The sequence below is a fragment of the Quercus lobata genome, chromosome 3, assembly GCF_001633185.2.
Source record: "Quercus lobata isolate SW786 chromosome 3, ValleyOak3.0 Primary Assembly, whole genome shotgun sequence".
NCBI classification, from domain to species: domain Eukaryota; kingdom Viridiplantae; phylum Streptophyta; class Magnoliopsida; order Fagales; family Fagaceae; genus Quercus; species Quercus lobata.
The window spans coordinates 42,271,473-42,343,561 of NC_044906.1; the positions used below are offsets into that span (position 1 = coordinate 42,271,473).

Sequence of the window (72,089 nt, forward strand, 5' to 3'; positions counted from 1 at the left end):
GATCTTAATGGACCTTTAGAGCATCCACAGCAGTGGAGCTAAATTTTTAGCAATTTAGCTCCACCAAAAGTTACTTTATCTATTTTACCTACACACATACTGCAGCAGTGGATCTATTTTAGCTTTCAGCATAATAAAATAATATAAACATCACAATAAAATATTATAACTACTACAATAAAATAATATATTCTACTACCAAAAAAATATTACACCACCAACCTCAACCACCTCTACCATCAACCACAGACAACCACCACCAACAACACCACCACCACCACCACCACCACCACTACCGGTAGTCCACAGCATTAAAAAAAAAAAAAAAAAAAAAACCTTAACGAGCACAAGCCCACTGCCACAAACACAAACACACCCACAACAGATCAAAAAACATAAACACAAACCCACATCGGTGTTGGGCCTTGCAGAGAGAGGGTGGAGCTCGGTCGGCGCTGGGCAGTGAGGAGTGGTCGGCGCTGGGTTGGGCTTCGATCGGCGATCGGCGTTGGGCAGCGAGGAGTGGTCGGCGCTGGGCTGGGCTTCGATCAGCGATCGGTGCTGAGGAGTGGTCGACGTTGGGCTGGGCTTCGATCGGCGATCGGCGCTGGGCATCGGCGAGGAGTGGTCGGCGCTGGGATGAACTTCGATCGGCGATCGGCGCTGGGCAGTGAGGAGTGGTCGGCGTTGGGCTTTGGAGCAACGGACTGAGGTCGGTTTGATTAAAATGGAGGACTGGAAGAGGAAGAAAGAAGAGACACCGGAGAGAGAGAAAGAAAAAGAAAAAGGAAAAAATAATTTTTTAATAAAAGAGGAGAGAGAAATTTAATAAAATAATATTTTTTCTTTTAGATGTTATGGACAGTGCACATCTATTTATAGATGTGCACTGTAGCAATGGAGCTAAATTTTTTAGATTTAGCTCCACTGCTGCAGCAAGGTTTTTGGGTTTGAGGAGCTAAATTTTAGCATTATAGCATTATAGCTCCACTGCTGCAAATGCTCTTAGAAGTCCAATTTTCGAGCCAAAAGTTGATATTGCTATCCCAACTCACACTCCATCGGGTACCTTGGTGAAAGATATCCATGCCCTTCTTCATAGCTTTCCATGTCCTAGAGGTAGGCAAAGCTTTCTCATTTCTGGATGTTATTCTCCTCCGAGATAAATATTTTTTCTTTAGAACCTCGGTCCACAAGGCATCCTTTTCTGTGTTGAATCTCCGGTTAAGTTTAGCAAGGTAAGCTAAATTTCTCCCTTTAGTTGTTTGAAGTCCAAGACCTCCCTTACCAATCTATCATCTCAACAATTGTGAAAAATGTGGTGTTACTAACCTTATTGTTTGGAATCTTGATTAAAGACTTGAATTTATCTTGTCAATTAACTTTTTTGAAAGGATCCGGTTAACGTGTGCCCTAAGGACACGCATTAAGTCATTCATTTTTAAAAATATTTTCTCGGAAATTGAAAAAGCTGTCAATACTTTTTCAATTCCTGAGAAATTTTTTTTCAAAAAATGAAAATTATTATGTGCCCTTAGGGCATACATTAGCAAAATCCTTTTTTAGATGTAGAAGTTCTTTAATTGGGACAATGTGAGAGACTACGATTTTCAAAATTGAATAGTTACGAAATTTTACTTTTATATATTGTACGTAATAGTTATGATTTGGTAAGATACTAAGGACCCGTTTGAATTAAGGGGGAGAGAAGAAAAGTAGAAAAAAAATAGAGTAAAGCTAACTAAAAATAGGTTAATTTTGGGCTTACCCTACCCCACTCCTCTTAATCCAAATGGACCATAAGTTCCTATCACAATATTTACATACTAACTAAACGTTACTGCTTGATAATAAGAAAATAAAGTTGTTCAAGCCAGTTGAATAATTTACTATCTGTAGATAAATTTTTTTTAAAAATGTTTTTTTTTTTTTTAATAAAGAAAAAGAGAAAAGAGAAGAAGGTGGGTAACACTGTAACAGCTTCCACTACATATAGCTAGAATGAGGGAGCTACTAATTGATTGTGTTTCTTTGGGTCCTTCATCAGATCGTACTATTATGTGTTGCTTTCCTATTAGACAAAAAGTGTTGGCTTCTCTTTGAATTGGAAGATGACAAAACAAGACAGCATGCATTTGTGGTCTAGGGGCATGCATGTACTACTGGGGGCTAGCTGGTCTTCTTTCTGCTGCAATATGACCAAAACTTGTTACTGGCAGTGGCAGGCATGTGGCTAAATGGTCCTTGGCATTATTTTCACCCGGTACCATCTTGCACTATCTGCCAACGTAATGTCAAATGGATCTAACATCGCTTTGAATTGATAATGCACTGTGTTGGTGGGGATCACCTTAAAATGGATGTAGCATTCCCATAAAAAAATAATAATAATAAAAAATGGGTGTAGCATGCTTAGACCTTGGCTCCGGTGGTGAGCTTAGTCATTATGGCTGAAGAAGCCTTTGTTGGTGGTGGGACTGCCTTGGAGGTAGATTCTATTTGGGAATAACTTATTTAGTTGAAATTAAAAATATTATAGATAAAGCTAAATATTAGCTGAAATAGTACAATGAAACCCATAAATAATGTCAAAAAATGCAATGAAACTCATAAATAGTAGTAAAAGAAGTTACCCAATATAAGCTATCTCAAACACAACCTAAAATGTGTGTTTGGCTTCAATTTTTTTGTTTTGGCTTTTAACTTTTATCTATGCCTCACTTTTTATCAGCACATTTTTACATGATAAAGAAAAAAAAGTAAATTGCAAAACACATTACTAAAGTTTGGGAGCATTTAAATTGTACATCCTAAAGTTTTAAAATTTGAATTTTACAACCTAAAATTATAAGCCATTTGAATTATAGCCTCTCTATCAGTTTTTCACTAACATGTTAGCTAAGTGTCACATCAAACCATAACATTTGCTCGTTGGACCAATTAAATGATGACATGTATTATTAACTATTTCATGTCATTAACTAAAATTAAAACACTAAAAAATTTAAAAAAAATCTTTAAAATCTGTTAAATTAATTAAATAAAAATTTTAACTTTTTACAATCTATCTGATGAACAAATGAATGTTCTCCCCTGAACACAAACAAATATCTTGACCTCCTAATAAGATTGCTTAGTAGTGTATACAAAGCAAAACAATATATATTTATACTAACACAAGCCTTTGAGCACACACATCTTCTTTTTTTTGAAATTACTACATTTTCCAATCACAAAAATACCTAGAGGTGTGATGAAAAAATTATTTCATCCAAAATACATAACACTCATCACACCCCCTAGGTATTTTTGTGATTAGAAAATGTAGTAATCCTAAACTATAATGGATGCAAATTATTGACCTTTACCAAAAAAAAATAGAGGAGCCTCTGAGCACGCGTGTGAGAGGCTAGTATAAAACTTACCATCATTAACATCAGAATTTATATGACTTGATTCAGCCTCAAAGTCATTTTCCATTATAATTGGATAAGTTGAAGGAAGACCTAAATTTAATATTATAAACATTAAGTTAGTATCTTTCTCTACATTGACATACAACTAACATGCCAAAAAGTATAGATTTTCTCAAAATAATAAGATTCCAAGCAATGAAGAATGTTTAAAGATACAAAACTATAATTTCACCACTAACTTCTTGCATATCCCTATGCTCAACTGGCATATTACGTGCCAAGTTACGGATATGTGTAAGCCGACGACTTTGTCCAGCCTCGTGATTAGGTGGTATTAGTGATGAGTTTCTTGATGTTGAATCAGAATGCACAACATCTTCTTCATTTATATTTGCTAGGCTTCCCACTAAAATGTGATCACCACCCAAAGTTTGTTGTCTTTGTCTTGAGTAATTGGCATAACGTCTGGCCAATCGAATATTTTTGCTTTCATTGTCTTCTCGTTTTCTTCTCAGGCAAGCATATTATCTCCATCTTTTCGATGACATTCTTCATCATCGGTATTCACCATCGTTGTATTTTGCGAACTCATTTCTACATAAAATTAAATTAAATTCATTGCACATACATACACATTAAGCAATATATTTTTCCATGTCATGGACAGGGTGTATTAAAACCTTAAAAAATTGAACTAATTTTGAACAAATCACATGTAAGAATTGTAATAATATGTGCAATTGTAATAAAATTTTAGTAGAAGTGGAAGCATGTGCTAAGTTTAGTCAAGTAAGATTTTGTAAAATAGGAGAAAAAGTTACACTTACTAAAATTATTAAATTATTATTTTAGGTAGAAGTTTTGAGAATATATTTAAATTTAGGTTATGAATTGTTAGATCAATGTGACCAAAATATAATTTTGAAAATGTCTAAATTTTATTTCCCAAACTCATTTCTACTTAAAATTAGACTAAATTTACTGGACTCATTTGACACACTTTAAAACAAAATCATGTCTTTCTGTAAGGCTTTTTGTAAGGCCAAGTTCAAGTTCTAGTTAGCTAGTGAAATTTGGTTACCGACTAGAGCTAATTCTAATATATTATATTGCATTTTTCATAGTTTTTTTTTTTTCATGAAGAAATTTGTAGTTACAATAAAATTTAAGCTCAGGTTAGTCTAGTCCATTTTACAATTCCAAATAATAAGCGTGGTAGAGTGCAAGACCAATTGAAACATGTCTAGTTACTCTTTATTAGAAGCCATTTATGTTTTCCAACACCCAATTGGATTGAGTCTACCATCTAAAATATAAAATATGCTTAAATAATAGTATTACTAAGTTAAAATTGTTAGTCCAGATCTATTCCTTTTTATTATTAGTACTTATCTTTAAACGTATCTAGTTACTCTTTAATAGTTTTTATTTATTTTTGTTACAATAAAAGACTGCCATTTTTTCTGTTAGTATTTTTTTTGTCCATATCTATTCCCTTTTATTATTAGTACTTATCTTTAATCCTAACATTTATACACTAAGTACACATCCATTAAAAAACAAAGTACAAAATTTTATTAATTTTTATTTATTTTTGTTACAGTAAAAGGCTGCCATTTTTTTGTGTTAGTATTTTTTTTCTCTTTTACTTTTGTGAAATGAAAAGCATCCAAGATTCACGTTTGTTTGTTTGTTTATTTGTTTTTTTTTTTTTTTTTTTGGGTGTTGTTTCAGGTTTTTTTAAAATTTTATTTTATTTAAAATGTAGTGTTTTAATCCTAAAATGTAGCCATGTACTACACATCCATAACAAAAAATTAAAAAGAGCTTAAATTTAAAATTTAACAAATAAATTTTTATTTTATTTTTTATGGTAAAAGGATTTTTAAATTTTTGTGTTGTTGTTGCTGTTTTTTTTAAAAAAAAAAATTTATTTATGACAATTATCAAATTTTGTTTATTCCTAAAATCTAGTATTTTAATCTTAAAATTTAGCCATGTACTACACATCCATAACAAAAAGCTAAAAATTTAATTAGTAACTACACATCCACGTTTTTCTTTTTTCTTTTTGGTGTTGTTGTTGTTGTTGTTCATTTTTACAAAGTTTATTTATGGCCGTTATAATTTTTTGTTTAATCCTAAAATGTAGTTTTTTAATCCTAAAATTTAGCCACTTACTACACATCCATAAAAGAAGTAAATAAAAGCTTAAATTTAAAATTTTGCAACAACTTTTTTTTTTTTAATTTTTGGTGTTGTTGTTGGTTTTGTTTTTCTTTTTTAATTTTATTTCTAGCCGTTATCATTTTTTTTAAATAACAGTTATCAAGTTTTGTTTAATCCTAAAATGGAGTGTTTTAATCCTAAAATTTAGCCATGTACTACACATTCATAACAAAAAGTTAAAAAGAGCTTAAATTTAAATTTTAGTAACTACCATTTTTTTTTTCTCTTTTACAGTAAAAAGCACAAATTTGTGTTGTTTTAGTTTAAGGAAATGCTCCTGGAAAGATCCTAAAATTTCATAAATACATATCCACATTTTTTTTTTTTATTCCCTTTTTGGTGTTGTTGTTGTTCTTCTTCTTTTTTTCAAATTTTATGTATGGCAGTTACCATTTTTTGTTTAATCCAAAAATGTACTTTTTTAATCCTAAAATATAGTCATTTACTACACATCCATAACAAAAGTAAATAAACGCTTAAATATAAAATTTTATGTATGGCAAGATCCATGTTTTTTTTGGTGTTCTTCTTAAAAAAAAAAAAAAAAAAAAAAATCAATAACAGTTATCAATTTTTGTTTAATCCAAAATTTTAGATTTTTAGTCCTAAAAGTTAGTCACTTACTACACACAAAAGTTAAAAAGAGCTCAAATTTAAAATTTATCAATTACCTTTAAAGCTGGGAAAAGGTACGTAACATTTTTGATGGAGTAGTAAATTAATACTTATTAGCCTCATCACACACACTTCGCGTGTGCGATGAAGCTTTTGTTTAGTGTCATAATTTTTCATTTATCTATGTTTCTCTCTTTTATCCAATTAAACCACATGCATAGTAATTTTTATTTTGAATATAGATAAGACATTCACTAAAATGAAAAAAAAAAAAAAAAAAAACACCACAGATGTGAAGAGAAAACAATTCAAACACCAACATAAATAAATCATTAAAAAGAAAAGGGGAGTAAATCAAAAATCACATTTTTTTAATAATTCAAAATAAAGAATAAGAGATTTGAAAAAATAAAAACAAAAACCAAAATAAATAAAAAATAAATAAATAAATAACGTGCGATTAGAATTTAGATGAAAGGAAATCAGGAGAGAGAGAGAGAGAGAGATAAATGTTTAAGTCTTGATAAAGGGGGAAAAATGAGAAGAAGAAAAAAAAGTGAAATCGTTGGGCTTAGGGTCTGTTTGGATAGAACTTATTTTGCTGAAACTGAAAACTGAAAACTGAAAACACTGTAACAAAATAATTTTTAAATGTGTAAATAGTACCGTGGGACCCATTTTTAATGAAAAAATTGATAAAAAATGAAATTTGTGGGTCCGTGAACAGTGCACGGATGCACTGTTCACGTAAACTGGTCAAATGTTGCGGCTACTGTTCATGTACAGTACATAAACAGTAGCCGCTTGTGAGGGGGAAAATGCGTAAAAAAAAAAGAAAAAAAAAAAGGAGAAAACGTAGAAACTGAAACGCAATGCAGCAAATGCGAACCCAAACACACACTTAGTGGTCCTATTTTATAGCAAAAAAAAAAAAAAAAATTGTAATTCTCGTTAGATATAGCTGTCGAGAGATTATCTGTCAGACTTCACCTTTTAAATCTCGATAGATACATTTGTTGAGCTATCTGTCGAGCTTTAAATGACAGCACTTCTTCACTTCATTCTTGGACATATTTGCATGACTTCAATACTTGGACTTGAACTTGAACTCTTGTTCTTTAAAATATTAAACACATCCTATATCTACCTAATTACAAGTAAAACGCATTTTGTCAAAGGATTACCAATTCTAAATGACATATGTTCTTAACATGATCCACATATGTCCTAACAACTACTATAAATTTAATTTAATTTTATGTAGAAATGAGTTCGCAAAATACAGCGATGGTGAATACCAATGACGTAGAACGTCGTCTAGAACGATGGAGATTATGCTCACCTGAGAAGACAATGAAAGCAGAAATATTCGATTGGCAAGACATTGTGCCAATTACTCAAGACAAAGATAACAAACCTGGGTGGTGATCACATTTTAGTGGGAAGCCCAGCAAATTTAAATGAAGAAGATGTTGTGCATTCTAATTCAACATCAACAAACCCATTACTAATACCACCTAATCACGAGGCTAGACGAAGTCGTCAGCTTACACATATCCGTAACTTGGCACACAATATACCAATTGAGCATAGGGCTATGTAAGAAGCCAGTGGTGAGATTATAGTTTTGTATCTTTAAACATTCTTTATTGCTTGTAATCTTATTATTTTGAGAAAATCTATACTTTTTGGCATGTTAGTTGTATGTCAATGTAGAAAAAGATATTAACTTAATATTTATAATATTAAATTTAGATCTCCCTCCAAGCTATCAAATTACAATGGCAAATGACTTTGAGGCTGGACCAAGTCATATAAAATCTAATGTTAATGATGGTAAGTTTAATACTAGTTTTTCATTCGCATGCTCAGAGACTCTTCTATTTATTTATTTTATTTTATTTTTTGTAAAAGTTAATAATTTGTATTCATTATAATTTGAGATTACTACATTTTCCAATCACAAAAACATCTAGGGGGTGTGATGAGTGTTATGCGTTTTGGATAAAATAATTTTTTATCACACCTTTAGGTATTTTTGTGATTGAAAAATGTAGTAATCTCAAATTATAATGAATGCAAATTATTAACCTTTTTTTCAAAAAAAATGGAAAAACTTCTGACCACTCGCTAATATATATATATATATATATATATATATATATATGAGCAAGACTTAGGTACAATACTTAGGTGCTATTCATTAGGTTCACTTTTTAAGATTCTGCCATGTGAATTTTTTCTCATGAGATGGAAGTGTATTTTTTAGTTAAGTAACTACATGGCTGAATCATAAAAGGGGAAACCTAAGGAACAGCACCTAAAGTACTATACATAAGTTTTGTCCATATATATATATATATATATATAATTCATAGAGATCAGTCAATCCAATAAGTTTTCCTGCATTTTCTTTAAAAATAGAAAGAAGAGGTTGTTTGCTAAGATTTTATTTTTTATTTTTTATTTTTTAACAACTAAAAAGGCAATCAAACATGTTCTTTGTGGAAGAAGGAAAAAATACTGAAAATAAAAAAAATTAAGTTAATTTAATTGTTTTATTTAATTTGATTAAGGATTTATTTTAATTTTTTTTTACATAAAAGCCTAATTATTTTCTTACATGTAATATAGAATCCACATGTTACAATTTGATTGGGTCGACTAATGCATGTCATAAACCGATGTGACACTTAACAAGTACGTTAGCAAAAAACAAACGAAAGGGCTAATAATCCAAATACAATATAATTTTAGAGTGTAAAATACAAATTCTAAAACTTTGGGATATAAAATTCAAAAACACTCAAATTTCAAGAGTGTGTTTTTCACTTTACCCTAGAAAATTACTAAAACTAACCTCATCATATACACTTTGCGCATGCGATGAAGCTTTTTTTTTTTTTTGTGATCTTATTTTGTAGTAAAAAAAAATCTGTGTTTTTATTTTTTTTATTACATATATAATTTTTATTTTGAGAATCTAATTTATAATTGGATAAAACAATTTAAAAATCTACAGGAGAATGGTCCTATTTTTTAGGCAATGTTTTAGTAGGAATTAAAGTTGTATTTTTACCGGATTGTCCTTTAGTTTTGTCTTTACTTAAACATAAGGATATATGGGCATTTTTGAACAAAAAATAAATGAGAATCTCAAACAAAGAAAGTCTTTTAAATGATAGTATAGATACTGAATAAACTATGCCAAATGCACACTAAGAAATGTGAAGACCAATGTCATGGAAATGGCTTCAACTTCGGCATAGGAGGTGGATTTGGACATTTGGTTTAAAGGTAAATTTGTTGGGTGTGGCAACTCCTCCCATTTAAGGAGAAATTATAGAGTTCTCTAGTGGACCACGTCACTTGTCCACCATTCCACTAAAAAATTTCTACTTGTTTAAAATTGATGAGTCAGTAATTAATTTTTGTTTAAAAAAATTTTCTAACAATTTTAAACAAATGAAAGTTTTTTAGTTGAATGGTAGACCACATCACTTGTCCACTATGTAAATCTTATAACTTCTCCCATTTAAGATCCCCTTTGAATATTTAAACCGAAGTTCATGGGAGGATTTTGAATGTGACTTATATTATCTTAAGAAAAAACAGGTATTTGATTATTAGATATCCCCCCAAAAAAACAAAAAAATGAACATAACAATCACGGAGATAATAGCATTATGCTAAGTTGGCATCACAAGTGACATGAAATTTTTTATTTTTTTTTGAGAAACCGAGTGACATGAATTTTTGATAAAGCAGATTTAGACAAACGAAATGTGATATTAACGAGATAATAGCATTATGCTAAGTTGGCATCATAACTCATAAGTGACAAGAATTTTTGGGATTTTTTATGATAAAAATGTAAAGTCATCAGTGAAATAATAATTTTACTTTCTTTTTATAACACTAAGATGTGACTCATTCAAACATATCTTATTTAAGGACTTTTTTTTTTTTTTTTTTTTTAACTACGTCATTTTTACAATATAATGTGTCACCAATTAATATATATATATATATATATTTGATTTATACACTATTCTTTATAATGTTGAAATGACATCTCTTTCAAAAAAAAAGAAATAACATCAATTTCATTCTTTAATTATCACCCCCAATTTGTAATTTTTTTTTAATAAAATTGGTAATTTTATTTTTTCAACAATACCACAAATATACCAAATTTCACCACTTGTTAAAATTATGCGAGTGATGTGAAGAAAAAGTAGTTGGTTCATGTAAAAAATGGTAGGCAAAAATTTGTAGTGCAACACTTACCATTGACCACTTCTAACAAACAAGCCCAATCAATATGGGTTATTGATATTGAATCCCTTATAAAAGCCTCCATGTGTATGTAAGTTGCAACTTTACCTCTTGCTCACACAAGACAAGCCATGGCTAATAATCTTTTTTTTCTTCTTTGTATCTCTTTCACTATTGCTTCCTTTGTGATTAGTACAGATGTGAGAAAAGAAGTCTCAAAAATTAGACCTGATGATCTCACCCCAACTGGCAGTGACTTCGCTTATGTATGTGATCCTTCCAGATATGCCAAACTCAATCTGGACATGTCAAGATTCGCATTTTGTGACTCAAAGCTTCCCTACAGTGTTAGGGCGAAAGATCTCGTGAGACAAATGACACTACCTGAAAAGATAGCACAGCTAGGAAATAGTGCTGAAGGGGTGCCTAGATTGGCGCTGCCTAAGTATGAGTGGTGGTCTGAGGCTCTCCATGGTGTGGCCAATTTTGGTAAAGGAACCATCTTTGATGATCTAGTTCCTCATGCAACCAGCTTTCCCACTGTCATTCTCACAACAGCTTCATTCAACGAGTCACTCTGGAAAGAAATTGGTCAGGTGAATCATGAATGTCTCTTCTCTTAATAATAATATGTTAAAAAAAAAAAAGTTAATGCTTTGTATTGTATTTTCCTTGCTTCTTGTTATTTCCTATGTATTTTAAATTTGTGTCTTTTACTTTCATCTTCTTGCATAGGTGGGTGCATAATGGACAAGTGTAAAATTTAATGCTTTGGAGTAGTTTCCTTGTATTCTTTAAGGTTGTTTTCTAGTATGTATTCAGGTGGGTGCATGATGGACAAATATAAGGGATGCCATTCAAATTTGAAAAAGATATCCATATAATTGATGTAGTAAACAATCAGTCAAATAAAAAGAAAATCAATTGAATGAAGAAGAGGGGGAAAATAATAAATTATAACCTCATTCTCTTTTCCTTATTAAGAAAATACTTACTGTTCTCTTAGAAAAATTTATTCTAGATAGACAGTACACTTTCCACCCTCCGTCTATTTACCGGTTAAGTTTGGTCGAGACTCAACTGGGTGGTGCTTAAGTGGAAGCCACTAACCCCATTTGAAATGACCCAAATGCCTCCTCTTTCATGAGCTACACCAAACCCTGGAAATGAAGAACAAGACCCAGATATTAAAATCAAACCCACAGAGATGAACATCAAACCCACAAATTTACAACCCAGAAACAAACAGCAACACGGAGAGATGAAACAACAAACCCACTTAGATAAACAACCTATATGCCATATATAACCCACAAGCAGCTCCTCATTTCCGTCTGTCATCAAGAAGCCCAGAAACCATAAACCCACCACTGTCCAATCACGCAGCGGGGCAAGCTCTAGGTCGCAATCAGTGAGTTCAAATTCACTAAAGATGTCTCTTCCAAGTTCCACGCCCACCCGCTGGTCCGACGTTACAGCTAACTGCAGCCGCTGCTTGTTCTAAAGAGGCAAAATGGGTGAACCCAGATCGAGCTATCTCGGCGTGATCTTTCAGATCTGGCCACCAACGAAACAGATAGTTGAATTGGGTGTGGGTTTGGTGAATCGGGATGGCTTTGTGTCTGAATTTGGCCCAAGTACCATTTGGATTAGAATGTTCATGGTTGAAGTGGATCGGTTTTTGAGTTTGGTGGGTGATATAGAAGGAGGCATGTGTCATTCAAATGAATTGACTTTCTGGAATTTTTTGTGTTCATGGTTTACTGTGAAGTGATTTTGGGGTTTATGGTGTGGATTTTGGAACCTAATTTTTTTTTTTTTTTTTCGTTGAGTAATATTGATTTGCATTTGGCTGGTGGAGGGATCAGTTTTTTTTTTTTTTTTTTTTTTATTTGGTTTAACAAAAAAGTTTGATGGATTTGTTTTACTTGTGTTAAAGAAAACTTGGATTGTTGTTTACTTAATCTCATGTTTTTCGTTATCTGCGTTTTTGTTCTTCATTTTCTGGGTTTGGTGTAGTTCAAGAAAGAAGGGCCTTTCGGTCATTTCATATGGGGTTAGTGGGTTCCACATAAGCACCAGTCAAGTGGGTTGTGCATGACTGTAATTTCCGATCAGGCAGTAATTGCACCGTGCAATTACACAATTTCCTTCACAATTTTTTATTTTTTACTTCTTTTTAATATATATTTTTATTTGATAGTTGAGGTTGAAAATTACTTTTTACAACTTTTAATTTTAAACATTCATTATTATTGCACCCCGTGCAATATCTTAAGTATTATACCAGGTTCTAATCTGGCAAGAAGATAGTTGGGACAATTGGATGCAGAATGTTACATTGATAATATTCATGCATTCTCATAGTTCAGGTGTGTCTAGGATTCTTTTTATAGTCCGAGCTAAATTAGGAAGAAACTCTTTAAACTATTATATATCTATTTTTTGGTGTAAATTTTGAAAATTTAATCCTTGAATTTCATATTTTTTATGTTCTTAACATGCATATCAAATTTCTTTCAAATCGGATGTTATGTACTATTTGATCAACAAACTTATTTTTTATATATATATAATTTTATATTACAAAAACTTGAAATTTCAATATTTATTTAATGACATAACAATTAATTTTTTATTTTCTTGAATTTTTGCAAGTGTGAAGAATATAGTAAGGACATGCAATTCAAAAAAATTAAATTTTCAAAATTCACATTTCATATAAAAATATATAAAGAATTTGAAATGTTTCTCTCCAAACTAGTTTGGAAAGAAACTTTGTTCCTTTTGAATATAAGGGTTAGTAAGAAAATGAATATTACGATTTATGTGGTTTTCTTTTTATAAATTTGTCTGTAATACTAGAAAGAAAAAAAAAAAAAAAAGATAAATGCTACTACATCTACAATATTTTCACATCATTTTTACAACAAATTTTAGGTGATAAATTGTTATTGGTTTTAATTTAAACTAACTACTAAAATTATTTTTTGCTCATCATTAATAGCAAGTAAAAATCTATCACTTAGGATTTATTGTGAAGATGTTACGAAAATATTGTAAACATAGCATTTCTCATAATAGATAAATTATAAGCTCATTTGGCTTAGTATTTCTTAATACAATGAGCATATTAATTATTACTAAGATAAAATCTTGGAAATCTTATATTATTTCTAAATACAATACATATATTAATTATTGTTTTTAAGTGAATTGTAAGTGAGATCGTAATACAATAAATTTTTATCTATTTGTTTGTTTCAAATTTGTTAAGATCTAAATGAGCTCTTTTTGAGATTTAAGATGAAATTTTTTTTACTTTTGTTGTTGAGTTTACTTTTTTTTTTTCCATAGATTTTAGATAAAATTGGTTTGTTGTTGGGTTTTTCTTGTGTTTAAAAAGATCAAGATATTGTTAAGAATATCATATTCAAGCTTATTTTAGTTCAGAGTATTCAAATTTGGCTAGCTCAAGGGGTTCATTTGAACCCCTTGACACTACCTAGCACCGCCCCTTTAGAAGTTAAATATGTATAATGGAGAATAATTTAGAGGCTAAAGTGTCATTTCTTTCCAAAAAAAAAAAAAAAAAACCTGTCCATTCAACTAGAATTTGTCCCCATTTTGCTAAGGGTTTTCCAATTTTGGTTCATTGGAGTTCAAAAGATACTACATGTTTTACATTTTTGTACATATTATCAGTTCTAGCTGTTGACTAAATTATAAATGAAAAAAATTATTTAGCTTGAGAATGGTAAGTTTTAACTTTTAAGTACACATATTGAAATGAAATTTGTAGGCTGTTTCAACAGAAGCACGAGCAATGTACAATCTTGGGCGGGCTGGATTAACATTTTGGAGTCCAACCATTAACATTGCCAGGGATCCTAGATGGGGAAGAATTGCTGAGGCACCTGGTGAAGATCCTTTCCTTGTTGGCATCTATGCTGTTAATTACGTGAGAGGTCTACAGGATGTTCAAGGAACAGAGAACTATATAGATTTGAGTAGTAGACCACTCAAAGTTTCGGCATGTTGCAAGCACTTTACTGCATATGATGTTGAAAATTGGAAAGGAGTTGATCGCTACCATTTCGATGCTAGGGTAAGGTAACATCTATGTACCATTTCATATTTATTTATGCAAATTTACTGTCCATATAGAATAAGAACTTACTTTTTCTATTTTTAACTAACCACTTTTCAAAACACTCATATATATCTATTCTATATTCTATTTCATTAAAATATCAATTTTTCTTTATTATTTTTAATGTCTCTCTCATTATACACAACAACTAACATTCACTTTTTTTTTTTTTTTTACCCTCAGGTAGAGAAAAGAAATGATAAAAAATAAATATAATGTTTTACATTAGATACCAATCCTCCCAAATTTGGGCAAACACTAGCAAAATCTTATTTTGCATAATAAATACATGATCTGATGTGAATATATATATATATATATATTTATATTTATATTTATATTTTTTGGACTTATTGGCCAAAAATATAGGAGGTTTATGTTATTTTAGCCAAATTAATGTGAATGCTTATCAATTTATTACAAAAGACTCATAAATTGATATGACAACAAATATGATTGGTGTTTCATTAATTAAAAACATAATAACTGCATATTTTAATTATTTTTTTATGTTGTGTTGAAATGTTGGCATGTCATACTTAGAGCATCCACAACCCGAAATGCCATCTTATCCCATTTTACCATCCCAAAAAACTACTTTATTAATTATACAATACTATTTTACAATACATCTAGCATTCCAACTTCTATTTTTCTATTCTACTCATTAAAATAATATACCTACACAATAAAATATATTTTTCCATTTTTTGTTTTTTCCCAATTTTCTCCTCCCCTTCCCTCAACCTCTATCACCGCGCCTCCACTGCCCAGTCACCACCACCGCGCCTCCACCATGCCCACCACGCCACCACTGCCCATTGCCCACCAAAATCCCACCGAAACAAAAACTCAAAAAAAAAAAAAAAAAAAAAAAAAAAAAAACCCAATGTCACAACAAAAAACCAGAAACCCAACAACACTGAACCCATGCCGATCTCCACCAAACCCAGTGAGCCTACACAAAAACGTAGTGGCGCACGATAACGAAACGGTGGGTCACAGAGTCAAGGACTGGGAGAGAGAACCGAGGCTTTTTTCGTTGGGGAATTTCGACGGTGCAATGATAATGATGGGAAGTTCGCCAAGATTTCCGATGTACGATAACGATTTTGGGTGGGGCAAACCTTTCGTGATACGAAGCGGCGAAGCTAATAAATTCGACAGTAAGATTTTGGCTTTTCCAGGAATAGAAGGCAACAGAAGCGCGCCAATCTCCACCAAACCCAGTGACCCACGCCGATCTCCACCAAACCCATCACCAATCTGATCAACCCAGAAACCTAGCCATATCCACCTCTTCCTTTAAGCAAAAAAAAAAAAAAAAAAAAAAAAAAAAAAAAAAAAAAAAGAAACCACGACCTGGATCGCAACCCATCAGAAAAAAGTGAACTACTGTGATGCGTGATGTTGATGTTGGAAGGAGAATGCTGTTTGGGTTTGAAGAGAGGAGAGAGCAGATGAGAGAGAAGGAAGAGAGAGTTGAGAAAGATAGAGAGCATTCCGGAGTTGAGAGAGATAGTTGAGAATAAAATACTATTTAAATTTATACAATAGTGCTACAGTGCCATTCTACATGTAGCATGGCACTGTAGCACAATTCTAAATTTTTTTACAATTCTTCAGTTTTACAATTCCAGATGCTGACCTTTTTAGGCTTGAAATGTCAAAATTTCTTTAGATATGGCATATGAAAGTCCCAGTGCTGATGCTCTTATGCAATAAAATTTTTAATAATTCTAGCAATACTCTTAAAATAAATACATGGAAGAGACTTTCTTTACTGTTCTAATTCTATCTTTTTTATTAAAAAAAAAAAAAAATGAAGGTGACGGAGCAAGATATGGAAGAGACATTCAATCCGCCTTTTGAAATGTGTGTTAAAGATGGTGATGTTAGCGGTATTATGTGCTCTTATAACCGCGTTAATGGGATACCTAGTTGTGCTGATCCAAACCTCTTGAAGCAAACACTTAGACAAGAATGGGATCTTCATGGGTACAATTTAAACTCTTAATCAGCTCATTATTAGTGATAGACCTTGATTTATATTTTATTATTACAATAATACTGAACATTATATTCTTTAATCCAGATATATAGTTTCAGATTGTGATTCCGTGAGCGTAATGGTGACCGGTCACAATTTTCTTAACGATACATATGAGGATGCTATTGCACAAACACTAAGAGCAGGTTGGTCAATTGTGACCTTTTACATAATATATAAATTTCCCTTTTGCTTAAGAATTGTCGTTATTGATTTCTAGTTGACCAAGTTCTAAATTATATTTGATTCAGGGATGGATTTGGATTGTGGAAAGTCCTACCCCAAGTACACTGGAAATGCAGTGAACCAATCAAAGGTTAGAGAGTCAGATATAGACAAGGCACTAGAAAACCTTTATATTGTGCTTTTTAGAACAGGTTTTTTTGATGGAATCCCAGCATACAAATCTCTTGGAAAAAACGACATATGCACCAACAAAAGCATTGAGTTAGCCACACGAGCAGCAAAAGAAGGAATTACTCTTCTGAAAAATGAAGGTGGAACTTTGCCTTTAAGTACAGGCATGTTCAAAAATCTAGCAGTTGTTGGACCACATGCCAATGCTACCATTGCGATGCTTGGAAATTATGCATTTGAATCAAAACATCCTGGTAGTCCATGCCATTACACCTCTCCTATTGATGGCTTTTCAACATATGGAAAGGTAAATTATGCAGCGGGATGTGGTGACATTGCATGCAATAAAACAAGCTTAATACCCCAAGCTGTGGAATCTGCAAAGATAGCTGATGCCACAATAATTTTGGTAGGGTTAGATTTAACAGTTGAGGTAGAGAAATTAGACAGGGTGGATCTCCTACTACCAGGAAACCAGAGTGAGCTTATCAACCAAGTTGCCAATGCAGCAAAGGGCCCAGTTATTCTTGTAGTCATGTGTGCAGGAGGTGTGGATATCTCTTTTGCCAAGAATAACCCCAAAATCAAAGCCATCCTATGGGTTGGATATCCTGGAGAGGAAGGTGGTCGTGCCATTGCAGATGTTGTTTTTGGCCTATACAATCCCGGTAAACATTCTACGTTAATTAATACTTTATTCTTTAAGCTAATAAAACATCACATTCTGAGTGTTTTAATTTATGCTTTACCAATCAAAGTCTACACCACGGCCTTTTTTCCCCTCTATAAAGTAACAAAAGTTTTTTTTTTTTTTAAAGAACAAAATATGACACGCATATTACAATTCTTGAATCATAGGGGTATGAGTAATAACCAACTAATAATAACATCCTCTCTGTGATGTTTCTTCTCAGTGGTTCAAATCCCACATCTTTTTTTATTCTTAGCATCTATCTCTCTCCCAGGAAAAAAAAAATAGTGAAACATATAGTCAATGTAGGCTAATCATGATCGTCAATTTTTTTACGCCGTCCCTTTAGATTGCAACAAGTTGTATCTTCCTTTTCACTCCTTTCAAATTTCGTTAAATATAACAAAATAATTCAGGACAATTATTTCGTTATTATTATTTATTTTTTTTTGAGAGATATTTCGATATTAATTATACTCTGTCATTAAGAATACATTACATGCATGTATATATTATGTTGCAGGTGGAAGATTACCAGTCACGTGGTATGAAGCCAATTATGTTAATAAGATACCCCTAACATCCATGCAATTCAGGCCAGATGATAGCAAAGGCTACCCAGGGCGAACTTACAAATTCTTCAATGGCTCCACAGTCTTCCCATTCGGTTTTGGTCTCAGCTACACAAAATTCAATTACACCACCATACAAGCCTTACACACTTTGCCCGTAAAATTGGGGAGACATACACACTGCCACGATCTAAATTATATGGCTAACAAGACCAAGCCTACTTGCCCTGCAATTTTATTAAACGACTTGCAATGCGGCGAGTATTTCAAGTTAAACATTGAAGTCAAGAATGTGGGCAAAAGAGATGGGAGTGAAGTTGTGTTGGTTTATTCCAAGCCCCCAGATGGTATTATTGGAACTCATTTTAAGCAGTTGATCGGTTTCAAGAGGATTTTCGTGGCAGCTGGAGGGAGAGAAGTGGTTAATTTTGTGTTCAATGGTTGCAAGAGCTTGAGCATTGTAGACTATGCTAGTAATAGACTATTGCCTTCCGGTGGGCACACCATTATGGTTGGAGACGGTGTAGCTTCCTTTCCCCTTCAAGTCACATTTCATTAAAAAAGAGAATTGTTTGCTATAAAAATACCCGTTGCTTATGATATTTCCATTTTAGAAGGCTATAAATATTATCTCTCATGGAAATGTTTTGATGGGTCCCAACCAGCCCCCCCCCCCCCCCTCTCTGTTAGAATTAATTTGTAATTTTAATAAAGAAATTTCTAGATGATGGCTGTTAGTATTTCAGGTATGTTGGTGTTCTGTGTTCCTAAGGGTCAGTTACTTGTATCTAGAAGTCTAGAAGGCTCTTTCAAGTATAAATAAGTGCTATTGTACTGGTTTATGCAGATCAGAAAAATTTGCCTAGCATTGTGCAGGAGCAGCAGCTCTGCATCACAAAATAAAAAAAGCCTTGTAATCCATTGCTATTTTTTAGTAAAAGTTCCGCATATGCCAACAAATTTTGGTATCAGAGCCAGCCTATTCAGCCTATACAGCACCTGATTTTTCTTTGTTCACCCAACTTTAAACCTCTCTTTAGTTAATCTCCATGGATGCCAAATCTGGAGATGTCTTGTTTTCTTATTCAACAAACCAGGTTCCTATTTTCAATGGAGAACACTATGACTACTGGAGCTCTCAATTGATGACCATTTTCATTTCCCAAGATCTATGGGATTTGATTGAAGATGGTTTCCAAGACCCACCTGGAACTGGGAATTCTTCCTGGACTGATGAAAATCAAAAGGAGTACAAGGAGAAATTGAAGAAAAATGCTACTGCCTTGAGGATCATTCATCATGGGGTAAGCAAGTCTATCTATCCTAGAATCTTTGGTGTTAAAAAGGCAAAAGATGCATGGGAGATTCTGCAAAAGGAGTTTCAAGGCTCAAAAAAAGCTATCTCCGTTAAGCTTCAAAATTTGTGGAGAGACTTTGATAATTTGACAATGAAAGAAACAGAATCTGTCAAAGATTTCAATTCAAGAGTTGCTGAGATTGTTAATCAAATCAAGAGCTATGGAGATACTATTCAAGAGCAGAAACTTGTTGAGAAGATACTCCGGAGTTTGCCTCAAAAATTTGATCATGTAGTAGCAGCAATAGAAGAATCCAAAGATCTATCAGTTCTTACCATGTATGAATTGATGGGGTCTCTTGAAGCACATGAAGGAAGGATGAGCAGATTTTCAAGCCAGCCATTGGAGCAAGCATTTCAATCAAAGCTGAATGTTTCTCATAATGAATTTTCCAAAGAAGAACAAGGGAAAAGAGGAGGCAATTACCAAAAGAAGGGTCAGTATGGAAAAGGTCGAGGCAACTTCAAAGAAGGGCAGAACAGAGGACGAGGAAGGAATGGAGAAAAATACCAGCAAAAACCAGGTACCTCTAGTGGTCAATGTTTTATTTGCAAGAAACCTGGTCATGAGTCAAGGGAATGTCGTTTTAGATGCACTAGATGCAAAATTCCTAATCACTCTAAAAGAGATTGCTGGTACCAAGATAAACAAGAGAAAAATGATGCCAATTTTGTAAAAGATAGTCAAGAAAATCAGTTATTTTATTCTTGCTTGAATGCTCTACATGAAACACAAGATACATGGTTTCTGGATAGTGGATGCAGCAGTCATATGACAATGAATTCCAAGTCTTTTGTGGAACTTGATCGGAGCTATACTTCTGTAGTAAAGCTTGGAGATGGGAAGCTAAAGAAAGTTGAAGGAAAAGGAACCATTGCTGTCCATACTGAAGAAGGTAACCAAAAATTTATTCATGATGTTCTTTATGTGCCAAGCTTATCACAAAACCTTCTTAGTGTTGGTCAATTGCTTAGAAAAGGTTATTCTTTATACTTTGATGATGGTGTGTGTACTGTGTATGATAAGAAAAACAAATTGACAGTGGCAAAGGTTGGAATGTCACAAAATAATGTTTTCCCTCTTAGCATGCCATTACATGAGAAAATTTCTTTGAAAAGTGAGGTTGTTGATGAGTCTCATCTTTGGCATCTAAGATATGGCCATTTGAACTATCAAGGCCTTCAATTGCTGAAGCAAAGAAATATGGTGGTTGGTCTTCCTTCAATTCAGAAAAATGACAACGTTTGTGAAGGTTGTATATATGGCAAGATGCATCGTCTTCCATTTCCAAAGACAGCCTGGAGAGCTCGTGCTCCTTTAGAGCTTGTGCATGCAGACATATGTGGGCCAACTAGAACTCCATCATTGAGCAACAAAAGATATTTTCTTTTGTTTGTTGATGATTATACAAGGATGATGTGGATTTATTTTCTTGATCAAAAGTCAGAAGCATTCTCATTTTTTCTTCAGTTTAAAGCTCTTGTTGAAAGGCAAAGTGGTCATCAAATGAAGATCTTGAGAACTGACCGTGGTGGGGAGTTTATCTATAAGCCATTTATGCAATATTGTAAAGAAAATGGCATTCAAAGGCAGCTCACAGTTCGAAGAACTCCTCAACAAAACGGAGTAGCTGAACGGAAGAATCGAACAATTGAAGAAATGGCTAGAAGCATGCTCAAGGGCAAGGGATTACCCAACATGCTATGGGCAGAAGCTGTCAACACAGCAGCATATATTCTCAATCGCTCTCCAACAAAAGCAGTTAGAAACAAGACTCCATTTGAAGCCTGGCATAAGCGAAAACCTATGGTGAATCAGCTTAAAGTCTTTGGCTGCATAGCATATGCTCATATTCCCTCACAAGAAAGAGAGAAGTTTGATGAAAAGGGGGAAAAGTATATCTTCATTGGCTATAGTGATGAGTCTAAGGGATTTCGCCTTTTGAATCCCAAGACAAACAAGTTGGTGATTGCAAGAGATGTTATTTTTGATGAGTTGGCGGCATGGCAATGGGAGGAAAATGTCCAAGAAAGCAAAAACTTGGAAGTTCCTGCTTCTCTTGATTTTCAAGACAAGTCTAATTCACTTCCAAGCATGAATTCTGAAGAAGCCCCAAGAGCAACATCATCTCCAACTAGATCTTCAAGCACGGTCTTGCCAAATGCAGATACTTATGATTCAAACAGCCCTCCAAGGAAGTTTCGCTCATTGTCAGATATATATCAATCTTGTGAATTTGCATTATTTGCTAGTGAGCCACAAACCTTTGAAGATGCTGCAAAGGAGAATGTGTGGGCAAAAGCCATGGATGAAGAAATTGCTAGCATTGAGAAGAATCAGACATGGGAGCTTGTGGACTTGCCTAATGGAAGAGATGTGATTGGCTTAAAATGGATTTACAAAACTAAGTACAATGAAGATGGCTCAATTCAAAAGCATAAGGCACGTTTGGTTGCAAAAGGCTATTCGCAACAGCCTGGAGTAGATTTCCATGAAACATTTGCACCCGTTGTTCGCATGGAAACTATTAGAACTTTCTTAGCTCTTGCTGCACAAATGGAGCTTGAAGTATTTCAGCTTGATGTTAAGTCAGCATTTTTAAATGGTGACTTAGAAGAAGAAGTGTACATAGAGCAACCGAAGGGATACATGAAGAAAGGCAAAGAAGACAAAGTCTATCGACTTTGTAAGGCATTGTATGGCCTAAAGCAAGCTCCAAGAGCTTGGAATAGCAAAATTGATGGCTACTTTCGCCAAAATGGTTTTCAAAGAAGCATATGTGAGCCATCACTTTATGTCAAGCGTGAAGGTACTAGAGATTTTCTAGTAATTTGCTTATATGTTGATGATTTGATCTATATGGGCACAAATAGGAAGATGGTTGAGGATTTTAAAAAGGCCATGATGAAAGAATTTGAGATGACTGATTTGGGTTTGATGAAATACTTTCTTGGTTTTCAAGTGCGACAGTCCACAGGTGAAGTTTTTATTTGCCAAGAAAAGTACATTGAAGATTTGCTTAAAAAATTTCACATGGCAGCATGTAAACCAGTGTCCACACCTATGTCTTCTAATGAGAAATTGCAACAAGAAGATGCAACGGAAAAGGCAGATGCAAAGACGTATCGAAGCCTTGTTGGTTCTTTGATTTATCTCACAAATACAAGGCCAGATATTGTTCATTCAGTCAGCCTTATATCAAGGTTCATGAATCAGCCTAGCAAGCTGCATTATGCAGCAGCAAAAAGAGTTCTTCGCTACCTGCAAGGCACCAAGAAGCAAGGCATTTTATACAAAAAGGAGAATGGCAACAATCTTGTTGGTTTCACTGACAGTGATTGGGCTGGATCACTTGATGACAGAAAAAGCACATCTGGCTACATCTTTTGCTTGGGATCAAATGTGATTGCTTGGAGTTCAAAGAAGCAAAAGACAGTTGCCTTATCTTCAGCAGAAGTTGAATATATTGCAGCAACTGATGCAGCATGTGAAGCTATTTGGCTAAGGAGATTACTTTCAGATTTGCAACAAAAAATTGAAGAACCTATTGTTATTTGCTGTGACAATATGTCAGCTATTGCAATGACTAAGAACCCTGTTTTTCATGCAAGGACTAAGCACATTGAGCTTAGGCACCATTTTATTCGAGACTTGGTTGGTGAAGGTGAAATCCAACTGCAATTTGTCAGTACCAATGATCAGCCAGCAGATGTTCTCACCAAAGCAGCTACAGTTGACAGAATGGAGTGGTTCAAGAAGCAATTAAAGATTACAAATTAAGAGGGGGTGTTAGAATTAATTTGTAATTTTAATAAAGAAATTTCTAGATGATGGCTGTTAGTATTTCAGGTCTGTTGGTGTTCTGTGTTCCTAAGGGTCAGTTACTTGTATCTAGAAGTCTAGAAGGCTCTTTCAAGTATAAATAAGTGCTATTGTACTGGTTTATGCAGATCAGAAAAATTTGCCTAGCATTGTGCAGGAGCAGCAGCTCTGCATCACAAAATAAAAAAAGCCTTGTAATCCATTGCTATTTTTTAGTAAAAGTTCCGCATATGCCAACACTCTCTCTCTCTCTCTCTCAAAGTCACATTTCATGTATTATTCAATAAAATCTTCATAGAAAGAGGTATGCGGAACTATAAGTGGCCCTGTGGTGCTCTAATTAAGAATTTTCATTTTATGTAACAGTGATATATGTAACCCTTCGCACATAAGTAGTTCCAATGTGAGGAGGGTTACACATTTAGCCGTTGCATATATTACCCTCTCCCAAATTAGGGCTAAGCAAATTAAAAGCTCAATACCCCTAATAAGCCTGACCTAGTATACAGCCAAATGGGTTGTTTCATTATTTATCTGGTTGGCAACTTGTTTACTCATTTTTTAAAAAATAAAAATGGATTTTTAAATGGACATTGTGTATGAATTTTTTTCCCCCCTACAAATCCAACCGGTTTGACCATATAAATCAACTTTTAGGTTCTTCTTAGTTTCATCATTTATCTGGTTGGTAACTTGTTTACTCAATTTTATTTTTTTTTAAATAAAAATGGATTTTTAAATGGATATTGTGCATATGAATTTTATTTTCCCTACAAATCCAACCGGTTTGACCATATAAATTAATTTTTAGATCTCTCTCTCTCTCTCTCTCTCTCTCTCTCTCTCTCTCTCTCTCTCTCTCTCTCTCTCTCTCTCTCTCTCTCTCTCTCTCTCTCTCTCTCTGAGAGCCACTACCATTACCACCTGCCATTGTGTCTACCCATCCCAACATTTTTATCATAAATCTACTATTTGCCAATCATCATAATTTTGTCACAACATATATAGCTAATGCTATTATTAGTTTTTTTCTTTTAACAAACCTACCTATAGAACTAGGAAAAAATAATTTTTAAAAATTTTAAAATAACTTATTAAGTTAGGTAATTTTGTTCCTAGGGGTCAATAACTTAAATTTCATATTTTTATGGACTTTAGAAAAAGTAGATAATTACCCTAGTTGTATTTAAAATTATCAATTTAGCATAAACTTTATGGACAATTCAAGTGAGGACAATTCTCAAGGATTTCAAAGAGAAGAAGAATTCTCTTAAGGTAATAAAAAAAATAAAAAATAAAAACCTTTATGGACAATTCAAGAGAGGACAATTCTCAAGGATTTCAAAGAGAAGAAGAATTCTCTTAAGGTTAAAAAAAAAAAAAAAAAAAAAAAAAAAAAAAAAAAAAAAAAAAAAAAAAAGAAACCTTTTCTATCAAATCTAATCACTATGAAGGGAATTTTTAGGGGAAAAAAGTGTAACCGAATTGGGAATTTTTTTTATTGCTAGCGATTTTGGATTACCAGATCTCTCATTAGTTTGGGGATTCTTGGACAACACCATGAGTTCTTAGATGATCATTTAATTGATTCAATTGTTTGGCTTATTGCTCCTTTGAGGTTAGAAGTTTATTGTTTGTTTTGTGAGAATGGAACCATGTAGCCTAAGAAAAGATGATATTCAAGTTTTTGTGCCATTGGTTTAAGCATAGATAAGTGATGACCATTCGAATTTGGGTTTCTAAAACAAATAAATAATTGCTTTCATAGGATACTGATAACATTTGTTGAGGTACAAACTATGATAAGGAAGTCCAGTTTATGAAGGCAAGGAAGAATCGTGGGCCTTAACAAAAAGAAAGGCCAGCTTGTGAAGTTATGAAGGACCAAGGAGGCCAAAAGGCCCAAAAAGAAGGAAGGTGAAAAAAGAAGTAAAAAGGAGGAGTAAGAGGAGGTAGAGAGAATTGAAAGGGACAATTGATGGCCTCAAGATCAGATCCTGGCAAAGGAACCATGGAACCTCGGGTAAGGCAAAGGACATGCAGTAAGAGGAAGGATGGTCAGAGGCTTTTCAAGCTCATCCATTGAAATGAGAAATCTATGTCATTTTTGGGAAAAGACCAAGCCAAGAGGAGTTAGCATCAAGGATCTAGGACCTTCGAAATGTCCTTTTTAAGCCTTGGAAGAAGACCATGGAATGTTAACCTTAGAGGAGGATCTGATTTGTCCAAAATGAAACTTTTATAAGTAGAAAATCCACTAATACACTTTCAGGGAGTGAGTTCCCATAAGTATAAAATGAGAGAAGATGAGAAAAGGAACAGCCACCAAGGTTCCAAACAAAGGAACTCAGCCTTGTTACTAAGAGAAGCAAGGGATAAAAATTTAATTTGAGGTCTTCAAAGAACAGTATAAAAAAAGGAGCAAGGGAGACATTAAAGGGCAGACATCATTGCACACAAGAGACCAAAATATATACAAGAAGAGAGTTTTAAGCTTTAAGTCAAGTCCATTGAGCGAAGAGAGGCATTGTAAAAGGTCCTGTAGCAAAATATTCAATAAGCCACTCAGATTCAAAGGACTCAAATTTCATAAGTACTAGGAACCCAAAGGGGATTAGCCAAGTCTGTGATCTTTGAAGCTTATTAGACCTTGTGGAGTATCCTCACAAGGTGGGACCAAATGTACTCTAACACTTGACTTAATCAAATATAACTTTCTTGAAGCATTCATAATCATCATTGCTCATTTTTATGCTGTGTACTTGTTGTTTCTTCCTTTTACTCAGCCAATATATATATATATATATATATATATATATTGTTTCATATAACAGTCCAAATAGGCCACGGTAAGCCAACCTAGTTCACCCAACATCTATCCAACCCCTTTTTCAGTGACCCAAAGTCCCACATTAGTACGGGCCCTAGGAACTGTCAAAAAAGGGACTCACATTTATTGGTGACTCTATTGGGGATTGGGAAAAATGAGAGAGAAGAAGCAGTCCCTTCACAAACACGACTCCAAGACTAAGAAACGGCAAAGGCACTAACTTGCCACCTGCGGCATCAAAGCCCGTAAGAGAAAATGAAGTTTCCTCTCGACAAAGGAACGAGAGGGTGGTGGAACCTGATCCAATGACCTAGATGGTGGAAATGATGAAGGACCTACAACAAGAGGTCTGTCTCCTCAAAGAAGGAAGGACTCAGGGAGTTAGGGACAACATTCCCCTAGTGGCTAAAGAAGAAAGACCCCAACCAGATGGGGGATTTGCAATGGGAAAGGGAACTAATCCTCAATATCTCACTTTGGTAAACGTTAATGCCCTTCTCGAACAAGAAAGGGAGAGGAACCTAAAGATCCCCAAGTAGTTCTTTAGGGACCCTCCTTTTCCAGCAGAGCTCCTCAACAAGCCTTACCCTAAGGATTCTGAATCCCCAAAGTTCAACCTATACGATGGAAAAAGGATAAGTTCTATGGAACATATAAGTAGGTTCATTGACACCATGGGTCCCCATGCAAGGGACAAGGAATTGTGGTTGAGGAAGTTTGCCAAGTCCTTGATAGATCAGTCATATACCTGGCACACCACTTTGAGATCCATCAGAAATTGGGATGATATGATAGAAAAATTTTGTGCCAAGTATTACTCAAGATAAGACAAAGTAACATTTGCCAATCTTCAAGCAATAAAGCCAAGGGCCGGAAAGGACCTCGTGCAGTTTATCAAAAGATTCGAGGACGTGTCCTTGGATTGTTATAGTGGCCATAAAGAAAAAGAATTGGTATAGACCTATATATCCAACATGTTGTATGACTACAGACTCAATTTGGAAAACCTAAGCACAGCTCAGTTTACTTACCTACTGTAGTGGACCAGGAGAACAGCCTTAACCATAAAGACAAGAAGGGTACTAGGTCCTCAAGCCATGGCGGCTTCAATGGGACAGAAAAGGAAAAGGCCTGAGGCAAAAACATTCGAGGAACCTCTAGTGATACCATGCATGGCAGAGGAGCTAAATCATGTTCTAAATAAGTGGATAGAGGATGGGATCTTCAAGACATATAAAGTAGCCAAACCACCAATAGAACAAGAAAGAAAAAAAACCCATTATTCCTCATGTTCCACAACTATATGTTCGACATGCTACTAAAAATTACTGGACCCTTTAAAAGCTCTTTCATAAGTAGCTACGAGAAGGGACCTTAGAGCTTACTGAACGAGAGCTTGAAGTGCAGAGGAATCCTCTGCCCAACCACAAAGGAAAAGGAGGTAGTGGTTATTGTAATTCATGGAAATCCAATAGACATAGAAGGAGAAGATGTAGGCGAATCCTTCCACCCAAATATTGTGAGAACTTTACAAAGGAACCCAAAGTTTAGGTCTTTTATTCAATTAGCTGGGATTTAGGCCAGAAACAAGGAGACTTACCATAGAATCCCTCATAAACATAGTAGCAAATGCAAGAGTGGAGTGCTTCGCAGCAGAAACTCATGCAGGCAGAGCCTTCCTAGAAACCACCAACGCAATAACATTCACAGATGAAGATATGAAAGTTAAGTACCGAGATCATTAAAGGCCACTCGATCTAATAACCACCATAAATGTTGTCCAAATCAAAAAGGCATTGGTAGACATAGGAGCTTCACTCAATCTCATTGCCTTGTGAAAGTTCAAATAGTGTATAAAACACCCTTGAATGTTTAGACCCCCAATAACAAAAATACCAATTCAAGCTTTATGACAAACAATAAGTGTGCGGAAAATGAACACAAGCTATAAACATAATTGATAAACAATCTAAGCCAATTAAAATCACATCCACAGTAGAAAATAAAAGGCAAAGATTAAGGGAAGAGAGATGCAAACACAAGGACAACACAACAATGTGTTATCAAAGAGGAAACCGAAGCTCTCGGCGTAAAACCTCTCCGCCGCCCTCCAAGCGGTAACTAATCCACTAGAAAATGTAGTTGGGATATACGAACAGCAATAGACCCTCCAAGCCTAATCTACCCAGTGTACCTAAGCCCTCCAAACTTTTTGCTCTAACGAGGTTGCGTTGAACCTATTTCTTTTCTAGCTTCCCGGATTCTGCTACTTGACCATAGCATCAACCAATGTGAAATTGGTTCCTTCCTAACTGCTTCCCAAAACACCAAACAGCCCTCTCACAATAATGGATATGGTGAGAAAAGGTTTTGGTAAAAAGCCTCTCAAGGATTTAACAATGGAGAGGAAGAGAGTAGAGGAATTTGAAGAGTCGCTTATGTGAAGATTGTGGATGAATCAATCTTGTTTTTCTCTAGGGTTTCTCTCTTAAAATTTTCTCGGGAAGCTCTCATTCTTTCATGGGTATAAGGAGTATTTATACTAGGGTGAGAATGGAATGTGAAAAGTCAGGTTTTTCAAAATAGGGCTGGCTCGCGAGTTCTGGCCGCGAGGTAACTGAATGGCCAGTTGTCCTATTTTGTCCTATAGCGCTCCAGCTAGCATGATGCTACAACTTCTAGCGGCTTGCAGCTGTTAGTCACCCGCGAGATCCAGTCGCGAGTCCCTGTTTTTCTTGCACACTCTTGAGCATTTCTTCACACTATCTCACTCACTACCCTTATAAGAATCCCACCTAAATACAGGGTTACTAATTGCTGAAATACAAGCAAATTTGGCACGGAATAAAACCAACAAGATGGTTGATTAAATTCAACCTTACACCTTGAGTACTTTTAAGGCTGTGGGAATGGCTAACATGAGGATTTTGGGGACGCCCATGGAAATTACGGGGTTTGAAGAAGCTACACAGTCCACCAAGGGACTTATACAACTAGCCCTAAAGGTAGGTCCCATAGTAGCTTTAACTCAGTTTCATGTAATTAATTTTGAGGTTTCTTACCATGTCCTATTAGGGTGACTATGGCTCCATAAGCACTGTTTAATCCCCTCAACGTACCATTAGTGTGTAAAAGGGAGATTGAACAAAAAGCCCATAAGAATTGCTGCCAATCCTAGTCACTTCAACCAAAACGAAGTGAACTTTGTATGTTCTATGATGAGTTGGCTCCAACTAAAGAATGTCCCATCTCTAGGGCCTTAGGGGCTCCCATCCTAGAGGAGAAAGATTAGGAAAGTAACAATCATGACCTGAGAAACCTCCTTGATAGGAAAAGGAAAAAGAAAGAGGAAGCAATTTCATCTAACTCTTGACAATGTGTGATCGTTCAAAAACCTGGAGAAATGACAATATATCACTTATGAAGGAACGTGGGACCTGAATGTAGCCTACAAGAGGGTCTCGGACCACCATCTTACATGATAGTCCAAGAAGAGATCTCTGAGGAACACAAGGATATGGAAAAGGATACACAAATCATGCCAAAGGAAGAACTAGAAGAGGTAAACCTGGAGGTTGAACTAGGGAACCTGAAACCTGTCCTCATCAATAGTCAATTGCCAGTACAAGAAAAAGAACAACTAGTGGAACTATTGAAGAAGTATGAAGATGTATTTGCATGGACCTATGAGGAAATGCCTAGGCTTTATCCTAGACTAGTGGTTCACTCTTTCAATGTCAATCTAAGAACCAAGCCGTGATTCAACCAGCCAGAGTCTTTCATACTAAAGTGGAGGCTCAAATTACCTAGGAAGTTAAAAAGCTATTAGCAGCAACGTTCATCAGATCTATTCAGCATCCCCAATGGCTTTCTAATATAGTTCCTATGAAAAATAAAAGCAGGTAGATTAGATGTTATGTGGACTTTTGCAATTTAAATAAGGCATGTCCAAAGGATAAATTTCCTTTGCCTAACATTGATCTCTTCATAGATTCAGCTGTAGGGAACTCCGTGTTTTCTTTCATGGATGGGTACAATGGATACAATCAAATCTATATGGCAACCAAGGACCAAAAAAAAAAAAAAAACAACAACAACAACTTCTTTCAGGACCCAAATGGGAAATTTTTACTATACAGTAATGTCATTTGGCCTCAAGAATTCAGGGACCACATACCAGCACACCATGACAACCATCTTTCATGATATGATGCATCAATAGATGGAAGAACATGTAGATGATATTGTGGTAAAGTCAAAGAGCAGGAAGGACACTTCAAGATCCTCGAACGATTCTTTGAGCGATGTAGGATGTACAAACTACGGATGAATCCCTTGAAATGTGCCTTTGGGGTGTCCACAAGAAAATTTCTTGGTATTTTGGTACATGACAAAGGGATAAGTGTGGATCCAGCTAAAGCAATAGTCATAGCAACCATGAAGAGACCTACTATGATCAAGGAACTCAAGAGCTTCTTAGGAAGGGTTTCCTATATAAGAAGGTTCATACTAGGACTGGCCTCGATCACTAGTGGACTATCCAAACTATTGAAAAATAGGAATGTTTTCATATGGGGAGCTGAGCAACAAAATTCCTTTCAAGAACTTCATTAGATCATAAGGCATTTGCCTACTTTACAGGCACTACTCCATGGCAAACCACTATTATTGTACATACCTGGCATCTAGTTCCTAGGCAATCAGAGCATTGTTGGCCCAAGAAGATGACAAGGGAAATGAACAACCCATCTATTACATGAGCAGAGCTTTGCAGGACACAAAAACAAGGTACCCACAAATAGAAAGAGCATGCCATGAGAAAAAAGCCATATGGAAAAATCTTAAGAGGGGATCCTAAGTAATAGCACCTAAATACTGTACCTAAATCTTGCTCCTTTTTGTTTATTTGTTAATATATTTCCCTAGTTTCTTTGGAAAAATAAAATAAAAATAAAAATAAAACAAGCAAAACAAGAACAAAACCCAAATCACTACTTCATAGATCTCGCAATTCTGTGCCACTTTCAGATTTCACAAATCCGAATCAATTCCAAAACCACCATATGGATTTAGTTTTAGATCTTAGTGTCTTCCTAGATCTCGTTTCTTCTCTCTTTCACATGATTCTCTCTTGAGTTTTAGGAGTATCAAATCACCGAGCCCAAATTTGTTTCTTGACGTTGATTTCTTGGGCATGTATGGGTTTAAACCACAATATATATTTGCATACCAAAAAAAAAAAAAAAATTAGAGAAAAACTGAAGATAAATTAGAGAAAAACAATTGGATCCCCAACCTAAATTTCGTGTTTTTGAAATCACATCGAATCAGAGAGAGATTAAATCAAATCTAAAATTTAGAAATGATAGAATGAGACACAGATTTTGAGGATCAAAAACATTCTTTATGAGAAATTTGACATGGTGTGATGTTTAATCGGTGATGTAGAAAATTTCCAAGAAACTTCTTTCTTTAAGATTCAAATAAGTTAAAGTGGTTGACCCACAATGTAAGGGTCATCATAGTACTGTTGAGGTACAAATTTTTGAGCCTTGATTTTATTGGCTCACTCACAAAATACCCACATGAGCCCACACATTATTTAAAACCCACATAAATATTTCCCATATATATTACCCAAATATTCTCCGTATTATTGGGCCTTCCCAAAATACTCCGTACCCAAGCCCATAAATTGCCATGGGCCCTCTCACAAATATTACCTATTATATCCCACATATCATCCAACTGAAATTCTCCATAAAATATGCTCATCACATCACTACCAAAATTGGGCCGCAAATTACACTATCCCCACACAAAGCCCAACATCATTTGGCTTGTGGGCAAAACTCAAAGAAAGCCTAAATTCCAAAAGTCCCACCACTACGACGTGGCTAATTCCAAAGTCCCACTACAATATGGCTAATTCCAAATATCCCACTACGATGTGGCTAATTACAAAAGTCCCACTACGACGTGGCTAATTCCAAAAGTCCCACTACGATGTGGCTAATTCCAAAGTTCCTCTACGATGTGGCTAATTCCAAAAGTTCCACTACGATGTGGCAAATTCAAAGTCTGCTACGATGCAGCACTATTTACAAAAACCGCTATGATGTGACACTATTTACAAAGCCCGTTGCTACACGGAAATACTTTACAAAATCTCAAAATCATTTTTACAAAGCCCAAATTCTCATTTGGCATCTATTTTAACAAAGCCCAAATTCCTATTTGGCATCTATTTTCACAAAGCCCAAATTCTAATTTGGCACTATTTTACAAAGCCCAAATACTAATTTGGCACTATTTTATAAAGCCTAAATATTATCTTGGCAATTCTTTCATAAAGCCCAAATAATTTGGCAATTATCTTACACTATTTTTATAAAAGCCCAAATGCTAATTTGGCATCCATTTTACAAAACCTAAAACCATTCTAGCAATTATCTTACAAAGCCCAAAATGACATTTTGGCAAAAACAATGACTTTATACTCAAAGCCCAAATGTTAGTTTGGCACTTATTTTTGCAAAGCCCAAATAATCTTTTGGCATCTATTTCATGAAGCCCAAATGCTATTTTCGCACATATTTACTGAATTCAAATATTATTTCAACATTTGTTAAATCCCCAACTCATGGGAAATACAAATTATTCATTTCTTAAAAGAATATCTCTTTGACAAAATTTTATGGGAACTATGTCTATTATTTCCATAATCAAACTATAAAGCCCATGAATATCACCCATGGCAAAACTACTCATTTTGTAGGGTTAACAAAGACCAAGCAAGCTTATCAACAAAGCCCAGCTGGGTCAGACCAGCCCATAAACAAATCTTAGCAATTGAAGAACACGTGAACTGGTCAGCCAAATCTTAGCAACAAATAAACAGCTGGAGCCCCTTCCCATCAGGTCCCAACGTGTCTAATCAGTCAGAAAACAGACATGTGTCCACTAGGGGATGAATCCTTCCTCCACAAGCTGAAATCCCATCATCTCTCAAGTAACATAAAGCTGAAAGTGATGTAACAAAAAGCTGGGAAAGCTGGGAAAGCTTCAGCCAATTGTTACTTCTTTCTCCTTCAGCTCATTCAGTCAAGAAAGCAAAGCTGCCATAACCAGACCAGTGAAGCTCCTAAAACGATACAAAATCAGCTCATTTTCATACTAAAAATATGTATTTTCTGGTTCATGAACCAAGCACATGAACCCAAAATGGGGAAACTTAGGGAAATGTGGTTTGGAGGGCACCAATGGGGATCCCAGCAGAGTTCTCAGCAAGGGCTCCAAGGTTGACACCTGGCTTGGGGTGGTCCAATCTGCCCTAGGGAACTTTGATTTTAGTTGCAGCATATCCAAGATCATTAGCCTAAAGCATACTCTAATCCATCAGCCAAGGCTAATCAGCATTTAATGCTAAAGCCAGAAACGTAGCTGATTGTTACCCAAAACAGCAAGAACCTCCTAAAGTGAAGCTTACGACTCTTAGCTAAAAATCTTAAGAACGATTCTTTAAGGATTTTTTGGAGATTGAGGTAGATTCAGCAAAGATTATTTGCTAATCACCTCATGAAAACCATAATATAAATGCAGCTCTCCATTAATGCTTCAACAACCAACAACACACTAAGGCTTACATCAGAAAAGTTTTTGCCTTAACCTCTCTGTTTAAGCTTTCTCTAAGCTCTAAAAAAGCCTCTAAGTTCTTAGTTTCAAGCATAGAAACTAAGTCTCCCAGCTCCTAACTCACAAATAGTTTCTCATAGCTCTACTCATAAACACTTACTTGCCCCAGCAGAATATTATAGCAGTACTACTATACACTCTCACTCATTACTCATACTACTCACAAATGATTCTCTCTACTCACTACATATATTATATTCATAAGCATGCCATGGCACCATAATGATCTTGCTGTGCTAGCTAAGATCTCTCTCTCTCCCTTCATCTCACACTAAGTCTTCTCCATTATTTGTTATTATGGAACCTATGATGTTTATCTACTCATTTACTATCAATGGTTATGATGTGACTGTCACTATAAAGTTTTTCCCTCATATTGTTGTAGTAAAAGATTTCTCACCAGAGCTAACGGATGGTGAGTCTGAAAACATAGATGTTTCCCTTAGTCTGTAAAGTAACTAATTTCATTTTACTTTACCGCTGGGCTATTTTCTACAAGAGTACCTTAACAACTTGACCTTTTTCTATAGAAACATTTTTACCGCTGGGCTGTTTCCTGCATAAATACTTTACTATTGGGTTATTTCTTATAGTATGTTTTTCAACCATGCTGATGTGTTCAATGTAGGGATTGTTCCTGGGTCACTCTTGACAGTTCTAATCTAAGACCAAGGCATAAAATATAGTGGACTTATTGAATCTTCACCAGTAGCCTTTGGGTCGTGCATTAAGCCCATCGTCGAGTTTTGGTTTAGACCCTCCAACCTAACTTAAATCTTATTCGTCAAGAAGGAAAATTTTTCACCCCTGACATTTTGGCAACTCCACTGGGGAGTCTACTGAAGCTAAGAGTTCACCATGCCTCCTAGGTTGCCGAACAGCTGGCAAGAGGGGACTAAGAACACCAGTCTCCCACTGGCACAAAGCCATCACAGTCAAGCTCCACAAGGAGAACAAGCTGACCAACATGAGGTCAACCAAGATGATTTTGATCGCCGATTCTCTTTCCTCTTGGAAACAATACAAGGAATGCAGCAAGCTCAATTCGAATTTGCTGAATCTTTAAAGGTCTTGAGAGAGACTCAAAGGCCAACGCCTCAGTCGTTACATGAAGGACCAGATCCTAGAACACAGTAGGAGAGGGGATCAGCCACTGGGAATCCTCAGTCTGGTGCGCAAAATGCCTCTCTTCCTCAATTTGTTACATTATCTAATCTTACCACTTTGTTGGAAAAGGAAAGGCTTAGCCAGCCAAAGGAACCAAGGCACTTTGTTCATAGGCCTCCTTACCCAGCTGAGTTACTAAGCAAGTCATACTCAGAGAAATATGAAACTCCCACCTTCTCTCTTTACAATGGGAGGAAAGGAAATGTGATTGAGCATGTCAACAAGTTCCTAGATTCTATGGGACCTTTTGCTGGAAATGGTGATCTTTGCTTAAGGAAATTCTCAAAATCTCTTGCCGATCGTGCTTACACATGGCACTCCACACTATAGCCAGGTTCCATTGCCACATGGGATGACATGGTTGAAAGTTTCTGTTCAAATTATTTTCATGGGGAGGAAAAGGTTACCATTCTCACTCTTCACAATACTAAGCAAAAGTCCTCCGAAGGACTCCTTGAATTCATCCGGAGGTTCCGAGATGCTGCTCTTGATTGTTATAGGCAGTTCAAGGAGCAGGAGCTGGTTGAGATTTGCATTGACAACATGTCTCATGAGTACCAAGCTCATTTAGAGAATCTTGATATTGTTTAGTTTGCCCAGCTACTCTAGAAAGCTCGTAAGATAGCTATGTCAGTAAAACCTTTCACAGCTGGAAGGCCCAAGCCAGAAAAGAAAAATTTTCCTCAAGCTCTTGCAGTCTCCACCAATGAGCCAATAGTTGGGGAGAAGAGGAAAAGGGAAGAGGAGGAAGAGTATCCTCCCATACCATGCACCGATGAAGAAATGAATGCCGTCATTGACAAATGGATAGTTGATGGAGTGCTTAGGCCCCTCAAGCCTATCCATGAGCCTACTCAGGAAGACATATGAAAACCCCTTTATTATCGGTATCATCGATATGTGGGTCATGGAACTAGAGATTGTAGAACAATCTAGAGAACATTTCACAAGAAGATTTCAGATGGCACTTTGAACCTCATTCGTGAACAAGAGGTCTAGCAGAATCCACTGCCTTAGCATCACAAAGGGAAAGCTACAACTGCCATACTTTTTCATAATGGGGCTTATGAGAATGAAACTGCCAGTGGTACAAGCATACCTCTAGCAGCTATCTCTGCTCTTCAAAGAAGCCCTACCTTTCGGACTTTGTTCAATCAATTAGGGCTCAATAAGGAGTCAAGAAGATTAGCAACCGAAGCTCTTGTATCCATCGCTGCCAGCTCTGGAACACACTATCTCACAGCTGAAGCTCATGCTAGCCGTGACTTCCTAGAGACTACTAATGTCATCACCTTCACCGACGAGGATATGGAGGTACAACACCCTAATCATAGTAAACCATTATATATTACTGCACAGATTAATGATGTTCACATAAGAAGAGTACAGGTCAACACTGGTGCGTCACTTAATCTTATTCCAGCTAGCACATTCAAAGCAGCTGGGATCCCACTCAGTAGAATAGCTGGGGCTCCCATTGAGGTTTTTGGTTTTGCTGGAATTCATGAATGTACTATTAGGAGTATACAGCTAACTCTTAAAGTGGGGCCCATTGTCGCTCACACCAGATTTCATGTTATCGACTCACCTGTTTCTTATCATGCTCTACTTGGGAGGCCATGGCTCCACAAACACAAGCTTATGCCATCTACTTACCACCAATGTGTCAAGGGGAGATTTAATGGTAAGCCCATATGCATCCCTGCTAATCCTACACCATTTGATCTATCCGAAGCACACTACTTTGAAGCCACTTTCTATGATGAGCTCACCCCGAGTGGGGAAGATTCTACTTCAAGGCCTGTTGGGGTTCCTTTACCCAGTTGGCAAGACATTGAGAATAATCTTGAAATAGACATGAGGTCTTTCCTTGATCAAAGGAAAAAGAAAAGAGAACGTGGGGAAACCTTTAGTGCCTCACAGCCATGTTGTATACAAATCCGGCTGCTGGATGGTCGTTTGGGGTATCATTTATGACAGTACGCGGGGCCTAGTTGTCTTAAATAGAAGGGTCCCAGACTGAATGAAGCAAGCACTACACCAACTTGTTGTTTTACTCAAGAAACAGAAACCCCAGAGGTAGAAGAAAATCTACATAGCAGTCTGGCAGAACTATCTAAAGAGCCCCCAGTTGTAGCTAATTTCTCACTTGATGTGGAGCTGGAAACCATTAATCTCAGTGATGATCCTAATGTCCAGTGACCAACTTCAGTACATGTAGCCTTACCACCGCTAGAAAAGGCTCAGCTTATTTCACTATTAAAAGAGTACATTGATGTCTTCGCTTGGGAATAACATGAGATGCCCGGTTTGGATCCTAACCTAGTAACACATGCTCTCAACGTGAAACCAGGGGCAAAGCTAGTGGTACAACCCATGCGGACCTTCCATCCTGACGTTGAAGCCCAAATCATTCAAGAAATCCAGAAGCTTCTCACAGCTGGGTTCATCAAGCCTATCATGCACCCAAAGTGACTTTCAAATATTGTGCCGATCAAGAAAAAGAATGGGCAAATATGATACTGTGTTGACTTTCAAAATCTCAATAAAGCATGCCCCAAGGATGAATTTCCACTACCCAACATGGATATGCTCATTGATTCAGCTGCTGGGCATGCTATGTTTTCATTCATGGATGGCTTCAGTGGCTATAATCAAATCAGAATGTCATCCAAAGTTGCAGCCAAAACAACCTTCTGAACTCCTATCAGTAACTTTTATTACACCGTCATGCCCTTCGGTCTCAAGAATGCCGGTGCCACATATCAAAGGGCTATGACCGCAATCTTTCATGACATGATGCACAAAGAGATCAAGGACTATGTGGATGACGTTGTTGTGAAGTCAAAAACCAGAGGAGATCATCTTGCTATCTTACGAAAGATCTTTGAAAGATGTTGACTCTACAAGCTCCGGATGAATCCACTCAAATGTACCTTTGGAGTTACGGCTGGGAAATTTCTAGGATTTCTTGTCCATCAAAGAGGCATAAATGTTGATCCTAACAAAGTGCAAGCCATTACTACAACGAAGCCACCTGTAACACTTACACAACTCAAAAGTTTCCTTGGTAAACTTTCATACATCCGGCGGTTTATTTCAGGTTTTGCTGCCCTCACAGTTGCCTTTGCACCACTGTTGAAGAAGGGAAAACCCTTCCGCTAGAATTCTAGATATCAGCAGGCATTTCTCCAGCTACAGCAACTCATGACCAAACTACCAACCGTATGTGTGCCCATACCAGGGAAATCACTCAAGCTATATTTGGCTACCAATAATGAAGTAATAGGGGCACTCATAGCCCAAGATGATCAAGAAGAGATTGAGCGACTAGTTTATTATGTTAGCAGAAAGTTAAAGGATGCAGAAACCCACTATCCAAGGGCTGAGAGGGCTTGTCTTGCTCTAATATATGCTGCCCAGCGACTGTGCCATTATCTGCTAGCTTACACGGTACAGCTCTTAACAAAATCTCATTCAATCCACTCACTCTTGAGGCAACCGATTCTTTTCAAAAGGCTAGCACAATGGCTCTTGCAACTATCTGAGTTTGAAATCATAGCAATCACTCCAACAGCTGTAAAGGGTCAAGCCATAGCTGATTTATTGGAAAACTTTCTCAATGAAGATAGCTGGGACATTACTGATGATGTACCTAGAGAACTGCCAGCAGTTGCACTGGTGGAAATAGCTGGGGCAGCTTGGACTTTACATTTTGATGGATCCTCTACTACTTCTGAAGGAGGGGCTAGAATAGTCTTATCCAAGAGCACCGGAGAAACAGTGAGTATGGCATTCAAGCTTGATTTTCCATGCACTAACAATATGGCTAAATATGAAGCATATCTCACGGGCCTAGCAGTAGCTCGTGAAATGGGAATCAAACGTCTTCAAGTAATTGGAGACTCAAATCTGGTTGTTTTCCAAGCTAGAGGAGATTTTGCACTTAGGGAACCATCTTTAGCTCCATATAAAGCTATGGCTCAAAGGTTGGAGGACTCTTTTGAAGAATTCAATATTGAACACTCCATAAGGTTTGAAGGCGCAACTACAGATGTCACTATTATAAAACGGCCAATCCCAGTGGTACAAATGCTGAAGGAAGAACTCTCTGATCAACCGCTGGGACATACAGACTGGTGGTCTTCCATTAAAGAAGTACTATTATCACCGGATGAGAAGGATCATTTAAAGATACTGAAAGATTATGCTCTAATGGCAAGGAAATTATACAAGAAGCTACCTAGAGGAGTTATAACTAGATGCTTGAGCCCTGATGAGTCCACCAAGTGATTAAAAGAAGTTCATGAAAAATCTTGTGGCCCCAGCGGTTCTGTCAGTCTCTACAGACGCCTTTAGTGGTTAGGCTATTACTAGCCAGAAATGGGCAAACAAGCTGCCACAGTCTAAGAGCAATGTAATCATGTGCAGCCTTTACCACCAGCGATTGGCGTATACCCTTCCTTGAGTATTTCATAAAGGGCATCTTGCCCAACAATCATGAAGAGGCCTATCGCTTGAAAAAGTTGACCACTTGCTATTTTGTGGAAGGAGGTATTCTTTTCAGGAAAGGGTTCAATGGGGAGCCTTTGAGATGCCTAGGGACCCCTGAAGCACAATCAGTTATGCAAGAGGTGCATGCAGGTGAGTGTGGTGACCATCAAGGCAAAAGACGACTTCTCCAGCAGCTACTTAATCTCGGGTATTTCTGGCCCACAATGAAAGAAGATGCAGTTGAATATGTGAAAACATGCCATACTTGCCAAGTCCATGGGAATCTCATACATACTCACCCCACCAACCTTCAAAACATGATGACTCCTTGGCTGTTTCATACTTGGGGGCTTGACCTAATAGGCCCAATCAATCCACCATCCAAGGGCCATGTTTGGATATTAGTGGCCACCGAATACTTTACAAAGTGGGTTGAAGCCATCTCCCTAAAGAAGGCTACAGGCCCAGCTGTTGCCAATTTCATTTGAGAACACATAATCTGCAGGTTTGGCATCCCTCACAAGATTGTTACTGATAATGGCACTCCTTTTGTCAACAAGAATGTCCGAAAATTACTTGACCATTGCCACATCAAGCACCGTAAGTCCACTCCTTATTATCCACAAGGCAACTGTCAAGCGGAAGCCACCAATCAAGTGCTATTAAGAATTCTCAGCAAGATGGTGCATGAATATAAGAGTGGCTGGATAGAACACTTGTTGGAAACCCTGTGGGCATACCGAAGCTCAAGTAAGACAGCCACCAGACTATCACCATTCTCTCTTGTATATGGTACTGAGGCTATATCTCCTATTAAGCTATTGGTTCCCACTCCAAGGGTTGTTCATGGACAAGAAACAGACATAGATGCTGCCACTTGTGCAAAAATCAGAACTATAGACCCCGAAACCTTGGAAGAGATGCGAAATCTTGCCTATGACTGCACCCAGTGGTACCAGTGGCAAATGGCCAATGCTTACAACAAGGCCATGAAATCTAGGGTTTTTGTCAAGGGACAAATGGTTTTGAAGGCAACAGATCATATAAAGAGGAATCTCTCAGCACCCTCTAAGTTTGCCCCAAGTTGGGAAGGGCCCTATCTTATAAGGGAAGTAAGTGCCAGCGATTATTATCATCTAGCTACAGTGGAGGGCGAAAGTCTCACGGAACCTATCAATGGCAAATGGCTTAAGTTGTACTATGCTTAATTCGACTTTCAAGTATGTACCAAGTAACTCTCTTTTGTATGGCCTTAAGCTACTTCTACTATGCCAATAAAGAATTAAGCATTGCCTTTTGCCTCAAACATGAATTTCTTATACTTACAAGTACTCTAACACTATTTTCCATACATAAATATGCTTACTCTAAACTATGAGTAAGATTACAGCCCTAACGGCTGGGCATTTTAAACCAAAGTGGTCATGAACACAATAAGTATTTTCCAAAGCTATGCATATGACTTCCATGACCATGTTTTAGCTTGAACATACTATTCTTTGATAAATGAAGTATTTTCCACAAAATAAGTTCATATACTTGTGCATAAACAAAGACACAACTTGCATATCTGGCAACATATTGAGTTACTACACAAAGTTTATATGGCTAGCGCACCCCTGCACAAAACACAGCCTACATTGTTAAACAAATCCAAAATACATTACATGTCTCATTACATCATATTCCAAAAACAAACTGTTCAAAATAAAAAAAAACTACTAATAATGATGAAAAAGCTAGTCAAATAAGCCATCACCAAAGGTTTTCGTTGAGGGGAAAGCACCTCCAGCTGACGATGACTGCATCAATGCATCTTTCTGACTCAGCAAAAGTGCAAGCTCAGCTCTCTTTGCTGCTATTTCTCTCTCAAGATCAGCTATTTTCCTTGAGAACTCATCATCTTGGGTAATACAAGCCTCAACAGCAGCCTAAATCTTGTCAAGGATGAATTGAACGCCGAATTTCATGAATAACAAATCTTTAAGAGCATTCTTCCACTCAAGTACTCTCTGTAAGTTTGAACGATCGAGCTTCGTACGCTACATGTCTAGCAGCACTGCAACAAGCAATTCAAGGCCAGATTTCCTCAAAAAGGCACCTAACTTACATCCAGCTAGGAAGTGGGGGTGTTTCCTCATAATTGCTGCCAGCAGTGGCTGGCCTTCTACCGGAATTTCTGACAGCTAGAATATGACAGTGTTACTTGAAAGAGGATGAAAGTCAGCCGCCACTTTTTCATTTTCTTCATCTTCTGCAAATCTTTCTAGAAATTCTTCAAGGCTCATTCCCTTAGTAACATCACTAGAAGACTCAACCCGTGACTCTACAAAAGAAAAGAGGGATGGTTATATCCCGAGCAACATCAGAAAAGCATTCGCACAGCCAAGTGTTATTGAACAAGAAGCTTATTTTACTATTTGCATGAACAATTCAAAGTTATCATACCAGGAAGTTATTTGTCATGATGTGCATCATGAACAGTTGAAGGAACAGCTTGTCCTTGGCTGGGCATACTAGCAACAGCTTCTCCAATAGTAATAGCAACATCCAAGTCCTTGCTAGCAGATTCCTTGCTGGATTCCATAACAGTAGCTTCTCTAGTAGTGGCAGCAGTAGTAGGGCCTTCACCAGCCATCTCTATGTCTTTATTAGTTAGACTTAGAGAACAAAGGACGTCAGCAGAGGAAACGCGAGAAGAAATCAAAGCGAGGAGCAATAGTTTACACCAAAGAATCATGCTCCTCTGATTGTATTTCTTCACTAGACTGTTGCAACTATAAAAACACATAGTTAACACCAAAGAATGAAGGCAAAGAAGAAAAAAAAAAGGGAAAAAAAAATGGAAAGACTGTAAGAAGACAAGGGTTTCAAAAAGATACCTCTTCTGAAGTTTCAAGGATCTGTATCCTACCAGCACTGGTTTTCTTTCTATAATGCTTTCTTGGTGATGACGAGCCAATAGGGGCATCAGTTGGGGCACTGAACTTAGTAACTTGAGTAGCACCAGAGCTAGGTTGAGCAACCACTGGGGGCTTGGGGCTGCTAGCCTTAGACTTTTCAACACCTGTTTTTTGTCGACTCACCTTCTTGGGCTTGTCTTTAGATGAAGGCGATTTGCCACGAGGTCTTTTGGATGCACCAGTGTTTGGGTTGGACTCGAGGGCTTTACAACAATGTTCTTCTCACTCCATTCCACGGGAACATCGCCCCCATGGACCACCCAGCCATTCAGATCAGCTCTCCACTTAGTAAAACCCAAGTTTTGTCTAGCAGCCCAAGCTAAAGCTGCCTTTGTGTTTGGAATAAGCTGGGCATTTGAAGAAAGCCCTCTCAAAGGAGGACCTATCACCACCTCATCAACTTCTCGGCTCTTTACATAACCTTCAAAGGTACTCATCACTTTGTTCCAATACAATTTCATACTTGGGGTTGCATACCCCTCACGATGCCTGCTCGGGACCAAAATCCTCTCTATTCTATTAGCCCAATATTCTAGGGCTGTACCATGCACTAATGGTTGCACTGCATCACTCAAAGCACAAACCATGGTGTTAATATCCGGAACATCCTAATTAAACCCGAATTGTCTCATGACCCTATGAGGGTTGTACTGTGTTAAGCCAAATTTGTCACCTCTCGGGTATGGGATAAATGAAGGCGATGTAATAAGCAGGAGATTGGGGATCTTCTTATTCTCATTCAGCCTAAACTCCTGGGATCCAGGTTTGGCACTCGGAAATGGGTTTGGACATTGAAACCCAACAGCAACATATGAGTAGGGCTTCCAAGTAAAGTGGCCTCCATCATCTAGCAATGTAATGGAAGGGAGGTTCCACACTTTCAGCCCTATCCATTTCATCAATAAGGGTAAGCTGTCTTCAAACCTAAGAAATTAAAGCTCACCATCAGGACCAGCAGGTCCGATCACCCAATTGCTTGCCTTTACATCACCAACATCTTTACCAACATCAGCATAATCCTTCGAATGCTCCCAGATGAAAGTTTGCAACAGTAAAACATTGATACTAGACTGTATGATATGATAAGGAGATCCCTCAAGCTCATCACTATGCAACTTGTCTAGCTCAAAATATAAAGTGCCTAAACACAGGGTGCCTAAAGGCAATGATGCACCCCTACACAACACTACGACTAAAGGAAATGTAAAAGGCTTCAAAAACTGAACCAGGGCAGTATTAAATACAAATTTACTCATCCATAAAGCTAAGAATACTGCTTTTCTGACATCATTATTCCTAAAATTTCTAAACTCAGAGATCCAGAAGGAAAACCCGAGCTCTATTACCTCCTCAGGAAGTAGAGGTACCTCTAAATGTCTCCAATAACTTACCGGTAATCTCAGATTCTGCATCAGACAACTCCAATTCTAAAGGATTGACATCTCCCATGTTGGGCAGCAAGCATATCCTCTCCACATCTTCAAGTGTGACCGTGGTCTCACCCCAAGGGAAGAAAAAAGTGTGGGTATCACTATGCCAATGACGTACCATGAACCGGAGTGCCCTCACATCTCTATACATGTTCCACCCACGAGATGGGACCACAGCTTCAAATATTTAGGCATCCCTCAAAATTTGGAAAAAACCTTCATCAACAACTTGCTCCACCCAGTTATACCAACCACTAGTTATGCCACAAGGGCACAAGAACTGAATAGAAGCTGGCAGGAACTCCTTTCGCTGAAACCGCAAGTCAAGTATACCCGTGGCAGCTGGGACCCATGCTGTCTTTGGACTGGGGGATTTGCCTTTCAAGATCCATCTCTTTGGCACCCCAAGTGGACTAAACTCAAGGGCCCCAACCACTGGGAATAGAAGGGATGAACTATACCAGGGGCCTTGTAACGGCAGCAAGGGCTCCCCTGGTCCAACCTCCACATCATCACTCCCAGCAGCTGCTGTAGCTATACCCCTAGCCGTGGCATTTTTTTCTCACCCCAGCAGTATTGACACCACTGGGACCCAGCGGTTCTTCTCCTTCAGCCATGACTTATAGAACCAGAGGTGCTTTTTCTCAAGAAAAAGAGAAAAGGAGCAGAAGAATACCCATGGCCACCACCGGGAGCAAGAAAAAGTTATAGGTCTTCCTCTCACTTGGCCGAAATCATTAAGGAAAGAGAGAAGTGATGCAGTCTATTACTAAACCTTGGCCACCGCTCTCTCTCTCTCTCTCTCTCTTGGTTGAAGGCAATGGAAAAGAATAAGAAAAGGCCCTATTTCTCTCTCTATTTGGCCGAAAATCTCAATCACTCTCTCTACCTTGGCTGAAACTAGTGTTACTCTCTCACCCTTGGCTGAAAATAGAAAAGGAAGGAAGAAAAGAAGCTCTCTCTGCATTTCTCACTCTATTTTTCGATCCAAGCAAAAAAAATAAAAGAAGAAATAGCCAAGGCCATCCCTTTACTGGTAAGCAGGAAGGGTACAGATGACAAGACATGGAGAAGAGACCAGCATTTAATGCCATAAACCTGAGAAGTAACTGAAGACCCACCAAGTATTGAACGTTGGAAGCTACTGGACATGGGAAAATTGCAGAAGCCCACTATTCATAATTGCCACCAGATTTCAAACTAGCACGTGTGACCAAAACAGAAACTACTCATACGTGACTCGAGGGGCTAAATGTTGAGGTACAAATTTTTAGGCATTGATTTTATTGGCCCACTCACAAAATACCCACATGAGCCCACACATTATTTAAAACCCACATAAATATTTCCCATATATATTACCCAAATATTCTCTATATAATTGGGCCTTCACAAAATACTCCCTACCCAAGCCCATAAATTGCCATGGGCCCTCTCACAAATATTACCTATTATATCCCACATATCATCCAACTGAAATTCTCCACAAAATATGCTCATCACATTACTACCAAAATTGGGCCGCAAATTACACTATCCCCACACAAAGCCCAACATCATTTGGCTTGTGGGCAAAACTCAAAGAAAGCCCAAATTCCAAAAATCCTACTACGACGTGACTAATTCCAAATTCCCACTATGATGTGGCTAATTACAAAAGTCCCACTACAATGTGGCTAATTACAAAAGTCCCAGTACAATGTGGCTAATTCCAAAAGTCCCACTATGACGTGGCTAATTCCAAAAGTCCCACTATGATGTGGCTAATTCCAAATTCCCACTACGATGTGGCTAATTCCAAAAGTCCCATTACGATGTGGCAAATTCAAAGCCCGCTACGATGCGGCACTATTTACAAAAACCGCTATGATGCGACACTATTTACAAAGCCTGTTGCTACACGGCAATGCTTTACAAAATCTCAAAATCATTTTTACAAAGCCCAAATTCTCATTTGGCATCTATTTTAACAAAGCCCAAATTCCTATTTGGCATCTAGTTTCACAAAGCTCAAATTCTAATTTGGCACTATTTTACAAAGCCCAAATACTAATTTGGCACTATTTTATAAAGCCCAAATATTATCTTGGCAATTCTTTCATAAAGTCCAAATACTAATTTGGCAATTATCTTACACTATTTTTATAAAAGCCCAAATGCTAATTTGGCATCCATTTTACAAAACCTAAAACCATTCTAGCAATTATCTTACAAAGCCCAAAATGACATTTTGGCAAAAACAATTACTTTATACTCAAAGCCCAAATGTTAATTTAATACTTATTTTTGCAAAGCCCAAATAATCTTTTGACAACTATTTCATGAAACCCAGATGCTAGTTTGTCACATATTTACTAAATTCAAATATTATTTCAACATTTGTTAAATCCCCAACTCATGGGAAATACAAATTATTCATTTCTCAAAAGAATATCTCTTTGACAAAATTTTATGGGAACTATGTCTATTATTCCCATAATCAAACTATAAAGCCCATGAATATCACCCATGGCAAAACTACTCATTTTATAGGGTTAACAAAGACCAAGCAAGCTTATCAACAAAGCTTAGCTGAGTCAAACCCGCTCATAAACAAATCTCAGCAATTGAAGAACACGTGAATTGGTCAGCCAAATCTCATCAATAAATAAACAGCTGGAGCCCCTTCCCATCAGGTCCCAATATGTCTAATCAATTAGAAAACAGACATGTGTCCACCAGGGGATGAATCCTTCCTCCACAAGCTGAAATCCCATCATCTGTCAAGTGACATAAAGCTGAAAGTGATGTGACAAAAAGTTGGGAAAGCTTCAGCCAGTTGTTACTTCTTTCTCCTTCAGCTCATTCAGTCAAGAAAGCAAAGCTGCCATGACCAGACTAGTGAAGCTCCCAAAACGACACAAAATTAGCTCATTTTCATACTAAAAATATGTATTTTCTTGTTCATGAATCAAGCACATGAACCCCAAATGGGGAAATTTAGGGAAATGTGATTTGGAGGGCACCGAAGGGGGATCCCAACAGAGTTCTCAACAAGGGCTCCAAGGTTGACACCTGGCTTGGGGTGGTCTAATCTGCCCTAGGGAACTCTGATTCTAGTTACAGCATATCCAAGATCATTAGCCTAAAGCATGCTCTAATCCATCAGCCAAGGTAATAAGCATTTAATGCTAAAGGCAAAAACCCAGCTGATTGTTACCCAAAACAACAAGAACCTCCTAAAGTGAAGCTTACTACTCTTAGCTAAAAATCTTAAAAATGATTCTCTAAGGATTTTCTGGAGATTGAGGTAGATTCAGCAAAGATTATTTGCTAATCACCCCCTGAAAACCCTAGTATAAATGGAGCTCTCCATTAATGCTTCAACAACCAACAACACACTAAGGCTTACACCAGGAAAGTTTCTACCTTAACCTCTCTGTTTAAGCTTTCTCTAAGCTCTGAAGAAGCCTCTAAGTTCTTAGTTTCAAGCATAGAAACTGAGTCTCCCAGCTCCTAACTCACAAATACTTTCTCATAGCTCTACTCATAAACACTTACTTGTCCCAGCAGAATATTCCAACAGTACTACTATACACTCTCACTCATTACTCATACTACTTACAAATGATTCTCTCTACTCACTACATATATTATATTCATGAGCATGCCATGGCACCATAATGATCTTGCTGCACTAGTTGGGATCTCTCTCTCTCCCTTCATCTCACACTAAGTCTTTTCCATTATTTGTTATTACGGAACCTATGATATTTATCTATTCATTTACTATCAATGGTTATGATGTGACTGTCACTATAAAGTTTTTCCCTCATATTTTTGTATTAGAAGATTTATCTCCAGAGTTAATGAATGATGAGTCTGAAAACATAGATGTTTCCCTTAGTCTGTCAAGTAACTAATTTCATTTTACTTTACTGTTGGGCTATTTTCTGCAGGAGTACGTTAAAAGCTGAGCCTTTTTCTATAGAAACATTTTTACTGCTGGGCTGTTTCTTGCAGAAATACTTTACTGCTGGATTATTTCTTACAATATGTTTTTCAACCATGCTGACGTGTTCGCTATAGGGATTGTTCCTGGGCCACTCTTGACAGTTCCAATCTATGCCCAAGGCATAAAATATAGTGGACTTCTTGAATCTTCATCGATAGCCTTTGGGCTGTGCATCAAGCCCATCATCGAGTTTCGGTTTAGACCCTCCAACCCAACTTAAATCTTATTTGTCGAGAAGGAAACTTTTTCACCTCCGACAAGTGCTAACAGGGAGAGGGTATTATTGTGAGTGGGAAAGAGTAAGAAGAGAGAGGAAGATGAGGAGGTATAGAATTGCAAAATTTTGCTTTAGGAGGAATTCGGGTTTTAGGAATTGTATCGTGAGCTAAGATTGGACGTGGGAGTGTTTGAACTGTGTTTGTAATCGTAAAGGAGATTTAAGTCTAGGTTTGATTTGGGATTTTGTAAGTGTTTGTGCATGTTTGGCTAGAAAGAAAATGCAAGAAAAGAAAAAAAAAATTGATATTTTGAATTTTTGTGTTTTTTTGTTATACTTTTTCTGATTTATTTATTTTCAATTAAACTACTAATGTGGTAACTTCAAAAATAATAATAAATGCTGATATGATATTTTAAATATCTGTTAAAATTTTATAATATTAATTTACTCGCCATGCCAACTTCAAGTGTGTCAATTATACTTGCCATCTACCACATAAGCATTTTCTGTTAGTAAGTTAATGGTAGGGACCAAATTGACTGGAAGTTGAAAATAATAGGAGCTAAATTGACTATTGCAAAATTTTAGGGACCAAATTAACTGTGACCTCAAAATATTGGGACCAAAATAGTGTTTTCGCCAAAATAAAACTCTATTTGTGTTCCATGCAAAGTTTTCAATTTCATCATAAAGTTTTTACCATATGATGTGTCATCAATCACAAAAATGTAATTCAAACATCATTTATTAAGTTCTTGAAGTCATTTGTAAAGAAATTAAAACATTCATTACAAAATGTAACAATTTAGGCATTTTATTCATTTTGGATGTTTTGGGAGACTTTTGTGCATTGCGGAGGTTTCAAAAGTATTATAGTCATTTTAAAGATATGCAAATATTCTAGTGATTTTGGAGATCAGATTGGGATTTTGGTCATATTTAACATTTCTAGTGTATTTTAGTCATTTTGAAGCTTTCAAGTGTATTTAGTTATTTTGGATGCTTTGGGGTCATTCTTGCAATTTAGAGATATCATGGGCATTTTAGCCAATTTGAAAGGTCTAGGGTTATTTTTATAATTTTGGTGGTTCTTGGATATTTTGGTTCTTTTGAAGTTTAGAAATATTTTGGTCATTTTAGTAGTTCTTAGATTATTTTGGTAAATTTTTGAAAGGTTCAAGTATTTACTTATTTTAATGGATTCAAGGGTATTTTAGTCAATTTGAAAGTTCTTACTACATGATTGACTCAATAAGTTTGAGCCTAAGGTGAAAACTTTAAAATGACATTTTTATATTTAAATATTACTTAAATGATATTTAGTTAATGTTTTATCAAGAAAATTATTTTTATTTAAAATTTATTATTACACTTTTGTAATTACTTTTTATATATATTTAATTCACTTAATGGCAAATTGGATTGGATGTTATTAATTCGTAACTTTTTCTTCCTTTTTAGTGAAGGAAAAATGTGTGTTCCTATTACCTTCTCGATACCTGTCGATTTATCAAGACTTAAGAAGCTCAATACTTTTTTTTAGGCTATAAATGAATCAAGCCGATCATGAATAACTCGGGCTCATCTCGATAAAAATCTTGTTTATATTTATTTTTTTTTATAAATAATCCAAGCTTGATCCTTAGTTTTAGGTTCATTTAATAAACAAGTCGAGCCTAAGCAAAAAACTTTATTCACGAACAAACTCGTGGGCGATAAGGCTTGATACAAAATAATTCAAGTATAGACTCATTTACAAGTTTATATGTGTTAACTAAATATACTCATTACACATATCTTAATAATGACATGGCCAATATGGGATCTACTACCCATTACCTTAATTTTTTCCTTCCCTCTAAAATGACCAAGAACCACTTTAGAATTTAGTTACATTTAAAAATTAATTAATTAATTAAGTGCACTACAAATGATCCTTCCCCATCAATCATATAATGTAAAGTTATGAAACATGTAAGTACTTTCCCATTCATTATAGTTATAAACAAGTATTTTTCTAGTTCTTTTCCATCTAACATGAATGTAAAAATTCCATTTTGAACAATTGTTGTAACTGTAGACAAGCATGAATGAATTAATTTAATTACATAAATTTTTAATTTGAATAATGGCTAATCATAGTTAAGATTAGACGTATGATAAAATGAGTATACTATTTTAATTTTTTTTTTTTTAAGATTTAAGCATTTGATAATGTAATTCTATTTAGATCTCAAGCTCAAAAACTTAACCTGAGCTCAAGATTAAGCTTGATATTAAGCTTGAGCTTGGCTTTCTCACGAGTCAAGCCAAGCCAAGCTCAAGTTTTTTGGCTTTTGCATGAGCTCAAACTCAAACATTATTTTTAGGCTTGTCACAAGTTTGAGATTTTGATTTTTCCTTACAAGCCAAACTTGAATGCACCACTCGATAAAGTTCGGCTCGTTTATAGCCCTACCTATCTCAATACCTCTCAATCTATCGAGCCCGCAACGTTTTAATCCTAGTGGCTATTGGTTTGCAGGTTTTTCTAAAAAGAATAGGAGAGCTCATTTAAAAGACCCATTAAGGTCCTACTTAAATAAGTTGGTAGAGATAGAAAACGCTAACCCTAATACTTCATAAGGCTTTCTTATTGAAACTCTTGCCTCCATCTTTTGAACCTATGAGATTAAAAAACAGAAGAAAGAGATCTTGTTACGACTCTTGTGCGCCTTTGGGTTCCATTCCAAGTAAAATCTTTGGCACCAACAATTGAAGATCTTATTGGTGTTTTTGTATGAAGTTGTTGCAAATCAACTACAACAATCAAAAAGTTACTGTGAAGTTAGTTACATAGTGGGATTTGTGCAAAGAAGTTAGACACGGATTGGAGATTTGTGCAAAGGAGAAGGCTTCTACAAGATTAAGTTCAACTGAGGATTAGAGCAAAGGTTCTACAGTAGGTATGTACTATAGTAGAACCTTTACTCCAATCCCCAATTGGACTTGATCTTGTAGAAGTCATCTCTTGTACACAATTCTCCAATTAGTGTTTAACTTTTTTGCACAAATCCCACTACGTAACTAGCTCCACAGCAACTTTTTTGATTGTTGTAGTTGATTTGCAACAACTTCACACAGAAACACTAATAAGATTTTTAATAATTTTTGGTGCCAAAGAATTTACTTGGTACAAAACCCAAAGGCACACAAGAGTCGCAACAAGATCTTTTTCTTCTATTTTTTGAAATCACAAGTTCAAAAGGTGGAGGTTAGGGTTTCAATAAGAAAACTCTATGAAGCACTACAAGAAAATGTATTTTTAGTGACGAAAAAATTCGTCACTAAAAATCCTGATTTTCGTCACTAAGAACCTTTAGTGACGAAATTGGACTTTTAGTGATGAAATTCGTTTCGTCACTGTAGCCCCGTCGCTAAAAGTCCTGGCGACGAAAAATTTAGTCACTAAAAGTCCCAATTTGTTTAAAAAAAAAAAAAACTTTTAGTGACGAAAACGTTTCGTCGCTAAATGTTTTCCTCACTAAAAACAGTATTTAGTGACTCAAATATTTCGTCACTAAAACCATGTCAGTTTATTAAATCATATTTAGTGACAAAATATTTCATCACTAAAACTATTTTCGGGTACATTTAGTGACGAAAAAATTCGTCACTAAAACTATTTTTAAGAAAATTCAAACACATATAGTGACGAAAATTTTCGTCACTAAAACCATTTCTTACAAAATTCCGTTGCATTTAGTGACGAAATATTTCGTCACTAAAACAATTTTTTGTTGCCATATTTGTGACGAAAAAATTCGTAACTAAAACTTATTTTCTGTTTTTAATATTTTCGTAGCATTGATATTAACCTGTAACCTATCATTATATTATTAAAACCTCACATTTGATTAACACATTTATTTCAACAATACATTTATAAAAAGTCAATCCATACATTCTACAAGTTAAAACTAAAATTCCTCACTATAGTTACATTTTGTTGTAGTGAAGCATTAAGGCTATGGTTTTCCATATCCACCACTTTATTTAAATTGGAGCTTAATGGGCCTTTAAATGAGCTATTCTATTCCTAAATACAAGTAAAGTATGTTTTGTCTTAAGATATGCCAATTGCTTAAAAATATAACCCTAACAGAAATACATTAGATTACCTAATTAAATTCAAACATATTATATTATTTTATAATGTCATTTTTTCCAAAGAAAATTAAATTCTATGCATCTATATTTTTTAATTTAATTACAGAACTTAATGTATTTAAAACTAAGGAAGTTTTAGGTATATTTTTTTAAGAGAAATGCTATGTTCACAACATTTTTACAATGTTTTTCACAACAAATCCTAAGTGACAGGATTTTACTAGTTGTTATTGATGGATAAATTAAAAAATAAATAAATAAAAACAAAAAACAAAAACAAATTTTAGTAGTGAGTTCAAATTAGAATTGGTAACAACTTACCATCTATAATTTGTTGTGAAAATGTTGAGAACATAGAACTTTCATTTTATTTAATTGAGTTTAAATTTCTTTTCTATATTTAAACTTTCTATTAGAATCTTTGACATGTTATATTTTCTTTAAAAGGTAAAATAGATAGCTACATACAAAAACACAATCCAGTATATATCTATATTTATAAACTACCATAATTATATCCAATTTCATATATTTGGCGAGAAGTGCCATGTACATAATATTTTTATAACACTTTCACAACAAATATTTATAGGTAGTAAGTTGTTATTTATTTATTATTATTTTTTTTTTTTGAAACAGTAAGTTGTTATTGATTATAATTTAAATCAAACACTGAAATTACTTTTTTGCCCACTAATAATAAGCTGTAACAACCTGTCACTTATGATTTGTTGTGAAAGTGTTATAAAAATATTTTGGAGATAGCATTTCTCTGTTTAGACACAAAACAAAACAAATAAAAAAATATTTTTGTTGGTCAGCAGTAATTTTAACATTTTCTTATTTCTTTTGGCTGTGAGTAGCCCTCGTAGGGAAACTTGACAGCAAAACTCTCATTCCCACAAGATGGGTTCCTAGGACGAGGATGGGCGAGCATTGTGCTTCACCAAGAGAACTCTCTGGAGATTTCTACGGGTAAGACATCCTGAATCCCTATAAAAGCTTCCATATGCTTGTGTATGTCAAATGAAAATGATTTCTTTCTCAGAAAAAGCCATGCCTAAAATTCTTAGTTTTCTTCTTTGTCTCTCTTTCACTATAACTTCCTTTGTCATTTGTATAGATGAGAAAGAAAAAGTCTTAAAAATTAGTACTGATGCAGCCACCCCAACTGGCAGTGACTTCACTTATATATGTGATCCTGTCAGATATGCCAAACTCAAACTGGACATTAAAAGTTTCGCCTTTTGTGACTCGAAGCTTCCCTACAATGTTAGGGCCAAAGATTTGGTGGATCAAATGACACTAGCTGAAAAGATAGCACAGCTAGGAAATAATGCTGATGGAGTGGCTAGATTAGGGCTGCCAAAGTACGAGTGGTGGTCTGAGGCGCTGCATGGTCTGTCCAATGTTGGTCCAGGAACCGTCTTTGATAATCTAGTTCCTCATGCAACCAGCTTTCCCACTGTCATACTCACAGCAGCTTCATTCAACGAGAAACTCTGGAGAGAAATTGGTCAGGTGAATGTCTCTTATCTTAAATATAGTGTACATAATGATATTTAAAAATAAAATGAAAAAACACCATGATATATAACACTCATTCCATATGAATATGTTTACTTTATGTGAAGAGTGTGTTATATATCATGGTTACACATAATACCACCATTTGAAAGAGAATGTGGATAACAAGGCTAACAATCTCCTTGTGAAGATCATAAAGACTACTAATTAATTAATTAATTAAGCTATAATTTGTATCATTTTCTCCAACGGTTTTGCATTTCTGGTTTATTAGAGAACAAAAGACACAATAGAGATCATATGTCTTATTATTTGTGTCCTACTTAATGCTTCACCAATCACGGTATGCCATGTGTTTGATTTTTTTTTTTTTTTTTCATTTTAATCCTTGGTTATTTTAAAGAAAAATCAAATGAATTCATGACAAGTTGTGATTGGTGGAGGATAAAGTGAAATACAAAAGTGAGACAGAGACACTTCATGATTCTAAGTGAAAAGGAAAACATGAAAAGAGTTCTTTTACTTTTTTATACATAGGTTTTTTTGGGATAAACTTATATTAGGTAATTTATTTTATTATTTAGCTTATTTTTGCTACTATTCATGTGTCGCTTTTCACTTTTTTGGTATTATTCATGGGTCTTACTATCCTATTTTAGCTAACTTTTAGCTTTATCTATAGTACTTTCAGCAAAAAAATTTCAGTTTCAGCTAAATAAACTATTCCCAAATGGATCCATAACATCAATTCTAGCTTCTTCTTTGTTTTTTATAATCTAGTTTAGAAATCTTAATACCTAAACCCCACCTCGAGGCTTGAACTAATGAGCATATGGATACCGCACACAAGCCCCTCATGGCAAAAGGAGGTACCACTTTGCCCAACATGGGCAATGGTAACAATTAAATAGGATAATGACACTAGTTACAGTGAGTGAAATAAGTTTGAAAAATATTTTAGCATGAGGGGTATAACACTTTTTTATTGATGCATAAGTTTGATTGTGTACACATATTGAAACAAATTTGCCACCAATTTGTAGGTTGTTTCAACAGAAGCACGAGCAATGTACAATCTTGGGCGATCTGGATTAACATTTTGGAGCCCAACCATCAACGTTGCAAGAGATCCTAGATGGGGAAGAATCACTGAGACACCTGGTGAAGATCCTTTCATTGTTGGCACATATGCCTCTAATTATGTGAGAGGTTTACAAGATGTTGCAGGGACAGAGCACTATAAAGATTTGAATACTAGACCACTCAAAGTTGCCGCATGTTGCAAGCACTTTGCTGCATATGACGTTGACAATTGGCATGGAGTTGATCGCTACCATTTTGATGCTAGGGTGGGGTAACTTAAATTCATCACTTAGAAGTTGTCACATGTGACACAAAAGTTGTGTCTAGATTTACTCATTCTCTAAAGTACTACAAATTAAAAATGATATGGGATTTAACGTATAAATATATTAATGTCCTTGCAGGTGACAGAGCAAGATTTGGAAGAGTCATTCCTGCGGCCATTTGAAATGTGTGTTAAAGATGGTGATGCTAGCAGTGTTATGTGTTCTTATAACCGTGTTAATGGAATACCATCTTGTGCTGATCCAAAGCTTTTGAGAGAGACCCTTAGACAAGAATGGAATCTTCATGGGTACAATAATATTTAAAACCCCATTATTAGATCTTGATTATTTTTTGTAAAAGACTGATCGCAAATATTATGTTCTTTAATCCAGCTATATAGTTGCTGATTGTGATTCCGTTGAAGTAATGGTAACGGGTCACAAATTTCTTAACGACTCAAATGAGGACGCTGTTGCACAAACACTAAAAGCAGGTTAATAGTTAGTCATATAAATTTTGATTTTGATTATGAATTATACCAACATGTAAATTATGTTCGATGTAGGATTGGATTTGGACTGCGGAGCCTATTACCCCAAGTACCTCGGAAATGCAGTGAACCAAGGGAAGGTTAGAGAGTCAAATATAGACGAGGCACTACAAAACCTTTATATTGTGCTTTTGAGAGCAGGGTACTTTGATGGACTGCCTGCATACAAAGCTCTTGGTAAAAACGACATATGCACCAACAGAAGCATTGAGTTAGCCACTCAAGTAGCAAGAGAAGGAATTACTCTTCTGAAAAATGATGGACCAACTTTGCCTTTAAACACTGCCACGTTCAAAACTCTAGCAGTTGTTGGACCACATGCCAATTCTACCGTTGCTATGATTGGAAATTATGCATTTGACCCAAGAAATCCTGGTAGTCCATGCCGATACACCTCTCCTATCGATGGCTTTTCAACATATGGAAAAGTGAACTACGCAGCGGGATGTGGCGATGTTAAATGCAAGGATGCTAGCTTAATACCCCCAGCTGTGGAAGCTGCAAAGACAGCTGATGCCACTATTATTGTGACAGGGCTAGATTTATCAATTGAGGCAGAGGGCTTAGACAGGTTGGATCTCCTCCTTCCAGGAAAACAAACTGACCTTATCAACCAAGTTGCCGCTGCTGCAAAGGGCCCGGTTATTCTTGTACTCATGACTGCAGGAGGTGTCGATATCTCTTTCGCTAAGACTAACCCCAAAATTAAAGCCATTCTTTGGGTTGGATATCCTGGAGCAGAAGGCGGTCGTGCCATTGCAGATGTTGTTTTTGGGCAATACAATCCAGGTAAACAAACATTCTACAATAATTATGTAAGATTTTTGAAAAATATAGAGCGAAAAAAGAGTGTAGAGAGAAGAGAGAATACAAGGATTGCGTAGTTTGGCCTAAAGGACTATGTACACAAGAGAAGACCTTTACAATTACATCTTCACTATAATCTCAAATCAGCAGTTAAAATGAACCCTAAGCAGTGTTTAAATAAGGATCAGGAGGTAGGGTTAGGTATACATAGGTTTGCAATATACACAAATATATTATCTCTAACTAATTAATAATAAGCCAATGCATGCATAACTAATCTTCTTCAATTAATTTTTACACCATCCCATTAGATTAATCATGTCAAGTCGTTCTTTCTTTTTTAATCCTTTCAAATTTAATTTGTTATGACTAATCAATTAAGCATAATTATGTCTATATATGATAGCTCTATGATTTTATATTGTTATTCACGTATTATTTCACATTATACATGCAATCATTAACAACACTCACACATATAAATATAAATTATGTTGCAGCTGGAAGATTGCCCATCACGTGGTATCAAGCCGATTATATTAACAAGCTACCCCTAACATCCATGCAATTTAGGCCAGATGATAGCCAAGGCTACCCGGGACGAACATACAAATTCTTCAATGGCCCCACAGTCTTCCCTTTTGGTTTTGGTCTCAGCTACACAAAATTCAATTACACCTTAAATGCCACAGTGCCTTCACTGTCCGCAAAATTGCAGAGATTTACACACTGCCATGATCTAAATTATATGGCTAACAAGACCAAGCCTACTTGCCCAGCAATTTTAGTAAGCGACTTGCAATGCGGCGAGTATATTGAGTTAACTCTTGTAGTCCAGAATGTGGGTGGAAAAGTTGGGAGTGAAGTTGTCTTGGTTTACTCCAAGCCCCCAGATGGTATTACCGGTACTTTTCTTAAGCAGTTGATTGGTTTCCAGAGGGTTTACATAGCGGCTGGTGCGAGCCAAGAAGTTAAGTTTGTGTTCAATGGTTGCAAGAGCTTGGGCATTGTAGACAACGCTGGTAATAATATTTTGCCTTTCGGTGGGCACACCATTATAGTTGGAGATGGTGTAGCTTCTTTTCCGGTTCAAGTCACATTTCATAATTAGGGCCAACCTATTTTGTTTTTATTTTTTTTGAGAATATTAAAGCAATCCTAAAGAGGGGAATGCTTGTCATAGAAATGCTTGATTTTTTAAGGGTATTGTTTTTTTTCTTTTAACATTTTGTAATAAAGCTCATGATTTTTTGTAAACATATATTTTAACAAAGTTTATGATTTTTTGTAAAAAATTGATTGGTATTAATGGTGCTGTCCCTTTAAATTCATTGTTCATTCCATACGGCCTATGCATTATTCAAAAGGAAAAATATGTGTTGACACTTCTTTACCTCCACTATTTTACATCGATATCAATTCTAATGTGGGAATGTCCACGTTTCAACACATGAAATTAGATGTAAAAAAACTAATGTAAAAAATATATATTATAAGAATATTAATCCTTATTCAAAATTTTCATGGGTTTTTTCATTTGTGCGCGATGCAAATAAAAAAAAAAAAAAAGATGCATTAAAAGCCAATACATGCATACATGACAAAATACAATCCAGATAGCGAGAGCAGACTTCTTTTCTCTCTCCACTTAGCCTTTTGTTTATTTCTGGTTACTCATGTTGCAGTTATTACATATAAATTGTTACACACATATTTATACACCCTATTTTTGAACTGAAATTGTGATTTGAATTCATGAATTTAAACTTGGAAATCATAACTTTTAAGTCATAATTTCAATTCAAAAATAAGATATATGTAAAATTGTGTAATAGTTTATGTGCATGCACAGCTTCTGCAACTTTTCATCTTCTCCTGCACATCCTCCTCCTTTTCCATCTTCCTTCATTAATCTAGCTTATCGTTACTCTCTCTCTCTCTTAACTAGATGCCTTTTTGTATGGCATCCCTCACTGCCTCTATACTGCCTTCAATCTTCTCTGCGTTAACACCACACGAATGAAATTCCACATCCAATCAAACCCAATATTCATTCCCTCATTCCCAAAGCAAAGTCCCATCATTTGAAACGTGGAGTAAACAAAATTTTGTCCCATCATTTTAGAAATGAGTTGTTTACCGCTATCAAAGCAAAGCACAGAAATGAGTTGTTTACCGCTATCAAAGCAAAGCACAACGAAACCTACCATCTGGGTAGAAAACGTAGCCTTACAAAGTCCTGGTATACCATATATCGGAACATGAAGTGGTGTTCCAACCCTTAAAAGTCAATATTAAAAAATAAAAAAATAAAGATAGCATTTTTTTACTAATTGAATTTTACCACCACAATTATCTAGAGATTATTTTGAACAGCTTCCCACACATCATAAATTCATAATAGTCAAAGACTATGATAACAGATCAATGCTGAGAGTTTCCCTTATCCCCTCAATTTTCATCTCCTGAATATGATATTCATCTTTATCATCCCTCTGCTAATGATAATTAAGTCTAATTTATGCCCAGGACATGAATGGAGTGAAGACATTAGCTTCAAAGTCCCAATATATATAATTCAGTAGTTGAGGTGGAGAGATTTGAACCTTAGATGATATTGTTTATGCTATAATGTAGTATTTTATATGCTCTAATCACATAAAAGGTGCATCCAATGTAGGTTTTTAAAATAAATAAATAAATAAGTGATGGAATTCAGTGTGCATGCTACGTGCAATGTGACTTATTAAAAGCCAAAAAAAAAATACTTATGTGTGTCAAAAGGAACTTTGGGGTTTTTTATTTTTTATTTTTGAAATGCAAATAATGGTAAAATATGAGAGAGAGAGATGATAAGGCTAGGACCCAAAAAATATACATATTTGCAAATATACAAAATAATAGTTTTAGTATTCATATTTTGGTGCTAGCCTTATCTTCTCCTCACTATATTAGAGTGTAGAAAAGGAAAATTTGTGACCCACACAAATTGCCATGTCATACCATCAAGTCCATGTAATACGCTTAAAGCGGTCAATTACATACAAGATGTTACATGCTAATTAGTGTGTCCCACTATCAATATTCATAGGTCAATGGAAATATTCCGAGTGTCATTGAATAGAAATTATTAAAAATAAAATAAAATAACAGCAAATCACATGTCAACACATGTTGATATCTTAATTTAAAGTCACATAAGTAATCTAAATTAATGTTGCCATGTGTTATTTTAAATTAAGACATTTTGGCTATTCAAATGACACCGTGTGTCCCTTGGAGAACAAGACTTAAATCCTTCCATTTAAATTATGACACATGTCACCATTGGAGTCGTTCATGTACCATTAAACATTCTCAAGACTCCTATAAATAGAAGCTCTCATGAGTCTCATAGGAGCACATTCGAAAGTCTTGAAACTCTGTAGAATATTCGAAGAACATTCATCCCTCAAAGCCTTGAAGTTCTTCTGGAAACAAGCTCCAAAGCCTCTGAGCCTCTAAGAATTTCAACTTTTGAAACACTATCAAATTAAGCTCCAAAACCCTAAAGAACTTCTACATCTAGATCTTCAAATACAAAGAACATTTGAAGAAATTTTTTTGAAGTCATCCTTTAAAGTCTTAGAGTTCTAATTGAATCAAGCTCCAAGCCCTCAAAAAACTACAAAAGACTCCAAATTAGTGAAACTCTACGAATTCAAGCCTCAAAGAACTTTCATTCCAAATCTTCAAAGACTATGAGCATTCTAAGAACACACAAAGACTATGAAGAACGGAAATTCTCTAATTAGTAATTGCACATCTAGAGATTCATTGCAATCTCATTCTAAAGTTCATTCAATCAACTTTTCAACCAAAGTAGAATATTTTGTGTTCGAATCAAGATTGCACTGGCACAATACTTGAAACATATACTTTTTCATGAAGATCAAATCAAATGATTATTATGTTGCAATATAATCTAGTTACAGAGAATTGTAACCACTCATTCAGCAATACAAAAATACATTTGTGAAACTATTTTTAATTGTTTGATTTCCAAACTTAAAATTTTGTATTTACATAAAGTTCACAAATATATAACATCATTAAACAAACGTGTAACTTCAAATTGGGATAAATGGAAAATTTTGACATAAAAAAAAAAACCCTCTTAGCACTAATTGTTCTAGTTTTCTTCAACCAATACAAGGAACTTCCAAAAATTTAACAAATACCACTTTTAGATTTTAATTTTTATGTTTTTGTTATGTTTTCTATGTTTTTAACGATGAAAGTGGGAGGTGGGTTACAGAAGACTAACAAATGTGAACTCACGGGTCTAACCACAAGTGGGTTTACTAAAATTTGCCTTTTATATTATATTATTTTAAGATAAAAATACTTATTGGTCCCTCTTAGTTTTGTTCCCTTACATTTTATAAGCGCACCGCCTTGCAATTGTAGGTTGCATGGTCCGCTTTCTCTTTTCTTTAGGAGCTATCACGTAGTTTAGGTCCAAGAACCAAAATGGAGGTCTATGTATCAAAAATTAGGTCTGGAGTTAAGGTACCTAAACCCACCTGACCTATGGGCCGGCCTTTACTAATGTCTATGCCACATTTAAGTAAGAAAATTATCAACTATGCCCAACATTCTAATAATGCAATAATTACACTAAAGAAAACACACAGTGCAAATATCTCATCACATCATGACATAAAAGGAAACAAATTCAAATAAAAGTGATTAACTTAAATCAAGTCAAATCAATTCTTAACAGCCTAATTAATTAGCAATAAAATCAGACAAATCAATTCATGCTTTAAAAGCAAGACATCCTATTCCAAACATGCCAAATATATTATGGAGAAGTCAATTAGAGCAAATCATGATTAGCAATTAAGAAATATCTTCTAACCTATTGAAGTCAAACAAAATAACTAAACATAAAATATATCAAAGAATCAAATTAAACAATTAAAGCAACAATTAAAACACATATTCAACATTTTATGGGTCAAGATGCGTACGCATGGAAGAGGCTACGTATGCAGGTTTGCAAGCTTGTGTACATACCTTTTTAACTATGCATGTGCATCTTGGTACAAAAACACAATTACAAAATTATATTCCACATTCGAATTAGCACATATTTAATATATAAAGTCATCCACTTATTGAGAATAAGATAAAACATGAAAATCAAAAGTAAGAAATCAAAATTTACTCCTAACCATGAGTTATATATATCTAAAATTTACTCAAGAGCCACAAAACACAAAATAAAGCATGTTAATCAATTCATATATCTAATTATGTTCATTCACCTCTCAGCTTATAATAAAATACAACACATCAAATTAAAAAAAGGGAGAAATCAAATAGTAATCTTAAACATGAATAGAATCCAGGTTACATAAGAAAAATAAAACATAAACAAAGCAGATCACAAGTTCGAAGCATATAACCAGCCCCTCACTACCTACAAAAAAAAAAAATCGAATGAGATTCAAAGGGATTAAAGGATTCAATAGCACTTGGATATTCACAACTCAAAATAAAAGATGTTCTTGAAAAGCTCTTTTGAAAAATAATTTTTTATGAAAATAACTCTTTGAGGTAGTTTTTACAGATTGAAAATTTGGATGTGAATATTTTTCTTAAGAATACAAGATTATGATGGAGAACATAAGAAAATAATCTCTCTCTAATAGTATTTCATAAAGGTTTTGAAAAATTAATTAGTCTAAGGAATGAAAACTAGTTTCTGCACTAAGACCACTAGAGAGAGGTTTTAAAGAACTAAAAAACATGCATAGTGAAGAGAAGAAGGTTTTTAGAAGAGTGGTGGTAAAAAATACTCTCCTTCTCTAGCATCCCTTGGATTGGAAGCATAAAGGTGTATTTATAGGTTGAAACTAGGGTTTTCGAAGACTTTTCAAGGGTTCTAGAGGCGTCCTCCAAACATTGGAGTGATTGGATAGCTAAATATGGAATTTTGTGACTTGGAAATCAAGCTAAGTACACAGGTTGAAGCTTGTGTATGCAAGTTCACTTAGAACCTTACTTTCTTGACAGCACTGATGCCCCAAATTCAAACAGTCATAACTCACTCATTTTAAATCCAAATTATGCAAAATTTGTGTTCAAATTGAATCCCAAGATGTCTAATTTTCAATGCAATGTCACAAATTAAAATTTTATTTCATAGTTCGAAATTTTATGGTCAAAATAGTGAGCGAATGTCATTTTTCAACATTATTTTCAAAGGCAATTTTAAGTGGTTTTGAGTTGTGATTACTTTCAAATTATCAAAATAACTTCAATTACCCTTAGTTGACATATGTTAAGCTAATAATTGGGGCTAGGGACTAAAGGTAATTAACAGTATAAAATGAGGTGTCTACACAATTTAAAACTTTCAATTTACATTCACCCATTCATCTCCTTCATATATTTTTGTTATATTCTTAACCCGTTTATATTAAAACCAAAAAAAAAAAAAAAAAAACAACAACAACAACAATAGTGAATAGACACTCAAATTTTATTGCCTCCCCCAAATCAAGTAATGCCAAAACTTTATTCCTCCCTTCACTGTTCAATTAAACCACCTATAGACACCTCTTTTTGTACCCATTTAATAAATTTTAGTCATCAGTCCAAATGATGAGTTTTACATGTCTACAAAAATTAATTGAAATTATTTTGATAGTTTAGAAGTAATCACAAATCAAAAGTGCTCAAATTACTTTGAAAACAATGCTAAAAAATGACCTTTACTCACTATTTTGACCATAACTTTTGATCCACAACGAAATTTTTAGTGATGTTTGTTTCATTGGAAAGTAGACACCATGGAATTCAATCTGAACTTAAATTTTACCTAATTTGGATTTATATTGAGTAAGTTATGACCGTTTGAATTTAGGCCAACTGAGCAAACAAAATTAGGGTTTTTTAAGGAGCATGTGTACGCATGAATCAAGTATGCACACGCATGCCCAACCATGTGTACACAAACTCATTTCCAAAACCTCATAACATCAATTTTTAAGGCCCAAAGCCTCTCTCTTTGATGAGCCCGGCCCCTAGACCCTTGGGAACGTCTAAAACCCTCTAAATGAGTTTAAAAACTCTAGTTTTAATATATAAATACAACCTTATGCATCCAAACTCAAACGCTAGCTAGAGAGAGACTCTTTTTCACTAAAAATCATCCAAGAACACAGTCATCTCTGAATCTTCTGCACTCACAGACACCAAGCACATTTTTGGTTCTTCAAAACCTCTCTTTATTACTCATTAGGGCGGAAACTATTGATCTCATTCTAAGACACGTTTTTTAAACATTCTTTCTAAAGCTTTTATTTTGAGTTGTGATTACCTATAAACTATTGAATCCTTTGATTCCCTCGATTATCATTGAATCTTGTTGTGTAGGTACTAAGGGGCCGATTAAATATCAACCAAGTTGTGTTCCATAAGTAAGGTGAGTCTCTCTTCATGGCTCTTCCTTAATTTGGATTTTTATAACTTGTATTCTTGTTGTTCTTAATTGATTTATATGTTATACATGTTTAGAAATATGATTTGATTTCTTTGGTTTTGATTTGTTGTGTTTCACCATATTTTGATTGGAGAGTTGAATGATTGGATATATTGATAAGCATGTTTTGATGTGTTAAGTGTTACTCTTGTTTTTTGTTAGATCCAATGAATGTTTAGTGATAGATTTTATTTTGTTTATCTTTAATATCTTTGTTGTTAACTTAGGTTGTTTAGTTTTGTATTAGAAGTACGCTAGGGTTTGTTAAATTGTTGTTTTGTTGTTATTCTGAAACAGTGTTTTTTGGCGTGTATGCATGTGCGTGCTTCATAAACCAAACATCGTACTATTACATTACGATAATGTGCATCACATTAAGGTCACATTAAAAACATAACACTGTCAAGCCTTGCCTTATTCAGACTGTTTGGCATCTTACTCACAACTTTCATCTACACCTACTGTCCACCCACCTAAAATATACAAACCAAATTGACAAATAAAAACAAGAGTAATTCTACGGATATAAACAATTTGACAATCATTTTTACACCAGATGAGTTGGCAAGTTTTTACTGATTCTCATCTAAGTCCACCATCACTTTTTACTACCACAAACAATCTGCCATAACAATAAGTGTCAAATTTTTTGAATCTCTAGACTTTAAGTAAAAATCTAAATAGAACTAATATTTATTTTTGCCTTCATATTAGATATTGGATCATAAGCATTATACTTTGGAGATCATTTGGTTCAAAGTGATGTGCTTATGATATGCCATTAATATGATGCACATTACCTTAATGTCACGTACTCACATTAAAGTGTTTGCCATAAGTAACGTAAGATCACCTCCATTTATAAAAGTGATGTAATGAAGATGATATAATATATTTTGTAAATATAAATTACAGTAATATTAAAAAAATTAAATGAACCAAACACCATAATGTGACATTAAAGTAACGTGCATAACATCAAAAGTTTTGATAAATACTAAAGCAAGTTTCATCATTTGTTTTAAACTATTTTATGATGTATTATAATCTTTACTTTTTAATATAAAAAAGTTGGTCTTTCCCGATGTACATTCTGACATGTACCTTAAAATTTTTTTTTATTCATTTACATTTACCATCAATTTTCTTATTCAATTTTGATTATATATTGAAATATTTTCTTTAGTTGCCAGAAAAGCTTCAATAAAATTGTGTATAAATATTATTGGGAAGGAAATTTTCAGGAGAGAGAAGGCTATATTATTCTTCTAGTCAACTTGAAAAGAATGTGGCTTCACTGCAATTCATATCAGCTTCAGATGAAAGTTGCAATCTTGCTTTCTTCAAATGCAAATTTAAAGAATCCAACATCATATATATAAGCCTGCCTTCAGGATGATCTCTATGTTCAACTGTAAATATATGAGTCTTCCCTTTTACTTGAACGAGGCTTTGTCCAGGAGATTTTCTCACTTTGTTAGATTTCATCATTGTTCTTATTGCCGCAACCCCATCCCACCTTCCTTTTGATGCATATATGTTAGCCATCTCCGCATATGGAACCGCCACCTGGGGCTCCAATTCAAAGAGACGATGTGACACATATTCACCAATCTCTACATTACGGTGAACCTTGCAAGCACCAAGCAATGCACCCCATATGCCCGCATCAGGCTTGATAGGCATGAGGTGAATGTACTCCAGTGCTTCCTTTAGGTTTCCTCTTCGTCCAAGAAGATCTACCATACAGGAATAATGGTCTACTCCAGGATTTATATTATATTTTCTAGTCATCATACCAAAGTACTCCCACCCTTTCTCAAGCAAACCTCCATGACTACAAGCTTGAAGAGCAGCAAGAAATGTAATGTGATTTGGTTTCAATCCCAACTCCACCATTTGAGAGAAAAGGTTCAAAGCTTCTGTAAATTCTCCATTTAAAGCACAACCTGCAATCATAGTTGTCCAAGAGACAAGACTTCTCACAGGAATGGCATAGAAGAGATCTCGAGCATCATTTATACAACCACACTTTGCATACATGTCAATGAATGCATTGCAAATGATTAGATTATCTTTTAATCCATTTGAAATAGAATAGTTATCAATCCATTTTCCAAGCTCAAGTGCCCCTATTTGTCCACAACCTGAGATCAAAGAAAGCATGGTAACTAAATCTGGTATATCACCAGCGGCTTCCATGGCATTAAACAAGGTCAATGCCTCATTCATATCCCCTTTTTCAGCATAACCACTAATCATAACAGTCCATGAAACACAAGTTCTATCAGACATGCTGTCAAACAAAAATCTTGCAGAATCGACATCTCCACACTTGGAGTACATAGAGACAAGAGTATTGACCACACATATATAGAGATCACAACCCAATTTGATTCCATGAGAATGAATCAGCATACCTTGAAATAGTGCCTCCGGTTGCACACATGATGAAAGTAGACTAACAATGGTGCTTAAATCAGGTCTAAATCCTTCATGCAGCATGCATTTGTAATAATTAACAGCGCCAACGAAATTCGCAAAATTTGCACACCCTGCAATCATGGAGTTCCAGGAGACAACAGTCCTTGTAACTATGTCAATTTCATTAAATACCACCTCTGCCAACCCCAAGTCACCGCATTTGGCATACGCAGCAATCCAAGTGTTAGCAAGCAGAACATCAACATCTATGCCAATTTGAATTGCAAACGAATGAAGTGATTTCACCAATTTCAAACTCTTTGTATGCAAAACTGCCCGAGTTAACCCCATGACTGTAACCGAGTCAGGCTGAATCCCTGAAAACCTCATATCATGCAAAAGATGTGACACTCTATCAAGAAAACCCGATTGAGCAAACCCATGAAGTATTGCATTCCAAGAAGCCACATCCCTCATGGACATCCTCACAAACAAATTGTACGCATCATCTAACTGATTGCATTTGACATACATGTCAACCATTGCTGTCTGCACAAAGACATCGGACCAAAATGGAGATTTCATGACATGGCTGTGAATGATTTGGGAACATTTGAAATTGGAGACCTTGGTACACGCTTTTGCTAGAAAGGGGAATGTCCAATTGTTTGGTTCCACGCCATTTTGCTTCATTTGACGGAAGAGAGTGAGGGCTTTGTGAGCATAACCATGGTTCACAGCTTCTCTGATGCTGGAGTTCCATTGACTGATGGTTGAGAAATTCAAAAACTGGTTGAGAAAGGGAGTAACAGGATGTTTGACCATTTCTCATTGTTTTGGTGGTGCAGAAAGATTAATGTGGAACACAACTGTGATGATGCACTTTCTCTTGGACCCTGCTTACAGCCATATAATGATAGAATTAAAATGAATTCACATAGATAGAATTCCAATTAAAAGATTTGCAACTTCAATTCACCTGCTTGAAATAAATAGGAAATCAACAAAATTCAAATCAATTAATTACATTTCAACATCAATGCTAACTTTATAAATATACCTTCTGATACTGAAATCAATATAGGTTTTTACAACATACTAATTTTGAAATACTATAATTTCATTAAAAAAAAAAGGTCTGTTTGTGTTACTTTATTTATTTATTTATTTTTTTTTTTTGGGAAGGGGTGGGGGGGGTGGTTTATAGGTGCCCTAGTACTTGTACACAGCCTATTTTTTAAAACAAAAGAATATCTTCTTTGGAAGCCTAAGGTTAAGGCAAAGCCCAAGAACAGGTATCTGTAGTAGTAAATTAGGCTTTTCTATTTCATCTTATGTTTTATTTGGTTATTCTAGAGACAAGTATTTTTGTAATTCTGTAAATGTGTTGGGTATGGGCCATAGTTGTGGGCCTTGGATTTTATTGTATTCAAAAGTCTTATTTAGTTTATGAGACTTTATGTGTGGCCTTTGGCATGATTCAATTAAGGTAGTAGTCCTAATTTTATTAGAAGTTAAGAGTTACCATCTACATAAGTGTGTTATTACAGTCAAGCAAGGAGTGAATCAATAAAATTTGAGTGTTTTTTAGTATTGACGCATGTAACCTCTCTCTCTCTAATGTAAAACCTGGACACACAACCACCCCCCCCCCAAAAACCTTAACCCACCACAAGCACATACAGACAACTCCCCAATTTGTTCTACATCAATTTGATACTAGATCCAAAATCATACTACAAGTTCTCTGCTGAAATTTTTTTCCCACCAACTACTCAACAAATTTCTCATCCAAGATAATAGTAACTCAAAGAATTGGATTCCAGAATTAAGCCTTTTGCTAAGACTATTAAGCTACAAAGAAGTCTTTGAATAAGTTGAACAAGAAGGTGAATTCAATAAAATACTCAAAGAATTATCCACTATGAAACAAAGTTTGGATAGGCTGTCAGCCATTGTTCTCGATAAAATTTCTGTTGAAACCACCATTGATCAAGACCCTAAATCATTAAAATAATGTTCAGGTTCTGCCCATATGTTTCCCTCAAGCTCAATGTCTTTTTCTTCCTTAAATTCCTATGGACAAAGCACTAGCCAGGTGCCCCCACAGTAAACAAAATCCAATGTTGGGTTCACACATTAAGATGCTGGCTTTATGAAAAGAATCAGCCTTATCATCCACCATTACTCTGGTCTCAAGAAGAAGATTGGTTGATATGGATAGGGATATTAAATTAGAAGTTAGTGATATATATATTTTCCATTAGAACAACTGGTGAACTTTGTCACAAGTCACAACACTCTACGATGCATAATCAGTGACTGGAAGATAGACTGGTGTGAAAACTGTGACCCAAGAGGACCCAGAGTATTTGGATCCCCAAAAGTGAATCTCATGGTGAATATTTAACTATGGATACACTCCCTTCACTGAGGGACTTATCTTGGAGTGACCACTTACTTTTACAAATGATAAAATTTAAGAAAAATTCTTAAAAACTATATTAATCCACAAAAATCACAAAGATAGCTATCAAAGTTTAGCGACATCACATGAAGCTAGAACAAGGACGCTGATAATACGCCTCATCTCATCCAACCCAAAATCTTCTTCTCTCATTATCTGTAGACTTAACAAGGACAACATTTAGACATCAATTATGCAAAGAGAGTTGTTCCTTTTAGAAAGCAAAGTGTGCTTCTTCTTTATAAAGTATCACCGCCATACAGCGGAAGAGAGAAATAAGTTTCTCATGATCAAGCAATCGGCAAACAACATTAGATATGTCGAAAAGAGACCAAATTAAAAATAAACAGAGAGAGATAGAATTTTACTTGTTCGGACTTGTATGTAACCACACGGCAGAGCAGCGACAAGAACGTGGCGGCCAACACCAGTGCTGTAGTGTGGGTGAGTCACTTCAGAGCTGTTGCCCGTGGCTTCCTTGTTGAAGGAAGAGACAGAGAGACAGAGAGATGAGGGCTTTGTGTGAGGAAAAGGACCAAGAAGGAGGGTTTAGACTGTAAGAGAGACATGGAAAATGTTTTACTGGTGTTTTAACTTTTAATGGTCAAACAAAAAAAAAACAAAAAAAAAATTTGAAAAAATATTGTAATTTTTTATAATTTAAAAATATATATATTGCATATATAAACTTTTTTATAAAAAATTTTATAATTTGTTGACGTAGTAAGTGATTTTTTTTATTTATAAATGTAGTGAGTGATTATTGGTAAATAAAAAAGTGATATTATTAGTGAGCCCAAATAAGAATTAATAAGAAGTTTAAAAAGTAAAAAAGTTATATTAGTAATATGTTCATATAAGACCTAGGAGTTTGTGTGATTTGAGTCTTTCTTATTTGTATGAACTTGAATTCTGAATTAAGATAACTACATATTGTGATTACATTGCTTGTTCCCTTATTTTTCTTAGTTGAATATTTTGTACTTTTGAAGTCCTATTAATTTAGGCAATGGCAGAGCCCATCAATTTGGTGCGAAGTCTTGTCTTGCAAGTAGTTCTTTTCAAGATAGTTTGTATTCTCACAAACAAATTGGCGACCGCAGTGGGAGTACATGCCACTCCTTATAAGAAAAATGAGGAATAATAGCAATGAGAATAATTCTGGTTCTTCTAATTTTGTAGAACCAAGTCTAGTTTCACGACCTATTACAGAGCATGGTGAATCTGGACATAATGGATTACATTCAGATTTAAATCCAAATTTTTTAGAGGTAATCCTATGACAATTTAATCAAATGAAAGATGATGTAGTTGCACGTTTTGACTACATGAGTGATGAGATGAAACTATTTAAAGAAAACCAACATTTGGTTCATCGAATCATTGTTGCAATTGGCAAAGATAAACCCTTAAATGAGCCAAACGTGGGAGCAAATAATGACTTTGTTGTTGGACTGGGTTCAGGAATGAATAATAATCCTTTATTGGAGAATTTCCAAAATATGGAAATTCCTTTAGGATTAGGAAACACCCCTTTTACTGAGAATTCCCCAAGAATGGAGAGTATCCTTCATCAAGGTTTTCAGATCCGGACCATTCATTGAACGGTTAAAAGGAGAGGTTCAAGGTTTTTGAAGTCGAACCGGGGTCGAACCGTGATGATGTCATAATTAATTAAAGCCTAAATATAGATATTGAATTTATAAAACTAGCAAAATTGATAATATATCTATATATGTGAGGGAAATTTAATGATTTTCAAGCATATATTTAATAATTAAATAAGAAAGTTAATAAAATAAAATAATAACCATGAAAACATTAAAATTTATGATTAATTTTGGAAGTAAAGTTGAATATCTTTGAAGGATTTTAATTATAATTTTTTTTATTCCTTATAAGAGATGGATAATTTAATTAAGTAGAATAAAATTGTAAAAAAAAAAAAAAAATTGCTAAGGGGTTGGACCGCACGGTTCTCACCGGTTCGTACGGTCCAACCCCAGTTTTAGCGGTTCACGGAATTAACAAAAAATCTGGTTCTTTATGCTTAAAAAATCAATTTTCATCCTGATTCCCGGTTTTTACGATCCGACCTCCCGGTCCGGTCCGGTTCTGAAAACTATGTCCTTCATTTGATTAACCCACCAAGAATAGAAAATGTTCTTCATATTGAAAATTCTCACAGAAATGAGAATAATGATCATGTGACTATGAATGTTCCAATAAAAACAGAAAATGCTCTTCGTGGAAATAACCATCGCACGAGAAACAATCATCGCAATGGAGTTCCTCAAAGGAATACTAATAACCCAGGAGTAGAAATCCCTTAAGGTGACATTGATTTCCCTAGGAATGAGGGAAACCCATAATTATTTATAGATAATGGGTTTGACAATGGTCAAGAGAATGAACTTGGGCATGAAATGGCTCAATTTCAGCAATATCCAAGAAGGGATAATGCTAATAGAAACAGAGCAAATCCTAGATTTGCACAGCGAAGGTAGAGGGCTAAAAACAATAGAATGGCCTTGGAAAGAAATAATCAGCATAATGATCGATTTGAAATCAAACAAAATAATTTAGAACGAAATCAAGTAGAGGCGCATAATTATAATGGTCATAATGATGAAGTCCACAATAGAATGGACCAAATCTTAGAAATCTTGGAACACACACATGGTCCAGTATTTCAAAGACATAGGCCAATTTATAGGAAGCCATATCCAGAGTGGATTGATAGAGAACCATATCCAAGAGGGTTTAGAATCCCAGAATTTTCTACATTTTTCTGGAGAAGATGACAAGACTATACTGGAACATGTGTCCAGATTCACAATACAGTGCGGAGAGGTCTCAAACAATGAAAATTGTAAAATGAAGTTATTCCCAAGCTCTTTGACTGGACAAGCATTTGCTTGGTATTCATCTTTACCTCCTAATTCTC

General features: G+C 35.4%; 4 protein-coding genes across 4 annotated transcripts; 3 read left to right on the plus strand and 1 right to left on the minus strand.

Moving 5' to 3' along the window:
- Window positions 1-10,559: 10,559 nt before the first annotated feature.
- On the plus strand, window positions 10,560-19,004 carry LOC115981788 (beta-xylosidase/alpha-L-arabinofuranosidase 1-like). Its single transcript, XM_031104139.1, has 6 exons — window positions 10,560-11,134; window positions 14,341-14,646; window positions 16,520-16,689; window positions 16,787-16,887; window positions 16,993-17,766; window positions 18,313-19,004. The coding sequence occupies exons 1-6, from the start codon at window positions 10,670-10,672 to the stop codon at window positions 18,918-18,920; spliced, it is 2,424 nt and encodes an 807-aa protein (XP_030959999.1). The 5' UTR covers window positions 10,560-10,669; the 3' UTR covers window positions 18,921-19,004.
- Window positions 19,005-38,440: 19,436 nt separating this feature from the next.
- LOC115980912 lies at window positions 38,441-40,935 on the plus strand. The gene is made up of 2 exons (XM_031103108.1): window positions 38,441-39,522; window positions 40,233-40,935. Exons 1-2 carry the CDS (start codon window positions 38,441-38,443, stop codon window positions 40,933-40,935), a joined length of 1,785 nt encoding a protein of 594 aa, XP_030958968.1.
- Window positions 40,936-53,524: 12,589 nt separating this feature from the next.
- Window positions 53,525-58,012, plus strand: LOC115982016 (beta-xylosidase/alpha-L-arabinofuranosidase 1-like). The gene is made up of 6 exons (XM_031104486.1): window positions 53,525-54,004; window positions 55,054-55,359; window positions 55,498-55,667; window positions 55,753-55,853; window positions 55,926-56,699; window positions 57,218-58,012. Exons 1-6 carry the CDS (start codon window positions 53,540-53,542, stop codon window positions 57,826-57,828), a joined length of 2,427 nt encoding a protein of 808 aa, XP_030960346.1. The 5' UTR covers window positions 53,525-53,539; the 3' UTR covers window positions 57,829-58,012.
- Window positions 58,013-65,397: 7,385 nt separating this feature from the next.
- LOC115978801 (pentatricopeptide repeat-containing protein At4g19191, mitochondrial-like) lies at window positions 65,398-69,668 on the minus strand. The gene is made up of 2 exons (XM_031100672.1): window positions 69,511-69,668; window positions 65,398-67,571 (listed from the first exon to the last, which is right to left on the minus strand). Exon 2 carries the CDS (start codon window positions 67,498-67,500, stop codon window positions 65,524-65,526), a length of 1,977 nt encoding a protein of 658 aa, XP_030956532.1. The 5' UTR covers window positions 67,501-67,571; window positions 69,511-69,668; the 3' UTR covers window positions 65,398-65,523.
- Between the last annotated feature and the right edge of the window lie 2,421 nt (window positions 69,669-72,089).

What these genes read in the sequence shown, in the direction of transcription:
- LOC115981788 (XM_031104139.1), top strand. Translation starts at nt 10,670, where the DNA reads ATGGCTAATAATCTTTTTTTTCTTCTTTGTATCTCTTTCACTATTGCT. An exon ending in GCTACCATTTCGATGCTAGG is followed by an intron (nt 14,647 to 16,519) that starts GTAAGGTAACAT and finishes AAAAAAATGAAG; the next exon opens with GTGACGGAGCAAGATATGGA. An exon ending in CAAGAATGGGATCTTCATGG is followed by an intron (nt 16,690 to 16,786) that starts GTACAATTTAAA and finishes TCTTTAATCCAG; the next exon opens with ATATATAGTTTCAGATTGTG.
- LOC115980912 (XM_031103108.1), top strand. Translation starts at nt 38,441, where the DNA reads ATGACCAAACTACCAACCGTATGTGTGCCCATACCAGGGAAATCACTC. An exon ending in AGCCCTGATGAGTCCACCAA is followed by an intron (nt 39,523 to 40,232) that starts GTGATTAAAAGA and finishes CATAATCTGCAG; the next exon opens with GTTTGGCATCCCTCACAAGA.
- LOC115982016 (XM_031104486.1), top strand. Translation starts at nt 53,540, where the DNA reads ATGCCTAAAATTCTTAGTTTTCTTCTTTGTCTCTCTTTCACTATAACT. An exon ending in TGCACAAACACTAAAAGCAG is followed by an intron (nt 55,854 to 55,925) that starts GTTAATAGTTAG and finishes TGTTCGATGTAG; the next exon opens with GATTGGATTTGGACTGCGGA. An exon ending in TTTTGGGCAATACAATCCAG is followed by an intron (nt 56,700 to 57,217) that starts GTAAACAAACAT and finishes ATTATGTTGCAG; the next exon opens with CTGGAAGATTGCCCATCACG.
- LOC115978801 (XM_031100672.1), bottom strand. Translation starts at nt 67,500, where the DNA reads ATGGTCAAACATCCTGTTACTCCCTTTCTCAACCAGTTTTTGAATTTC.